Genomic DNA, 72,089 nt, shown 5'->3' with positions numbered 1-72,089 from the left:
TGAAAATGCTCACCCTTACACAAAATGTGGATGTCAGGCAAAGATCTGCATTAAGAAGAATGAGAAGAATAGATGGGTTATTGCAAAGGTTGTAAAAGAACGTAATCATATTCTCACAACGCTCAACAAGACTAGATTCATTCGCTCCCATTGAACGATACCAAACACATTGAAAAAGGTGATTGACACATTTGAGTCTTCTATGGGTAAGCCTAGGGTTATGATGGATTACCTTATTGAAGACGTCGGTGGGGCAGAAAATATCACTTTTATTGAGAAAGACCTTGAGAATCACATAACTAGGAAATAAAACAACTGAAAGGGAAAGAGGGTAATGTTGCTATGAATTGGTTGCATACGAAGAATGAATTGGACCATAACTTCTTTTATAGAGTTCGACTTGAAGAGATGGGGAGGTTGTTTGGTGTTTTATGGGTTGATTCAAAGTGTATATTGTCATACCAATTTTTTAATGACGTGGTAACTTTTGACACCACATACCAAACAAATGAATACAGTATGCCCTTTGGCCCAATCCTTGGAGTTAATCATCACGGTAACACAATTTTTTTCGGATGTACTCTCATCTTAAATGAGACTACAGAAACCTTCATTTGGTTATTTGAGAACTGGCTAGAGGCAATGGGAGGCCGCTAATCAGATATAGTTTTCCCTAATCAGGCTTTAGCGATAATGGCTGCAGTTTTGACAGTTTTCCCGAATACTAATCATCACTATTGCAAGTGGCACATTATGAGAAAGTTTAAAACACATCTAAGCCATGTTGAGCATGCGCACCTATTATTCTTAGAGGTACTCAAGAAGTGTATTGCAATGTACACAGTTGAGCAGTTTGAGGCTGATTGGTTGACTATGATTCAGAAATATGATATTCAAGAGAAAAGTTGGCTCAAGTGGTTATATGGTTGTCACACTCAATGGGTTGATGTATACATAGCTGATAGGTTCACAGCCGGCATGAAAACCACACAATGAAGTGAAGGGTTTAATCATCATTTAAAGATGTATGTCACTTCTGGTACAAGTTTGCAAAAATTCATGAATGCTATTGAAAAGTTGCAAAACAAAATGTTCATCAAAGAAAAAGAGAGACTGTAAAGATCTTACATCCACGCCTGTTCTAAAGACAACCTTCCTTATCGAGGAGCATACAGCAAAGACACTCAAAAAGTATTTAGAAAGTTCCAAGAAGAGGTGGTAAGGTCCTCAAATTGCCTTAGTAAATTAATAGAAGGCAATGATGACTTTGCCAAATATAAGGTGAAAGACATTGGTGGTGTGCCAACCCCTTGGACGGTTATATTCATTGAATCAGAGAAGAAGTGTACATGCACATGTCAATTCTTTGAGCGTGTTGGGATCTTCACATATGCTCAAAGTGTTCAATATGAGGAATGTATTGAAGATCTCATCTAACTATATTTTGAGCCGTTGGACAATGGATGCAAAGAAGAGTGTCAAAGACAATGAGAACAATTATAGAGCCAGTAGTAGAAAATGATGTTCTATTTGAAAAAGTGAAGATGGGTTTCTCGAAGTTAGCTGAGGGGGTCAATGCAATAAGAGAGTCTTTGTCGAATACTCATGCACCATCAGCCTCCACTCATTGTAGTACCGCTCAAGATGAAGTATGTGGCAGTATTAGATCAGTTGATGCCTCCTCCCTTATACTCGATCCACCATGTGCACGAGCAGTTGGATGACCAAGGACTAAAAGGATAAAACCTTCACGGGAAGAAAGGCCACCCACTGGAAGAAAGTGTAAAGTTTGCAATAAGAGTGGACATGACAAGCGTAATTGTCCAGTGAGGACGTGTAGAATGTAGAGCTATCGAGGACTTCGAACCGAGTCGAGGCCATGACAAATGAAAGGGCTGAAATTGCATGGAGGATATCACAAATTACGAAACTGCATTTGTATGAAGGATTTTTTAAAGGATATTTTTGTATTGACAAATGTTTTGAATTTTGGAGACATGTAAAAACCCATTTTTGTAGTTGACTTTAAGGGTTATATAAATATTCAATGAATTTTGTGGGCATGTAAAAGACCTATTTATAGGGCATGTAAAAGACAATGACAAATTTTTTGAATTTTGGAGACATATAAATACCTCTTTTTATACTTGACTTTGGGGTTATGTGAATATTCAATATTCATGTAATTTTGTGGGCATGTAAAGAACCCTTTTATGGGAACATGTAAAAGACCTCTTTATGGGGTATCTAAAGGACCTATTTGGTGACATTTTCGTAACATATGTGTGACATTTATTTCTTTTCCATGTATGTCATTAACGTGTACAATGTAGGTTTACTTGGATAATGAAATGCGGTTATATCCCTACAGTTTTCACTTTATTTTACTTTTTATATTGAGCGTTTGATACATTCTCACTTTTTACCACACCAAAGGGAATGCATAATAGCTTTATAACCATCACGGACTTGCTTTGGATAACCAACTCTCTCATAGCCCTTGGATTTGAATGATCTCTCTCTATATATATCTCTCTCTCGACTGAACCAAATAAATGAGCTTATATTCTTTCATTATAGCTGATAACCAGATCTCTCTCTCGCTCTCACTCTTTGCGTTTATGTATGTGTCAAAAAAAAAAAAACTATAAACTGAATAATACTAAAAACCAGATAATTTCATTTACAAAAGATTACCATTAATTAAACAAAGGCCGATTACAATCATTTATAAACCACTGGAAAGATACAAGGAGGTTAAACATCTCATGAAATAGGAAAAAGCTAGATATAAATGATGCTTAAAAAAAGCTAACGCAATTGTGCTGACTCAACCTCCAACATGTAATTTATTTCTTTTTGTTTCTTCAAGTTTCACTCTTCCATTCGAATGATGCAGTGAAAGCCGTCCCATTTGAGCATGTATTCAAACGTCTTAGATCTCTAAGAATGAGATTGAATGTGTGATGAACTTCTTCACATGTGACGTGTGCTTTGTCAACAATAGATGGAAGATTAAAATGTGGCTTATAGTTTCCAAAGAATGTTCCTTTGAAAGTCCTTTCATTAAGGACATTCATGGAGTCCGTCTTGAACACTGCATCCTTGTGAAAAACCCCAACAAGCACAGTTACACAACACCCTTCTTTACGTATTTACGGTACATACCACAATTTAAAAAAGAAAAGAAAAAGAAATAAGTGCCATAAATAGCACATAGCACCGGAAGCACAAAATAGTAGTTGTTGTACATTGTAATAAAAAGAGATGCACAATTCTTTGTACCCTTTAGGAGTAAAGTACAACACACCTTGGTCTGCTCCACTACTCATTCAAGCAAACATTAAAAATTTGATAATCATGATGTGTAACTGTAAAAATTTGAAAAGGAGTACAAATTTGCTAAGCTATTAGACATACATGATCTCTCCCTCTCTCTCACTTTACAACTAAAGTCAGCCAGCTTCACATTCTAACCAGCAGCCAGGGCTTTCTACTCATCTTCTCTTCCTCTTTTTCCCACTCAAGTTCCTTCCCTGCAAAAACTCAGTTCAAACCCCTGTGCTTTTCTTACAAATCGCATTGCTTCTGCTTTCTAAAGCTTCCTCATCCCAATCATCTTTGGTGAAATATTCAGTTAGTCTAGAACTGTTACAATAAAACAAAACCCAAAAGAAATGATAGATAGGAAAAGTAAGGCGTGAAGATGGGAGAAATATTTCCAAAGTAAAAAAAACCAACATCAATGGAGTGGTATGAGAAATCAAGACGTCTATGGAATAGTAAGGATGTTGACAATAGCAAAAAAGAAATTGGGAAGGAAAGAATTTAGTAAGTGATTTAATCTTGTAGCATAAATTACTTCACTGGTTCTACGACTTTCAACATCAGGAAACCATGAGTCATCGGCATCCGATACACTCATATTCCTGACAAATCCTTCCGCCTACAAATGAATCAAGATGCAAAATGTAAAGCACAAGCCCACTTATCACTTCTTTTTCTTCTCATATTTTTGAATCATGATAGAAAACATGTTATACCAAAAATAGTTACCATTTTCTTAAATCTAAATCTTAATGCAAGAACGAGAACAGCAGTACCAAAAGCTCATGAAATAATGATTGGAGAAATGAGAACTAATAATCAAATGGAAAAATAAGCATTGTCAAGCTTTCATCGCATTTCTGAATATCAAATAAATAAACTAATGCATGAGAGCGAAAGCAAACCATCCCAAAAAAATGGTAATAGGCACGTCATGTCACCCATGGATATATTTTAGAACTAACAAAGAACATGTCCCATGTTCACAGAATTCAGATGTGTAGTACAGGCCAAAATATTTTCAATTATTTTCCCCACACAAGAACGTAAAAACATTAGAACTAAATTTTAGTTTTCAGATATATTTGTCCTTTGATAAAGAACGATTACAGAGCATATGAGAAAAGTGGTAGGATAGAAAGACCTGAATTAAGGATAATATTGCGAACACTGATGGAAAGGAGGAGGCAATTTCCTTTGTTTAGGGAAGGTGAAACCTAATGATGGATTTTGGGGTGGAACAAAAAACCAACATCAACAGAATCCATTTAATTGGCAAAAATAACACAACAATGAATACTAGGTTCCCGAGGTACAATTTAGGGGAACCAAAAATTCCAATTAAATCGAATAATTGCAGAGGGAGAGAGAGAATCAAGAACTCAAAGAAGCCCCAGAGGCAAAGAACTTGTAGAAAAGGAAACTCCAAAATTTTGGGGTTTAGATCCCATACCGGAAACCGAACTCCAAAATTTTGGGGTTTAGATCCCATACCTGAAACCGATCGAGAGAGGTCCCTGGCTGCGACACTAATGACGAGAGCGATTGAGAGCTTATAATTCACGCATGTATTGTGTAGGATGAGGAGGTTTCTCTCTGTGTGGGCTGAGAAGGCTTCAATGGCTTCAAGGGAGAGATAAGGATGGCCAAGCCCAAGGGTTTGCCATAAATAGAGAGAGAGAGGGATGCGCAGCTGCTGCAGCTAGAGAGAGAGGGAAGCCTCGGAGAGAGAGGGGAGGTCGCGGCTGTAAATAGAGAGAGAGAAAGAGGGGAGGTCGCAGAGGCTACAGCTAGAGAGAGAGGGAAGCCTGGCAGAGCGAAAGGGGAGGTCGCAGAGGCTGCAGCTAGAGAGAGAAGCCTCGCCGAGAGATGGGAGGTCGCAGACCAGAGGAGAGTAAACAAAAGGTCAAAGGAAATTTTTAGAGGCTTGACGCGTTTTCAATCCAGGCCTTTCGCACGCGGAGCTTTTTCAGCCATTGATTTCAATATTTTGAACGGATGGTTGGATAAGGTGGGGGTGAAATCACTGTATATTCTCGCCTATAAATGTTGTTACGACTTTTCATATATATATATATATATATATATATATATATATGAAAAAAGATCACGTCTGTCGATGGGCTGATGGCTACAATATCAGCCAACGGTCCAGATTGAATATGAGTTTGATTCAATGATCACATTTCGTGTTTGAATTTTTATTTTTTATATAAATCCAAATCACTTGAAATTTTGAGTGTTTATTATTAAAAAATAGGATAATCTTATAAAAAATAATTCACAAAATATAAATGGTTGAAAATACCCCGAAAAAGTTTTGAGGATATTTTAAAAAATTTATATTTTATGAATTATTTTTTAAATATTTTTATTAGGTATGCCCTTGACGAGAAGAATGAACGCCTACAATTTCAAGTGATTTGGATTTATAGAAAAAAAATGAAAATATTTCAAGTAATTTGGATTTATAGAAAAAAAAATGAAAATTCAAATACGAAATGAAGTTGTGACTGTCAGATTGGCCCATATTAAATTGGGGTTGTTAGCTATATATATATATATAGAGAGAAAAAAAGTCTTTTCAACACCTATAGGCGAAAATAAATAGTGATTTCGTCCTCTCTCATCACCGTTCAAATTTCATCGCGCAGTTACGATTGTTCGGTAGTATTTTATGTTTCATTTTTTTTCTACAAATCGGAATGATCTGAAATTTGACGGGTATGTATATCTTATTGAGGCGCATCTAATAAAAATATAAAAAACATTATCCGTAAAAAATAAATTGACCAAAATACCCCAAAAAAATTTCAGGGGTAGTTTGATCAATGTTTTTCGGGTAAAATATTTTTTTTATATTTTTTGAAGATTCTCCTATTTTTGATAAATACACGCTCCAAATTTCAGGTCATTCCGATTTGTGGAAAAAAATTAAAAATAAAATACTACCAGATAATTGTGACCGCACGATGAATTTTGGACGGTGATGGGGGTAGACGAAATCACTGTTCATTTTCGCCTATAAGCATTGTGTAGTGTTTCCATAGATATATGGGGCAATGATTTCATGCGCCCATTGTATAGTAATATGATGCAACAACCTTAAAAAACCATCTTATGGCCATTTGTTTGATCCAAAATTTAAAATATAGACTCTTTTCATTCTAATGAACAATCACAAAAAAAGAAAAAGTTGAAAACACAATGTATAAAGTATTTTTTTAGCCCAATTAACATAAGCATTCATTTTGGTAAGATGCTTAGATCTAGGCCTTAGAAGGTTTTTTTCTTTTCCAATTTTTTTGGATGGCTTTGTTATCATTAGATGAACAATGTTAAAAAATAAAAAAATGATTTTGACTTTATAAAAGCTAAGATATTGAAATTTACAAAATGGATGGTCTAGATTCGTTTTTGTAGGGGACTCATTTTGACCATATCTAGTCAAATTGAACTTTTTTCTTCAGGGGATTGATTATTGAGATGAAGAGAGTGTGTGTGCAAAATTTGGGATCATATAACTACCACAAACATGATTTTCTAGAAATGTCTTGCATTATACTATGATACAACCATTGTATTGGATCATATATATATATATATATATATATATATATATATATATATATATATATATATATATATATATATATATTTCGTGGCTAGAAATACAATCTTTTAAAAATTTTCCATTGTATTAAACCTCAAGGGTTTAAATGCATGAATATCTCAATACAAAATTATGATACATATATTCCAGCCTACAAACATGGTTTATACATATATGAATAATAAAAATTCAATCCTAATAGGTCACTTACAAATCCCTTACTCAAAAATACAATTAAGCTCGATACAATATCCAAATACTCATAATGTACATCTCTACAACATATTATATAACTTTCATTTACAATTCCTCATTATATCAAAATTATATGATAATTTCATCTTTATTCTTTGAAAAGCAAGTTATTGTAAATTAATAATTACAACGAGCTTTGATAATGGAAATGAGGTAAGAAATGTAATATATGGCGAAAAATCAATACACCTTGGTATAACAATATTATGGGTTTGATCTCACATATGAATGACTACTCCATGAAAAGGTTTCAACTCAAGGCTTAAAAAATGAAGAACACAAGAATGGGGGTGTTGATCTCAAGAGGGCCATGGTGACCACATTTTTGTCGAGGGAGCTCTTTTCTTTTGAAGTGAAATTTAAAATTAGGGTTATTGATCCAATAAGTTATTTTTATACTTAGATCATTAATGTTGATTTGATCTTGATCCTTGATGCTTTAGATCAATGGCACATGAGAGGCTTTTATTCAAGTCACTCATCCATATCTTATCACTAAGATCAATAGATGAGCTTTTGACACCTTTCATTTCTAAAAACCTAGATTTATAGTTATTTTACCTTAAAGCCCTTTGTTCAATGTTTTATTTCTCATTAAATCCAAATTCATGTTTACACTTAGGCCCATGATTTTTAAGTAATTTTTTAGAGTCAATAAAATACAAAGACATGAACATAAAGATAATATGAGACATCCACACATGTGAATAAAATATCTTATGATACTACCAATAGAATTTCAACAACATTAAAGTCTTACATGGGTCAAGTCCATAAGGTGGTACCATATAAGATATATCCACGTGTCACAAAATCATGTGGATAATAATATAAATCAAATTAATTCTCAAAATCCCATGACTTCACAAATGCCAAAAATAACACATGTGACTTAAATCAAACATAAAGCATAACAATATATAACACTTTAAATAACAAGATAACATGCTATAACACAATACTACCAAAAGAATTAATGACAAATAGGTCCGCACATGGATATAACATCAGCATGATGTCATCCACAAGTGGGGAGGGAGGGGTGCCACGTGGCATCCCTTTGACCACTTGGGATCCATGTGACATTCCCATATGATGTCTTTGTTTGGAATTTATTTCAAAAAAAATTGAAAATCACATTTTTTATTGTTTAAAAATTCTTTAAAAACCCCAAAAATTCTCCAAATGATTTTACAACATTATTACACAAATTATCATCAATATAAAACTCCTCAATTTTAGACTAATTTGGGCCAAAGGTAAATGAGATCTCTAAACTTATAACACTAGTCGGAGTCTTTCATTGGGCTAAGCCCGAATGACGTTCTATTGGTATTTAAAGCTGACCCAACGGACCTACGCTCTATATTCTTTGATAAGAACACATAATTGATCACATCAAAATCGTTGAGCCAGAGCTTTATATCACTGGGGGTTCAATGGATTACTAGTGCATCCCTATGAGGCATGTTGTTAAGTCTAATATAGAGGTTCTCTCAAAGCACATGTACACTAGCTCTTCTAAGTCGGATAATACTATAGACAAGTGGCTTCCCCATACAACTATAGATGCACATGCCATGAAACGGTCTCGTGTCAGGATAGAGGCTCATGTCCTACGAGCCGACCATTCCAGAGAAGGTTAATACTCTTTTAAATACTCGGGTTCTATTATACTCAATTGGATTCTCCAAGACCTGGTTTATCACATTAACCATACGACATTTTAATCAATATAATCATGACTCAGAGGTAACCCTCACACCTCTCCGAGAGATCACTCTCTCAAACTGCAAGCTCTCAATGCTTTATAAAATTCGGGGTATATGAATTTGGGCCCAGTACATCATGCACTCAGATTCAGTATCTCTCTAACTCCCACCAAGCGAAAGACTCTTCGCTTTAAAGCTTGGAAAGGCAACATAATCTTATATATATATATATTCGAAAAGTCTCCCTAATGCCTATATAGAGCCTAGGCTCTAAACAATCAAATTAGAGCCTACCTTCAAATAGTGTCGAGAAATGTGGTTTCAATATTGGAAATCTTTTTTATAGCTTGATAGCCTTAAAATAATTTTTATATTTATTTATAAAGTTTAAAGCTCCAAAAATAGTGTAGATCGACTAAACTATGAAAACTTGAAAATTGATGATCCAAAAATGTGTTACAAAATACACTATTTTCAAAACTTGAAATCCATTTTTTTCTCATGTGGACGCATCTTGATGTCGAAATGAATAGTTTGAACATATTTGGGCATCAAAACAACCTCTTCTAGTGAAAATTTTGAGGTAGGCTCAAATTTGAGTGTTTAAAGCCTCGACGCTATATAAACTTTTTCATATATATATATATATATATGTTGTGGTATCTATAAGGTTGAAACCTTAAACAATCCAATTAAGGTGCACCTCCGAATTTTATTATAATATGTAATTTTGGTGCAAAATATTCTTAGGATTATTTGAAAATATACTTTCATATCTAATTATAAAATTTTTTTTAAAAAAAATTGTTAAAATCAAGAAAATCTATAAACATAAGAAAATCTTAAAAATGGACGGTCTAGATAATGTGTTGAAAAATGCACTATTTTTGGGATTCAAAATCGTTTTTTTATTCATATTCATACATCACGATGTCGAGATGATCAATTAGTTTATATATATATATATATATATATGGAAAAGTCTTCCCAATGCCTATAGGCGACAATGAAGAGTGATTTCGCCTATCCTCATCACCATCCAAAAAGTTCATCGCGCGGTCACGATTGTCCAGTAGTGTTTCATTTTTCATTTTTTTTTTCTACAAATCGAAATGATCTAAAATTTGGGGCGTATATACGTCTTAGTGAGACGCATTTAATAAAGATATAAAAAAATAAATCGTGAAAATGTTTTGATCAAAATACCTTTGAAACTTTTCAAGGGTATTTATGTCAATTTATTTCATGTAAATTTTTTTTTTAATATTTTTCGTAGATTCACCTATTTTTTATGAACAATCACTCTAAATTTCAGATCATTCTAATTTGTAAAAAAAGTAAAAAATAAAAATTACCAGAAAATCGTGATCGTGCGATGACAATGAAGAGTTATTTCGCCTATCCTTATTACCATCCAAAAAGTTCATCGCACGGTCACGATTGTCCAGTAGTGTTTCATTTTTCATTTTTTTTTCTACAAATCGAAATGATCTAAAATTTGGAGCGTATATACATCTTAGTGAGGCACATTTAATAAAGATATAAAAAAATAATTCGTGAAATGTTTTGATCAAAATACCCTTGAAACTTTTCAGGGGTATTTATGTCAATTTATTTCATGTAAAATATTTTTTTAATATTTTTCATAGATTCGCCTAGTTTTTATAAACACACACCCCAAATTTCAGATCATTCCGATTTATAAAAAAATAAAAAAATTACCAGAAAATCATGATCATGTGATGAACTTTGGACAGTGATGAGGGTAGTCGGAATCACTATTCATTTTCACTTATAGGTGTTTTGTAGTATCTTTCATATATATATATATATATATATATATATATATATATATATATATATATATATATATATATATATATATATATATATATATATATATATATATATATATATATATATATATATATGGAAATGTTGATAGTAACCTACTAGCTCATATGAACATATGAGCCCAACGACTCCGATTAAATCTTAGCCAATTTGACAGTTACGACTTCATTTCGTGTTTGAATGTGAATATTTTTTTCCACAAATCCAAATAACTTGAAGTTTTTCGTATCCATTATTCTCGTCAAGGCGCACCTAATAAAAATATTTAAAAAATAATTAAAGAAAATAAATTGATCAAAATGCCTCCGAAACGTTTCAAAAGTATTGTGGTCAATTTATTTCTTGCAAATTACTTTTTGATATTTTTATTAGATTATCCTATTTTCGAGGAATACACGCTTAAAATTTCAAGGTATTTGGATTTTTAGAAAAAAACTTGTAGGGAGTGGGTTTAATACGCCCACTAGCTGACTGCTACAGTGAACGCCAATGGCCGAGATTGAATCTGGGCTGATCTGACGGTCACGACCTCTTTTTGTATTTGAATTTTAATTTTAATTTTATAAATCTAAATCACTTGAAATTTTAGTTGTATGTTCTTCTCATCAAGGCGAACCTAATAAAAATATATAAAAAAATAATCCGCAAGAAACAAATTGATCAAAATACCCCCGAAACTTTATAGGGGTATTTTGGTCAATTTATTTCATGTAAAATACTTTTTTATATATTTTTCCAAGATTCACCTATTTTTTATGTACACACGCTCTAAATTTCGGATCATTCTGATTTATAAAAAAAAATTAAAATTCAAACACTATCGAACATCCAGGATCATCAGATCGGCACATATTCAATCTGAGCCGTTGGCTTTTTTGTAGCAGTACGCCATTGGGTTGCAAGATCTTTTTTCATATATATATATATATATATATATATATATATATATATATATATATATATATATATATATATATATATATATATATATATATATATATATATGACTCTAAAATTTGGACATGGACTTTCTTCATCCCAACAATCAATATTAAAAAAAAACCCTACAAAAATTTAAAATGGCTCCAACAATATTTCTCAATTTGGTTGATATTGAAATCTAGGCTTTTAAGAACTTGAAATCAACTATTTATTCACTAAAATAATTTATTGCATGATGGTGAGGCTGTCAATGAAGTTTAATGTAAGGAAGAGAGAGAAAAAAAGAACCCCCAAATGTCCATATGTAATTATGCTGTCAATTGCACAACCTGTCCATTGTTATAGAAAATGGTTTTTAGGCTGTGTTTTTTTTGGTACTGTTCATTAGGATGGAAAGAGAGTGTTTTGAATTTGGGGTTAAAAAAAAAAGGTCTCTAACATGGTTTATGAAAGTAATTTCATAGTGTTAATATAAAGCACTCACTTATAATTGCTCAAATGTGTCATAAAGTTCAAATATTCTCATTCTGACTTATGAGCCTAGTTAATGAGGCACTTCCAGTAGCCTGATTTTACTTGCAATAATCAAGGTTTGTTGTGACTAGTTTATACCAAGGTTAAATGGTTTTATTGTATATTTTCCCTGATATAAAACCGTTCCGTAAACTTACTCCTTGATATGTATTGCTCTACCATATACTAGTGGATATGGTTGAATACTTTTCCATATATAAAAAACTATAAAATGTATACAATGAGATCATTTACTTTTAGGAAAAAGTTTATATAAGGATGCTACCTTATAATGTAGAACTACGGATGCCTCTTAAAAGTCCATCAGAAAAGGTAGTTTTAATGTTGAAAAACCATTTTATTGATCATCTCGACATCGAGATCCATGACTATGAAAAATAAAAAGATTTTAAGTCTCAAAAATAGTGCATTTTACAACATATTATCTACACCGTCCATTTTCAAGATTTTCATATGTTTATTGATCTACTTAATTTCAACCATTTTTTAAATTGAAAATTATATAATTAGATATCAAAATAGATTTTGAGATAATCCTAATAACATTTTATATCAAAATTATATACCATGATAAAATTGGAAGGGCCCCGTACCTCTACACTTAAGGAGGCGTCCGTATGCCAACTGCACCTTTACTTTTAATATAAGGAGGTCAAAATCATTGTTGACTGTTAGATTTGAAATTAGTTGGTTGAGGATATGTCATTATTGGGGCTCATTCTAAATTAAATTTTTTGAAATGTTGTGACACAATTTTATCAATTGGATTTCGCATCCATGGCTAAATAAAATTACGACTCTTTGCACCAAAAATAAATAGTCTTATAGTAAACAATTCCTAAAATTATTGTACAAACTTACTCCTTGATATGTAAAGCTCTAGGGTCAACACACTATGCATCATTGGTTTATGATATTATGAATATAACATTCGGATAGGGACACAAATGAAAAACTGTTTCATTCTTTTGCCTTCACTCAAAAATGATGAATTCAATTCTATATAGTTAAATAACGATTTGATTAAATATTTGGTAAAATTGCAATGCTTAGTTTGTGACTCATTGAGATCCAGTTTTCTTTGGAGTTGGGATTGTAATAAAAATAAAATTACCGAATATGGAAGGACCGACTCCTAGTATGAATTAATAACCAACTCATTGTTTCGTATTTTCAAAATCCAAGGAAGCATTCATTCACTATATGATTACCTTTTTTTTTTTTTTTTTGACAATATTGATTATCTATTTTATAGTTGCGGCAATGGAATCATTTTATGTACAAATAAATCAATATTGATTGTGAGTTGTGAAACAATTAGTTACAAACACTTTTTGACAAGCATTTTCCGCACTTGTTAAGGTAAACCAAAAACCTATTGATCGATACAAACACATTCCCACAAGTTCCCAAAAAATATAGATTTGTGTTAAATTGGGACTAATAACTAATCCCAGCATTGAATTATTGAAAAGCTCATATAAGCAAAAAATCTTAAATATCCCATATCATGAATGAATAAACAGATCAGATAAAATAAATCAAATCATATGCATATAACGGAGAAAGATCGAAGAATTGAAAGAAAGGTTCGAGAACAAAACAAAGAAATAGAAGAATTAGAACTAAATGGATTTCCTTCTGACAATAGTATTTGTCACTTCAATTCGAAGTTCTTAGTTACTTCGATCGTATGGATCGTAGTGATGGAATAATGAATAATAAAATAATTAATTAGTCATATATATGTGATGTGGTGGATATCTATGATTTTATTTTACCATGTCATTTGTTCTTTTGTTGCTTCAGCCGCACAATGAAAAATGATCATGTCTGGTTCTCTCGGGAGATGGATCTATAAGATTTCACCTATCCCAATATCAAAGGAACCTGACTTGATAGATCCTGTATTAAGAGCTAAATTGGCTAAATGGATGGGACATAATTATTACGGAGAACCCGCATGGCTTAATGATGTTGTATATATGTTTCCAGTAGCAATTTTAAATACTATTGTATGTAGCGTGGGTCCAGCTATTCTAGAACCTTCAATGATTGGTGGACCAACATGTCCATTTACAATTCTTTTGGAAATATTACCCGAATGGTACTTTTTTCCCGTATTTCAATTATTCCGTACTATCAATTAACAGTAGTGTATGATATGGGATGCATTATATAAGATCATTCACATTTAGTACACAATCAATTGTAGTTACGGAATGTGAAATTTGACATATTGAAGTATGTCTCAATATTTAAAAAATTGTACTTTGGACTTTATGCCTAGTCAATGGTATATCTCCAATTAACAATCATCACATCTAATAATCAATAATGATTGACATCTCACATCAAAAGTAAATGGTCTTATAATATATATTTTCCTTATGATACATTTTGGAAAATTTATCAAATTATTCACAAGAGATGAATAATTAAAACTTTACCCATATCTTCGATAGAAAATTGTTTGGTGCGTCCAAGCCTACTCTTGTTCCTATGTGGACTTGGAGATCTACACCGTCCACCAAAACCAGGTCCTATAAATGATAGTCTTTCAAAGAAAAAATAAAATCAACGGTTCAAATATTTTATCTAAAAAATATCATTTTTAATTTTTAAAATATATTTATTTTTACAGATTAATAATCTCCATATTAAATATCATATATTCCCTAAAAATTGGGATCAAATTCTATTTAAAAATTAAATTATTAATGGTGCTAGCATTTTTACATGTGAGTTTGTGGATTCATAAAAACCATGTCCATCTTCTATTTAATTTAAAATTAAAGAACATATAGTCTGGAGTCGGAATAGTTATAACTAGGCAAAAATTTAAATATTTCATCTCTTGGGTATCTTGACAAATTTCCCATATATTTTTTTTCATAGACGGTGAAGATCAAGTGATGCTTCTGGTATTGTATATCCACCCAGGTGCGTTCTGTTCCCCTTGGGAGAAAGAGACGGGCTTCGGTTATGAATGCTGCTTCTCTAGTGAGTCACTACTCCGTCTGTGAATCTATCTATATTAGCTTATTTACGATGTTAATTAAGTGGGAGAATGGATTTATTATGATTACCAATACTATTCTTGCTTAAGTCAAAGATGTTTAAGTGAGAAAGAAAAGGAGGATATAAGGCACCGTGTACTTTGACTTGATGGGTTTAGATCCGGTTTTGACTCCCCTCGTCCAACTCTCGCTTCCAGAGTCGAATTGGGCCATATTTACAAGAGTATGAAGATAAAAGAATAAGTCGTTACTTGAATTGGCTAAATCAGGATATCAGAATAAAGTGAGCCTTCAAAGATGCCTACACTTTGGCTCTCAAAACAGAGGAAATAAAAATTGAAAGGTGACGAAAATTTTGAGATTTTTGTACCGAAATTGCCAGCCTCCCAATTTAGTCCGACCTGGGCGATTCGAAAATTGAACAAGCGATTTTCCAATCACTGTTGCAGCAAGTTCTTGAGTCCCAGTGCTGACCTACCCAAAGAAAGAGAAGAACGAAAACCAGGAGTTGGTTCGATTTTTCCATTGTTTAAACAAAAGTTACAAAATATTATGATTACTAATCCCTCGAAAACTTTCCACGGTTTATGACTCGAAATAAAACGTGTTTTGCTTCATTAGAAAATGCAACATGCGATTAATTGCAGATCTTATATATTGGGATGAGGTAAGAAGATATCTTGTGGGTGCCGTAAAGGTTCAGCTGACATATCTATTTTTTCGCTACCCATTGTCTTTATCTTTTTCTCCATTGCCATATTTCCTCACTTAACGTATGGTTTTTGCTAGAGCAGAATGGTGGACACGTGTAACCAACTTCAAATAACCAATTTCAAATAGTTGAAAAAATATTTTGATCATGATAAATTTAAAAAATATAGACTATGATGATTACTCAATTCTTCTCTATTAACAAGTTAACCAAATGATGGGGTATCTGTGAGTCGGCTAACTCATATATACATGTGCTACCCCCATATAAACTCCATTTTAAAGATGGATTTTCTATCTAATTTTTTTTTTTGCAAATACAACATCTAGACAAAGTAATTATGAATATGGAAAAAATTTAAATTTTTAAATTTAAAATATATTGTTTTTTTGGTGCATCACCCATATAGCATTTATAGAGGGTACACTTTGTATAGTATGAGTGAGTGAGCTCTTGCATTTGCTAACTCACACAACAATTATCCTTAATCAAATCATCATGATTTTATGTTCTTGTAAAACATAAAATATTACATCATCATCATTGTTGTCATAGTTTTTTTCTAATTAATTAAGGTTAGCTTCATGAAGCCTAATCCGGCTACATAAAAACATTATATAAAAGGTGTGGTTTGTATAGAGCTGAGGCTCTAAACAATTCAAATCAAGCACACCTTCAACTAATGTCGAGAAATGGGATTTTAGTATTGAAAATCTTCGTGATAGCCTTAAAATATATTTTCATAAAAACTTGAAAATCTTGAGAATTAACAGCTCAAAAATGCGCTACAACATGCATTATTTTCAAAACTTGAGATCCATTTTTTTTTCTCATGTTCATACATCTTGATGTCAAGATGATCAATTTGAAGATATTTGAGCATCAAAACAACCTTTTCTACTAAATTTTTTGAAATGCACTCTAATTTGATTGTTTAAAACCTCGGCTATATATATACTTGTCCTTGCCACCAAAATACCTCTAAATATATATCCATTTGAAGCTTAATAATCAAACTGATTTTGACAAATTTGGCACTTCTAATATTCCATAAATGGCAAAAGTACAACTGAAGAAAGTCTTCTCCCTTGAGTGCTTCACCATTCAATTTATTTTTTCAATGCTTTTGTCAAAGATGTGGATGTGGAACAAAAAGTAGAAGCTTGCCTTCAAAGGAAAATTAAGTCTATGAAAGGCCAAGAAAAAAATGGAAAAAAGGGCTAAAAAGGCAATACTTTGTTTATTCATTAATGAAGTAAACGTACATCGCTGAAAATCTATGACACAAAACAAGTAATGATTAATCGCGTTTATTTAGATAGCACGCCCACCGTACATCACGTCCATTAAACACGTGTGGTCCAACACCAGCACGTGTACCGGTATTTCGAAACTCGCACAGATATTTTCTAGTAGGACTCCGCTTTCGGGGGCAAAAATATCAAATGCATCCCTCACATAGTCATATGACCGAGAGGGTTTTTTTTTTAAAAAAAAAAAAAAAAAAAAAAAAAAAAAAGAAAAAAGAAAAAAACAAATAATCCCGATTGGAACTGGCCCATGTGGATAGGGAAATGGAGAGGCCGGCCATGTTCCTCCAAAATATGGACAACTTTGTGATTCATTAGAGAAGCCGCAAGAACGAGTGCCACCTTTTATTTTTTATTTATTTTACAATTTATTTATTTTTTCTTTTTTATTTTTATTTTATTTTCAATCAACCGGTTCACTTGGCCAGATTGTTGATCCAGACTACTGATGTGCTAGATTGATTCGATTTTCTAGATAGACAATCCTTGCCATCGATCCATTTTTTTAAACCTTGACTTAGACAAGTGAGAATCTAGGGCTGTAACTAGGTCAAGTTGTGTGTTAGATCATTATGAAAAGATCTAAATTAGACCCAACTGTAAGTTGGGTCAAATTGGATCCATTGACAACTGAGGATTTAGCATTGTAAATAGGTCGGGTTGTACCTGAAAAGGTCTAAATTAGACCCAGGTGAATGTCAGGTCAAATTGGATCCAAATTGAATCTGACCAAACTTGGCTGGATGGACCCGTAGTGGATCAGAACTAGTTTGGGCTCAAGTCATATGGACCTAGACCTGACCCATTGGGTTCAGACTTCGACACAAGTTGACCTGACTCGTTTACCACCCCTACACAGATCCCCTGTCTCCACCGTTAATGCATATCATCAATTGCTTGTACCTAACACCATGTGAAGCCCCATGAACATGTCGAGCAGTGATTCTCATATGTGAAACACACCGATCATCACACCATTTACTCCCATCATCACTTAGATGGGTTAAGAAAATTGTTGTTGATTAATTTACATACAAAAAAGAGAAGTTAAATAGGAAAAACAAAAAATATAGTAGATATACGAAATGGATTGCTTGCTGTCACAGGTCTAGGTATTAAATGTGCCAGTGAACATCATGTTCCTGCCCACATTTATGAGTATTTCCATGTTTGGTGATGCAGATAAACACCAAACATCACTATTTTTTGGCCTAAAATTCAAGTTCAAATGTCTGGTTGGATTCCCTATATAAAATTTGTATGGTTTTCGCATGGGTCCCTTCCCATTTCTAGAAAAAATAAATCATATGACCCAAGGCATGAAAACTAAGTTTTCTGTCTTGAAAATTAGGAACAGAAAGACTAAAAACCCCAATATGGTTGATTTTAATTAGCACACTGGTTAGAGTAAGTAGTTCTATAATATTAATAATGCATTGTTATTCCTATCGAAATGAGTCCTAAATACCAATGGTCACTTTGAGTGTTTTAAAACCTGGCGATTGCATTGGTATTCTTGTAGAAATCGCTGATTCGGATGCAGAATCAGATGGGTTGAATCGGTTATGGAATGATGTATGTCCCTGTCTAATTCTCTCCCAAAACATCCTTTTCATTTTTCTTTATTTCTTTCTTTAAGGTTATTTAATGTTTTATATCTCTCCACCTAAATCCCCACCCCATAGACCTCTACTTTAATTTTAATTATATTTTAGTTTTTAATTTTTTAGGATCACCAATCCAGATGATTCAAGAACGATCCAGCTCGCCGATCTAGACCAAGATTGGAGGTGGGCAATCCGCTCCACCTATCCATTTTTAAAACACTTATCACTTTAAATAAGATGATGCATGATGATCTGATCCGACTCCAAACCGGATTGAGATTTTGGTTCAAAGATTTGGAATCGTCCCAATTCTACATGTTCTTTAGGTTTTATTTTAGTTTCTTTTTAATTGTAGCCTGTTCGAACTCGGGCCCGAGTTGGAACAAGTGACTTGCTGTTAGAGTCCTCGAGATTTATGGCTCATACCCGATTTTCAAATCACTACATTAGGGTTGGTAATGGGCACGGCAACCCTACCCTGCCCATCATATTTTTTTTTTTTTTTTTCTGTTAGTATACTTGGTTTGGCTTGGCCTGAACAAGGCAAGGGCTAGGGCCTCTTCAACCTGGTCGGGTCTTGGTTTATACCAATCCTATAAGGATTTTTTTTTTGTTTTTTGATTTTTTTTTTTTTTTGGGTAATTCAATAGGGGAGACATGTCCCCTACACATTTTTTCACATAGTTTAGGAGTTAATTTTTTAAAAGCTTTAGTGGGTGATGTCAGTGCCAATGGAAACCATAATGTGATGCTTAGGATGTGGGGGTACTATCACCACGATCCCAACCCCTTTCTTGGTCCAACCGGGTCTGAGGCCGAGCCCAATCTTAGCCTCGGGTAAAATTTAGAAAAATATAAAAGACTTAGAGATTCGCTATCAACATGTGTAAAACAATCATTTGGAAGGCTAGAATCTTGATATGGCTTAGTTCTAGGCTTCTAGCACCTATTTGCTGCCCTCCTGCCAGAGAGATTTATTTCTCAATTGTATATATGATTTATTAATGCAACAAACAAAAATTAAAAATTTGAAACAACAATATTGATTCTTGAACCCCACACAAAAAACTTGTTATTTATCTTCACAACAGTATGCGTACACATATAACTCCATTATAAGCACTCCAAAACATGACGAGGTAGTAGTAGTACTAGCTACGTACTACGTAGGGTGCATGACAAGCGACAAATATGTACATCAAGATAGAGAGAGAAAGAGGAGAGAGAGAGAGATCAGCCTCTGGTTTTAAAGATGGTGGTTGTGCCACTTCCCAAGCCTGTGGATCCTAGTAGAGAGAGAAAGAGAGAGAGATCTCTGTTTGATGATGCTGATTGTGCTGCCATGCCTGTGAAGCCAGTATAAAGAGGGACATCTTCATGGGTAGAGAGAGAGAGAGAGTGACTCCTTCATGGGTAGAGAGAGAGAGAGTGATTCTCTCTTTGAACAGATGTAGAGAGAGAATGAGTAGTGTTCTGGTGCAGTAGTACTAATCCTTAGTTCTGATGATAGTGATTGTGCCTGTGCCGCGTGTGTGTATCCTGGTGAGGCCCACAACGGCTTTACCCGACAGGGCAGAGGAGGAGTGAGAAAGTAGAGAGAGAGAGGGGGGCAATGTGGCGTAGTCTCCAACCGGGTGCTGAATGGGCCTGGTGGGCCTCGTCAGAATCCTCCTGTTTATGTCTCTCAACGTCACATCTCCCTCCACACCGCTTGGCTTCACCACTGCAAATGGATAGGCCACCCTACTACTACTAGCCGCCACCTTCTTCTTCTTCTTCTTTATTATATGTTCCTTCCTCTTCTCCACTCCTTCATATGAGAAAGTAAGAGAGAGAGAGAGAGAGTCATTCTCGAACTGATTCTAAGAAAGTTAGAGAGAAAGAGTCACACTTGGAACTAATTGTAAGAAAATTAGAGAGAGAGAGCCATTTAAATTAATTGTAGTGTACTGGGACTCGTATTTTGGCTTAGGCGAGTTATTTGAGTCTAGATTCAAAAGGTCCTAACAAAAAATTATAAATAAATTTAAAAAAGAAAAAATATTTAAAGTACAAAAGATGGTATATAATGAGAGTATTTACCTTTTGATAAAATTAAAAAATAATTTTAAAAAATAAAAAAATATTAAAAGTAAAAAGTTGTATACAATGAGGTAATTTACTTTTGATACAAAAATGTTACAATTACTTATAATTATCGGATGTGAAATTTTATAGCTTAGGTGAATCACAAAGTTTGATAAATTTTTTTTTTTAAATTTTGAGCTTGGTCAATGAAATAAATAAAACCACCCATTTCATATCCAATGGTCAACATTAATTATGACCGCCTTGTATCAAAAGTAAATATTCTCATTATATATTTTCTTAAAAGTAAATTCAAATCTAAAACAATTTTGACAGTTAAAACAAACTCAAAAGTGGAGCAAAAATGCATTTTTTAAATTTATAATTTAAGATATTTTTAAAATTTAAAAAGAACATAAAATAAGTGATTATAGCTTACCAATTGCTGCATTCAAATCTTGTAATAAAGTTTTTTATAATTTTTATTTTTTAACTTTTTTGGTTGTCCCTAATTGTACTAAGTCAGGGATTCTTAGTACCACCCATAGGGCTTCGCCACTAATAAGAAAATTGGACAGAGAGAGACCCACTCTTGAAGTAATTATAAAGGAAATGAGAGAGAGAGATTCACTCTTTAACTAATAGAGAGAGAGAGACTTTAAACTCATTGTAAGAAAGATCAACTCTGAAAGTAATTGTCAGAAAAATGGAGAGAGACCCATTGTTAAGCACAGAGAGAGAGAGAGAGAGAGAGAGAGACCCACTCTAACACGAACTGCAGGAAACCTTTCCGACAAGCCACAAAATCCATAAAGAGAGGAGACCATCATTCTCGAGTAAACAAAAAAAAAAAAAGACAATTTTTTGAGGAAGACCCATCTCAATGCGACAGTCTGATATCAAATCTCCTGCAAGAAAAGCTATCCTTGAAAGAAGGAAAGGAAAAGCCTCTGCTGAGGAGCTCAGTTCTGAAAAGAAATACCAACTTAAATGCTAAGCTACATAATATAAAACTATGAAAGTTTACGGAGAATAGACCCCGCGTCAAATAATCTAACATGAATAGTGTTTGTCTGTATATCAAGACACGACATTCGTATTTGACACTTGAATAATCACTTGAGATGTTTTTTTTTTGTTAAATATCCATATTTCTCATTAGTCCCTTTCAATTCTACCGACTCACCATTAATGTACCTTAATGTCTTTAAACATTCAGCCTACACTTTTATTTAAATGACATATATTTAAATGACATACATATATTTAAAAGACTAATTTTAAAATTATCGACCCTAACACCTGTATATGTGTCAGATATTAACACACATATATGTATCTTTACAACATAAATGTTGGAGGACACAGCCTTATATACTAGATAAGAAGATGAATCTTATTACAACTTATAATTCGTTATAATCTGAAAGGAAAATTATCAAAATTCCCATGAACGATTTACATATTTACAACTATTCCAACCCATCGGCTATATTGAAATTGAATAAGACAATATGTATAAAATATTAATTTATTTATTTCTCATAGGCATAATTCATATAAACTAAATCTATATACAAGACAAACTTTTTTTAACTAACCCACTAATTTAGTGGAAAACAGGCTGTTAAAATCATTAGGATGACTTAAAAAGGACATCTTAATAATGTAATGGTGCAAATGAAATCCCATCTTATCACCAACCAACCAATGACATAGAGAAAAACCCCATCAACTGAGACTGATCAAAGAGAGAGAGAGAAAAAAAAAACTTTTCAAGCCATTCTTTTAATGGTGATAATACCTACCTTTAAAAATCATCAGTTTAAGAGAAACCACTAATAACTAATCAGCAAAATAAATAACACAAAACCCAGGAATAAAATATGAAAGCAATTACCATGTGAACTCTTGGCCTCTTCATCTGAACCGAAGCTTTCTCTCTCTTCCTTGAGTGAGCCTGAAATTCTCTCTTCAACACAAGAGAGTCTCTCATTTCTTTCTTCACTCTTCAACTCCTGAAAGGCTTCCTCAACGCTGAGGCAACTCAATGAGAAGTTTGAGTGTTCTCCTGCATTTAACACCACTCTAAAACATTTTCAGAAAGAGAAGACTATAGAATTTCAAGTTTTCAGGTTAAAAAAATAAGAGCTTCAAAACAAAGAGCCATGGCATCCACCTGAAACTGTGCTATCACTTGTTACTTCTCTCTGCAAATCCCAATTCCAATCATTCTGACATCGATAAAATGAACACAGAAAATGAAAACCAGATGAAAGAGATAATACGGAGGCCCATATACATATGGAGAGAGAGAGAGAGTATTGAAGAAGTTACATGTAGAGGAGAGCCATGGATTTGGGTTGCCTGAGAACTACAAGGGGGAAAGAAGAGTGTTTTTCTCTTCTTGCACTGATCCTTCAAGTCAACCAATGCATCTTGTAGGTAGCCTGTAGCTGTGTGAAGGAAATAGTCGGAAGAGGGTGAAGCTTGATGTTGTGGTGAGCTCTGGTTCCAATTTTGCATCACTGCAATATACATAATTCGAAACCATTTCGAGAGAGATCAGAAGAATTTGTGGGGAGAGTACCCATAAACCAGAAAGTGCATGTGAGAGAAAGAGAAGGGGAGAAAGGGAGAAACAAGAAACATCCATAATTCAGAACAGAGAGAGAGAGAGCACCCACCCAAGGACATGTCTGCCCCCAAAAATGTGAAATTCTGATTCTCCAACTCCAACCATGGGCACCCAAACCCTACTTCCATGGAAGAACTTGGGTTTCTCAGTCCAAGTGTATTGACCTCCATTTTGGGCCTCTGAATTTAGGTTAAATTTTTGAGAAAAAGTATGTGGAAAGAAAAGGCAGTGTAGATGACTAGAATAGAAGCAGAAGGTGGTCAATGTTAGAGAGAGAGAGAGAGAGCAGCAAAAAGAAAAGGTGTTTCTTCTTCTTTCTCTTTCTAGGGTTTTGTGAAGAATTTGAGGTGGAGGGTGAATTATTGTGTTAGCCATGATTCTGCTGCACCATGCTACTAGACAAATTCAAATCCAGGCTTTGCCTTTTCTGGCTAAATTACCAGCATGAAGGCCCCAACATACCCAATATTGACCATACTGCCCCTTGACGTTTTCCTTTATGACTCTTATGCCCCTACCTTTAGTCCTTGCCTGTTGTCCTACAACTAGATCTCTTTCCCTAGCTTTTTCTTTTTGAAAACTAATCTAAAAACTTGCTGATGGTCCCATACATGTCTTGCATTTTTATCTCACCTTTTTTTTCATAATAGTAGTAATAATATTTGAGGGGGTAGAAAAAGCGGGCCCAGAATATAGGTCCAATTTTATTTATGGTTGCAGTTTCAAGCTAATTTACTACAAGAAAAAAGGTCCAATTTTATTTATGGCTGCAGTTTCAAGTTAATTTACTACAAGAAAAAAATAAACACGCTTTATAGGATTGAACCCACAACTTGGAGACCCATGTTCTACTTAATTGAACTAAGATTGCTTTCTCATTATAGTTGATATTTGAATTGAAAAATAAAAAGGTTCTTTTTGTATCTCCTAATTTAGCATGTCCCTATTTATACGAAGGACAAATAAACAGAAGACCTTTGAGTTTTGATATTAGTCACTGCTTACATTAATTTGCTCACAATATTAAATACTAAAAAAGTAGTAAAATAGTCTACCACATATGCATGCTAGGGGGAATATTGCACCATGCTTTATTATGCACCTAAGCAAGGTACGGTCAAATGTCCTATGCCCACTCTAAGATTCACTTCTTCCCTAGGCCTAGGGGACGCGCTATAATAATATTCTTATGATCACACTACTACTGTTTTGGGGTAGTATTATTAGTATTATTTTATGGAAAAAGTTTATATAGGGCCAAGGCTCTAAACAATCCAATCATAACCCACTTCAAAAATTTCACTAGAAGAGGTCATTTTGATGTCCAAATATCCTCAAATTGATCATCTCGACTTCAAGATGCATGGATACGAGAAAAAAATTGATTTCAAGTTTTAGAAATAGTACATATTGTAACACATTTTTAGACCGTCAATTTTTAAAATTTTCACGTTTTTATAGATATGCTCAATGTACACTATTTTTTAATATTTAAATTTTATAATTAAAAATGAAAAATATATTTTAAGGCTTTCACAAATATTTCCAATATTGAAACCACATTTCTCGATACCATTTGCATGTGTTCTTTACATTGATTGTTTAGAGCCTCAGCTCTATACAAACCTCACCCTTATTTTATTAGGTGCCCACTTTATACCATACAATTAAGGAAGGTGCATCTCTAAATTTTGCCTGATGATATAGTTTTTGGGCACTAGAAATCTTAAGATGGCTTGAAAAATCCATGTTCAACCCTAATCATAAAATTTTAAATTTGAAAAATAGTATAGAATGAGCAGATCTATAAACATTTGAAAATTTGAAAATAGATGGTCCATAAAACTTATTACAAGCTGCACTATTTGGATGGCTTGGGTTGAGTACTTGTAAATGAGAATAATTGTGACCTCCATGTATAAAAGATAAATAGTCTCTTTGTAGACATAATTGTGAGGAGCATAGGGTAACAACTTTTGTTTAGGTTGGCAAAGGGTTAGGCTTGGGCTATGCTTGCCTTGGCCACAGCCCAGCCTTGTTTCCTTGAGGGCTGGCCCATGCATGGCCTGGCCCAGGCCAAAAAGGCCTTGGCCCTATTAGGAATGGGCCATGTAAAATTAAAAAACTAAACCAAAAACTTTTAAGAAATAAGGTTTGGCCGAGCTCGGGCCAGCGTTGGCTAGCCCTGTTTTGGCCTTGGCCCAGGCCTAACTCGACCCTGTTCTCATGCCACATTTATGGTCTAGGCCCTAGTTTTCCAAGGCCGGGTCGACCCTTGCCACCCTTATTTGTTCATTCTTAACCACTAATGGTGGAGATCAGTGATTTCGTGCAACAGCTGTAGAGTAATATAATGCAACAACCTTCAAAAACCATGTTTGGGTAATTCGTTTGACCCAACTTTTAAAATATACACTCTGTTCATTCTACTGAACAATTATAAAATAGAAAAAAAATTTGAAAACACAACTTCGAAAGTATTTTGTTAGCCCAATTAACATAGGCCGTCCATTTTTATAAGATGCTTAGATCAAGGCTTTAGAAAGATTTTTTCATTTCCAATTTTTTTTTATGGCTTTATTATCATTAGATGAACAATGTTTAAAAAGGAAAATTTGATTTTGAGTTTTTAAAGGCTAAGATCTTGAAATTCACCAAATGAATGGTCTAGAGTCGTTATTGGAGCAATTTTTTTTTTTTTTTGGATTGATTATTAAGATGAAGCGAGTGTGTGTGCAAAATTTTGGGTCCTACAAATACCACAAACATGGTTTTCTAAAAGTGTGGTTGCATTATACTATGACACAACCATGACATTAGATCGATGCCTTTTATATATATATAATATTTTTAACTTTCAAAGACCTAATCCCCCTTCTAAGTCAGATTGTGGAAATGATCGGATCTAGATTAGGATTGAGATCCAAATTCTATGGATAGTTCTCCTATCCATATTTAAGCAAACTATGCACAAAGAGGACGTTGGTACATACAGCACGCATATAGTACAAGTTTGGGGAATCCACTATTTATGATTGACGATGGACAATGGGATTAACTATATATATATATATATATATATATATATATATATATATATATATATATATATATATATATATATAGAGGAAAAGTTTATATAAGATGGCAACTTAAAAATGTAGAACCACTAATGCACCTCAAAAATCCATCAGTAAATGTTGTTTTAATGTTGAAAAACCCTCTAATTGATCATCTTGACATTGAGATGTATGACCATGAAAAAAAAAAGGATTATGAGTCCCAGAAATGGTGGATCTTACAACACATTATCTAGACCGTAAATTTTCAAGAGTTTCATATGTTTATAGATCTACTTAATTTTAATCATTTTTTTAGTTTAAAATTTTATTAATTAGATTTGAAAATAGATTTTGAGATTATCTTAAGAATATTTTATATCAAAATTATATGTTATGATAAAATTTGAAGGTGTGCCTTAAATGGATTGTTTAAGGTTGCAACATTATGGAAAACACACCCTATATATATATATATATATATATATATATATATATATATATATATATATATATATATATATATATATATATATATAAAGAGAGAGAGAGAGAGAGTATGAGGTTACGCACTAGCGGACAACTATAGTGTAAGCCCAAAAGCCTAGATTGAATCTAGGTTGATGCAATGGTCACAATTGTATTTCATATTTAAATTTTAGTTTTTTTTCTATAAATATAAATCACTTGAAATTCGAAGAATTTATTTTTTAAAACTAGAAGAATCTAATAACAATATTAAAAAATAATTCACCAAAAATAAATTGATCGAAATAGGGTATTTCGATCAATTTATTTGGTGAATTATTTTTTAATATTTTTATTAGGTGCATCTTGATGAGAAGAATGGACGCTTCAAATTTTATATAATTTGAATTTGTAAAACAAAATATCAAAATTATGTTACGAAACGAGGTCATGACCATCAGATCGACCCAAATTCAATTTGGGCCATTCTAAGTGGTTGGACTTACACTATTCCATTAGCTCATGCGCTGACAAGATCTATTCCCATATAACGTAGGTTCAAGTTTTTCTGTAGTTTTTTCAAGTTTTGAAGTAAAAGTTTAAAATGCCCTTGTTTGTTAAGCTTTGGTCTTCAAATAATGTGAGGGCAGTAAGAGTAAAAAAGAGGTTCACAAGTATATATATATATATATATATATGGAAAAGTCTTCCCAACGCCTATATACGAAAATGAACAGTGATTTCGTCTACCCTCTTCACCGTCCAAAGTTCATCTCACAGTCACAATTGTCCAGTAGTATTTTATTTTTCAATTTTTTTTAAAAAATTGAAATGACCTGAAATTTGGAGCATATGTACATATTATTGAGGCGCACCTAATAACAATATAAAAAAAATAATTCAAGAAAACATATTAACCAAATTACCCCCGAAATATATTAGGGGTATTTGGATCAATTGTTTTCATGTAAAATATTTTTTTGATATTTTTCGTAGATTCATCTATTTTTTATGAACACACGTTCCAAATTTTAAGATATTCTGATTTGTAAAAAAACAAATGAAAAATGAAACACTACCGAACAATCGTGACCGTGTGATGAAATTTGGACGGTGACGAGGGTAAGCGAAATCACTGTTCATTTTAACTTATAGACGTTTTGTAGTATCTTCCATATATATATATATATATATATATGAGTAATGATCCTATGAGACCCTCCCATACCAATTTGTGTAGGACCTCAAAAGATCACAATTAAATTTGACACAAATCTCTAGAAAAATTATCACATGGGTGTGGGACTTGACTTTTTTAGAGATCTGTACCAAATTTAATGGTGATCCTTTGGGGTCTTACACACATGGGTGTGGGAGGGTCTCACAAGGTCATTTTCCTATATATATATATATATATATATATATTACCTAGATTTAGTATTATTATAACTGAGTCAGACACGAATCAGATCCACTTGTACCCAGATTTGATCTGAATAGTAATTAGGATCCAAATTTTAGATCTGAATCCGAATTTTGGATCCATATACGGATCCAAAATTGGACTTTCAAATCTGAATTGGGTAAATTTTCAACCCGAGTTATTTTTGTCTATTAAGCATGAAATTGGGCGGGTGCCACTAAAGGAAATCTCTCGAGTGTCGTGATATACGCCAAGCTAATGAGTTTGGTATTTGATGTTTAAGGTGATTGTGACCTTGTACCCGAGTAGACCAGCTTATAGTATACAATTCCAAAATTAAAGGTACAAGACCGAATATGAGCTCGTATTCCAAAATTTGGATGAATTTTGCAGCAACTTTTGTCATGTTTTTTCAAAGCTTGGGGATTGTTCTTCATATCTTTTTCTTTTGAAATTCTTTGCTTTATGGAGTTGGTGGGTGTGGAAATTGTATGCATACTAAGATAACTAACCTTGAACTTTTTCCTTCTCCCTCTTTTCTTCATTGGATATTTGATCTTGGCTTTGGATGATCTGGTCCCCCATCACCCTCCTTAATGATGATGTGGCACTGCATGGGCCTGACGATTGCATGCTCATATGATTATTTGGTCATGTATATGAGTTTTAATCTATGTAGTAAGTGTTTTCCTTCACTTTTTCTTGGGGAAGCGTACTATATACCAATCGAGTATGTTGTGTGGTCCCCCATGGGAGAATCGACCTTTTGTTCTTGAAAATGGATGGTGGAGATTTTAGTCTTTATTTTTTTTGAACAAAAGATCTTAGTATTTAATAATTGCCACTAATACGAGTATGATTAATTTTTATGATTTGTTATGAAAGAAGCCGAACTCAAATAGTTGAGATAAAACTCAAATGATAATAATAATGTTTGTTATAAGAGAGAACGGGGGTTGCCTAGTGTGGAGCATGCACACTCGTAGTGTATAGTATACTCTTCTCTATTTTCTTTTGTGCTTTTCTTTACATTGGTTTGGAATGAAAAGGAAATGAGTATGACAACTCGGTATTTTAGTTTGTTTTCTTTTATTTAATAAATTTGTAGTCTCTACCCAAAGTCCAAGGGACAAACTCTCTCTCTAAAATTTATGAGTCAAAGAATAAAGTGCATGAATAGTCTCCAAGAGCTTCGTTAATTGGTTTGAAGAAAAAAAAGGGCCTTTGCCGACAACCAGCCAAAGGTATGTCCAACGTAAAATCAAGGAAAATTTGGCTAAAAAAAAAATTCGAGGAGCACTTATTTATGATTAAAGAATAATTTGTATTAGCAAATAATCATTATGTTCAGTTTTCTAAAATGATTAGCATGCTTAAGGCCAATTAAAGGACAGGGTTGTGATCCATTAGTTGACACATCTATTCAAACGCCCTCACCCTCAAATATGTATCATAAAGATGAATTTGGATTTAAAATTTTGGGTAAATTATATACGGATCCAAAATACTTATTTAAAATACGAAATGATTCAATTATAGGTGGCAATTATAAAGAATGTTAGTCAACTAACATTTTTTTTATGAAAAAAGTTTATATAGAGCCGAGGCTCTAAACAATCAAACTATAGCTTACCTCAAAAATTTCACTAGAAGAATTTGTTTTGATACCCAAATGTACTCAAATTAATCATCTCGATATCAAGATGCATGGACATGAGAAAAGAATGAATTTCAAGTTTTGAAATAGTGCATCTTGTTACGCATCTTTGAACCATCAATTTTCATGTTTTCATAGATCTGCTCGATCTACACTATTTTTGAAGCTTTAAATCTTATAATTAAAGATGAAAATATTTTTTAAGGCTATTATAAAGATTTCGAGTATTGAAATTATATTTTTTCGACACTATTTGAAGGTGGGCTCTAACGTGATTGTTTAGAGCCTCAACTCTACACAGACCACATCCTTTTTTTATTTTTTTCAAATGGGCGGCATTTGAATGGGACCTCATTTGAATAGGGTCTCATTTGATAAGGACCACATTTAAATATGATCTCATTTAAACTTCTTTTTTTATTCTTATTTTTTAGTGTTAACAGTACATGACCTTATTTAAACATTCCCCTTTAATTATTAAGTTATTAAAAGTCCATAAGGTTCGTAGCCGTGAATAATGGTTATTTGGTTATTTTTGAAAATATTTTTTAAAGATGCACCAGAGTTAAGTGAAAACTAAAAATCAACACCCTAATGTTAATTAGGATGTTTTGTCTAGTGTAAGTAAAGAGTTGTGACCCTTTAATATTTTTCAAATTAAAATTCTTATTCGTAACACATACCTACACTGAAAAGTGAAACAATAACATGAAGGAAAAATGGTATATGGATATGTAACGTGTGTAAATCTAAGGATACTATATCACCATTATTATTATTATTATTATTATTATTATTATTATTATTATTATTATTATTATTATTATTATTATTATTATTATTATTATTTATGAAGACTAAAAATGAGCATGCAGCCAAAGAAGTGAGCTCCAAATAGAATTCAAGAAGTCTCGAACACCCAATACTCTATAATCTAAAGGTCTTAAAAATTAGCCGGACTAAGACAGAATATATGAAATACAAGTTTAATAATAATATTGTAGCAACGAGGAAGTAGCTAAGATTGATGACCAATAAATACCTAAAAGACAGTATTTTTATATCTTGGGTCGATAATCCAGGACAATGGAGAAATTAAGGAAGATGTCGCACAAAGAATTGGAACTAGGTAGGCATAATGGAGATGCGAAATCAGAGTTTTATGTGATTGCTGCATATTAATGAAGCTGAAGTGCAAGTTTTACATGATAGCTGTGAGGACAGCTTTGCTTTATGGGACAGAATGTTAAGTGGTCAAGAAACAATATATCCATAGGATGAGTGTAGCTGAGATGACAATGTTGAGATGGATGAGTGACAAGTCAAAAAAGAATATAATTTAGAATGAATTCGAGGGAACTTAGGGGTGGTGCCAACAGGAAAGTAAACTTAAGTAGGCTGGCCATTTGTAGTTTTGACCCAATGCAGCACCGTTTAGGAGGTGTAATTTGGGTAAAGTGGAAGGCTATAAAAGGATAAAAGGATGACCCAAAAGGACATCGATGGAAGTAATGAGAATAGATATAGGGACCTCTGCTCTCACTGAGGGGATGATCCTTGATAGAGGAAAATGGCAGAACATGAATCATATAGCTGAACTCAAATAATTGGGATAAAACTCTAATGATGATCTCCACATCAAACCATTATATCCACCTAACTTTGCCATTTATCTTTTTCTTGATTGAAAATTCAAATCTTAACCTTGTACACACCTTGTGCTTTGATGTCTATTGTAGGGTCCTTGAGAGCCCTCACTTGCAGGACTAGAAATTTTAAATAACGAGATCCCATGCAAGATTATATATATTGTTGGCTAAATGTGAAATAGATAAATAAGACCACGAATAAAGTACAAGAAATACAGTAGAACAAAAGGTATACAACAATAACATATGAATTTATGTTCACCCCTAAGGTCTACGTCCACGACCTCGACAAATAGAAATCTACTATCACAATAAAGATTTAAGGGTTGCAACTGATCGGGTTAGATCCAAGTTGACTCGAACTAGACCTGGCCTAACTAGGTATAACATGGACCCCAATGGGGTTAGATCTATGTCATTTGGCCAGACCCGATCCACTAGGTTGATTCGGATGTAGGTATAAAAATAAAAAAGAAAAAAATTATGGAGGGCATGACTTTCTCTCTTGGAGACCCATATCTTTCTTTGAGATTCCTTCTCATGATATGCAAAATAATGACCCAAAGAAATACGTATTATATCTTCCTTGACCCCCATTTATAGAGATTAGAAGGTTTTTTAACTCTTCAAAAAAACTTCCTCTTTTATTTTTATATTTAAGGGTCATACTCTTAGTAAGACCATAAGACATCTTATTTCTTTTTAGTACTTCTATCCATGTCATTTTAGCCATTTTTTTTTTACCTTTTTAGAGCCTTCCACTTAAACCAAATTGCCCCTCCCAACGGGTGTTGCTTTAGATCGACACTGTGTATGCCCAACCTACTTAAATCTATTTTATCTCATCTTATCGTATATTGGAGCCACCTCTAAATTCCATATGATATATTCATTTTAAAATTTATCATTTTTTGTCTAGTCACTCACCCATCTTAGCATATTTATCTCAAATATACTTATTTTATAGCTATGTTGTTTTTTGACTGCCCAACATTTTCTCTTATAAAGTATTCTTGGTTTTACAACTGTTATAAAATTTATCTTTGAATTTTATTGATATGCAACAATCACATCAAACTTCAGGAGTACTATTCGATTTTATGGTGTTATTTTTTTTTTATAGAAAATGAATGTCATGTAATTTTTATTTTTATTTTTTAAGATTCGTTGATAGGGTCATAAAGACATCCGAGTAAGATTTTCAATGACACGAGGTCTCTCTTGACATTTACCTCCAAGTTGGGGCATTTAGGCTCTAGCTACTGTTTTATCCAAATATCAGGGCGGTTCCTTGTAGAGCCCATGAGTGCTTTATGATTTCGACACGTGTACAACGTGCCAAAGCAGCCGTTGGATGGGCTTGCATGTGGAAGGCCGTTGGACACGGCTTACGAAGAAGTATTGAGTGACAGCTTTAAATTGCTAGTGTTCCACTCTCGTGAAAGACGAATAAATAATTTAATTAAGTTTATTTATGTAAAATAATAATTAAAAATAAAAAAAAATACAAAAAAGAGAAAAAGTGTTATTCATTTTTGCTATGGCCATGAGAAACTCGCCGACAGAATCATCTAAGAATCTCAACAAAGTAAAAACTTCATCTCACTTTCTCATTGTTTCTTCCTCAACTCACTTTTTCATTACCAAATCCCAAAAATAAATAAATAAATAATTTATTTAGTGTAAAGTTGCAATATGACTTGACTTTTCATTTTTTAGAGTATTTCCTTCTATTTATTTTATAAAAATGGATGGTCTCATTGTATATAATTCTATTTGTCTTTTACATATTTTCTATAACCATCTTTTTAATTCGAATCGGGAATTACTGATTTGGATTTAGTAGATGGGAGATCTGAACCTGCCCAATTTTATTTTTTATTAACTTTTAGTCGATATTTCATCTCTTTTGACTCATCCGGCGATACAGAAGTGGATGATCCGAACCCAATTCCGATTTTAAAACACTTCCACTAAGTAGCTTGTAAAAAAAAGAATAGACGTAAAGCACCTACTTTATTGAATTTAGATATTTGATGAACTATGAAGATACTTGAAAAGTAAAATAAGACAAACTTGTGTTTTAGAATGTAAAATAAGTCAAACTATATGTAGATTTCTCCTTTGTTTTCTTGTTAATGGGGGTGGTTAGAATGTTGAAATCTTTAGGTTGAAAGTGGATGCAACCTGTCACAATAGAGAAGACATCCCTTGAGTTGAAAATTTTACTTTGCTTAGAAAATATATATATAACAATTTAGTCATTTCAAATATTTAAGACATGAGTAGGGTTTATATACAGTGCCTTCTTTATAATGTAGAAACGAGGGGCCCCTTAAAATTTTGTCTAGAGATGTAGTTTTAATGGCGGAAACTTTATGTGGGTCTAAAAATCTATTTTCATATCTAGTTATAAAATTTTAAAAATTTAAAAATAGTACCTATCGAGTAGATCTATAAATATTTAAATTTTTTAAAAATAGATGGTCTGAATAACTTGTTATAAGATGCATTAGTTTAGGACTTAAAATTCTCTTTTTTTCCATATCTTTACATCTCTTGGTTGGGATGATCAATTGGAGGGGATTCTCTCATCAAAGCACTCTTTTGTAGATGCACTTTAATATAAGGTTGACACCTTATATAAACTTTTCTTTAAAACATTGTTTAATTTAGAAATAAAGCCACTCAAATCAAGCAACGTATCTCCATGCTTCCTATAAATAAATTAAATATGTTGACCTTCCCATCCAACATTGTCTATGTCTTGGGCAAGCAAGCGCCACATGAGTCATGTGCTGAGATGATGGGAGAAATGGGAACACGAAATTGCATAAAGACATTTATCTAAGAAAGCAAAAGAGAAAGTATCATCAAAGGCTACGATGCGGGTTGGGTTAGGTAGGCTGTCAATATAAACTTTTACTAAAACTTTCTATGTTGGAATTAGTAAGAAAAAATATAAAGCTTATGGCCTTTTGGAGGATATTACCCTTGATAGAGCAGAATTAATGACCAAAATTAGTGTAGCTGACCCAAATACTTAAAAAAAAACTTTAATTATGATGATTATGATCATCAAAGGGGTTGAATGGGTCAAGAAATCACAATTAATATTAGAGAATTTATTTAGCATTTTAGAAAAATATATTAAAAATATTCAAAAACCCTGAATAAATAAGAGTATTTTAGTAGTTTGACCCATCTAAAAGGCCTTAATAACACAAATCAACATGCTTGCAATACTATTGAAAAACCCCTTCTTGTTTAGGGAACCCGACCTAAATAGGGGCAATCTGGTATTTTTAAAATAGAGGCGACTCCAGAAAAATAGAACTAAAAAATAAAGCCCTCGATTAAACGAGATATTCAAAACTTCTCTATTTTGCAAGGGGTTTTGACCCCTATTTTTTATTTTAAAAAAAAAAGAAAAAAAAAAGAAAGGATGATGTATATCGACATTGTTGCATGATGACGTTAGAAATGCTTCATTTTGTGATCATGATCATCACACACACATGCGCACATGCATGCACATGCACATGCATTATTTGTAAGGTCAATAGAAGTCAACCATGTAAGACACGATTGACGTGTCCGTATCTACCTCAATTTTCGTGGACCCCACATGTCTTTTGCAATTTTTGTGGAGCCCACAAGTAATGCCCCGATGTTAGTGTTACTCCACATTTTTGCTGTATGAAATGGCAGTTAGGGTAGCCATTAAATAGACTTTTTAGATATTTTCCATTCAACCCCCAAAATATTTGTGTTTTTTAATTATTTAAAAAAAATATTGAAAATGAAAAAAAAGTTGAATCTTGATAGCACCCCACATCTTAGTCACCAAGTTGTAGTTTGCATTTCACTGATACCACCCCATCAACCTCTTAAAAAATTTATATCTTAACAGGCCATTAACATCTTAAGAAAATTATATCCAAATAGGTAATTGGATTACCCAAAAAAAAAAAAAATTAAACATGCGCAGACTCACTGGTCCAACTTGTGGGAGTTACTCAATCAAATTGAGTCGAACTAGGCAATTTTTAATAAGATAAATATAAAAATGGGGAAAAAAAAAAAAGGAGACTTGGGCAATTTTGGGGTTTTCTACCCAAATTACCAGGCTCCTAATTTGGGCCAAATTACCAGGCTCCTAATTTGGGCCGACTTGGGCAGGTCTTGAGTCAGCTCATCAATTTTCTTCTAAGAGATGAGTTATTGAACTTTCTGCCCATTTTGCAACTAGTTTTATCAGATATTTTTAAATTGAAATTAAATATATGAATATAGTGTTTAGTTGTTCCTCTTTTATAAGTAATTTCATAATTTTCTTGCTTTTTAAGCATTGTGTTTTATATTTGTCACTACGTTGAATCATAGAGGCTAAGGTGAGAGTCGAGATTTCAACTTGCGTTATCAAGTTAGACTACCTGTAGGCTAAGCTTAGAACACGAATCATACTTTTTGTTGAACCTTCTCTTCCCTTTCCATACCATCCCAACCCTCCTCCTTCTTCTTCACTTTTTTTTTCATTTTTTTTTTTATAAGGGTATTTCAATAGGGCTTACTGGCTCATTTTTTAATCGATTAATGGATTTTGAAAGTGTTAGTGGGAATTGAAGCCACAAAATGCAATTGAGGTATAGGGGTGCTACCACCGTGACTCTAGCCCCTTTCCCATACCATCCCAACCTAGCGGTCATTAGTTTTGATTTTTCCAACTTGGTTCTTCAGAAAGAACTTAACTTTATGAATTCTTGTGTATTAAAAATTACTCTAGAACAGACTTTTTCTCCACCATCTAAACTAATCTAACATTTTAAATATTATCTTATTTTTGCTTTGGACATTATCAAGAACCATTTAAGAAGGTCCTAGAAATATAAAAAATTTATCAATCCAAAAGGAAAGGAAAAGGAAGCATCAAGAAAGTCAATGGGAATTATAAAAGTAAAGGTAAGGAGGAGTGAATTCCCAATGTAGACATTGGAGAAGGCAGTTCAAGGCATGATTTTAAGTGCAAGCACTGAAAATGGCAGTGTTCCAACTAAGTTAATGCATATTTGAGTGTGTAACATGAGAATTTCAATTGTATGCATGTATATTGGTAATTTTGTTAAAGGCCATGAAAATTCAGTTAGAACAAATTATAAATTCCATGAAACTATTACAGGTCATCCCAAGGCCCTACTTACCTGTGTGTGTGTGTGCACATGCATGATTACTGGTACAAAGATCTTTGTAGGGACATATGCCCAATTTGTTTGTTTGGGAAAATTTATCAAATTACTCATGAGAGATAAATAATTTAACCGTTTACCTATATCTTTGGATTTAATTTCAAAATACCCATAATAAAATATGATCTTGAATTGGAATAGATACATATGGCCAATTAACAGGCAATGTGTAAAATAATTTGTCTCTAATAAGTATTTTATTAAAATTTTCCCATTTATTTAATATTTATTTATGTAAAATAAGGATGTTCTTTTCAAAATAAGGGCCATTCTTTCTATTATTATAAAAATGATAGCCATGATTTCCCATTTGTGGTATCTTTATTTGTCAAAATGGGAAACCAGATGTTACAGCCTCTAAGTTGGTTCTTTAATGGAGGCCATATTGAATAAAATGGCCACCATAACTATTTTATTTCTGTTAGAACAATTTTTTTATTTTTAAAGTGTGATTCAAGAAAAGTTTTGAGAGTATTATACAATTGAGTTGCAGAAATAATTTAGTGTTATTATGCCTTACACAAGGAATCTTTATTATGATCCCTTGCAAAAGGTCAGACAAGCATTGATGCTTTTTTCATGTGTCGATTTTTCACTCCATATAGTATTGGAGGTACCCCATTGATAAGCATGGTTTAAATGCCATCCCATCATCAAATTGTTAATCTTCTGTCAGGTTATAATACATGCCAAGCTCGTGTGTTCAAAACTTCATGTCCATAACTCAGTTGAAAGTTTGCATGTTATTGCAACCTCGGGTCTGGTTAAAACCTGTTATTGTATTCAAATGCTCATAATTTTCAGTCTTGAGGCCCTGAATATATACAATTGTTGTGCTATTAGATGGTTGGGTCTGACATGGCATGCCTATGTCACAAAGATATTGATACATGCATCCGCTTCTAACATGGATACACGTGTCAAAAACACCAACTTAAAATTTGACCTCTTTGACAAATTCTGTGTCTTAGATGGATTACGTACTTTTATGATGAGATTTCAAGAAATGTTATAAAAGCAATGTTTAAGTTTCTAAAGCATTGCACATAAGTGTTAGTCTCTTTGATGTATCAACATCTGCCAAAAAACATGGATATGTGTGTCCATGTTACATGGTGGAATGTGTATCAGTAATCATAATCTATTTTATGATGACCTCTTCTTTTGGATAGGTCAGATCGGTTTGCATGAGTGGATCCCTCTTGGAGTCCAATTTTGATAATAGAGTGGGACTCCAGTAATGTTATTGCATGGGAGTCTCATTCCTATGCCTGCGCCTGGAGACTTGTACACGTCTTTGATGAGATTTTCCATATTTGCAAGCCTATGCTTATCTCATGGAGACATACTTAGTATGAGGCCAACGCCACAGCCGATGTCTAGCTAAAGCAGTAGTGACCCAGTTTAGCACTTATGAACCGTGTTGGCACCTTTTTTAGCACGTAGTTCTTCGCAGTTTTATTAATCTACAGTTGCTTCATATGATTGTAAAGCATTTTTTGATACTGCTCTTCCTTTCGCATACCGCCCCAAGCACTGCCTACTTTTTGTTGCATTGTATACCTTTTCCCTTTCAACAAAGTAGACGCTTCCATAAATAAGCAGAGGCAACATCAGCTTTGAATTTCCTTTAAAGAATGACGTCTGTGTGCAACCTCTATGTAATGGATGATGACAGGCAAGAAATGTAGGGAAAGCCTAACACACACACCTACAAGACAGAGCTGGTGTACAGTAATCACACGGTGTTTGCCATGGAAGTATCCACAGTTTGTTTTCAATGAGCAGTGGAGATAGCAGTATATAGGTAAGCATCCATTGTTGGGAATATAAGGTGGGTGCCCCCGTGATGCCATTTGCCACACAACAATGGTGTATGATGTACCTATCATGAGAATTGCTGTCCATAGACTCAGCCTGTTGAATATTATTTGGAGCACCCATTAATTAATAAGAAAACTTCTACAATACTGATGATTTCTACATTACTGATGATTGCTGCTTTGTTGATATTATACAACATGAAGGCCTCCCATTGAGGTTGCATCTTTGGAGCTGGAGTTGACAAGGGATGAATGTAATACTGCATAACCAAAAAATGTAGATAGTTGCATGAAGCAATATGAAAGACTCCGAAAGGCTGCTCTCTCACCAAAATTAGGATAAAAATATGGAAGCAAGTGTTTCATGTAAACTTGAATCTCAGAATGCCTCCTTTAAGAGAAAATTCATCAATAAACAACTTTTATATGCATCAGTTTGCAAAGGCCAAGAATAGCAGGTCCACCAACATCATAACAAATAGGTTAGTACAAGAATTCCAAGATAACATGCACTAAGACGTGCATAGTTAACAGATTGTTATTGATTCAAATTTGTGAATGTGTAATACAAGTACTTGTAGTTAAGGGGGTTAGACAGCTCCAGACCAAACAGCAGCCAATCAGCCAGTTATAGAATACATAAACTCAGATATATCCTCAAAACCATAATTTTAACCCCCTGCAGAATAACACAGTCAATAATATATTTTCTTTGTTGGGTTTCAAAAGAAATGTATTATGTATTTTTCTTTCTATATGGTTCGAAGGAATTATCAAAGAGCATAAGACACTGCTATGGAAGAGACCCAAGTAAGGAAGCTCCATTTATTTCCTTTGCATCAATTCGAAGTGTTGAGTTAAGCCTCACAAAGCATGCCCACTTCTACCCTCTGATTAAGAGGGATCCCCAAAGATGGCAGAGCTGACCTGCAATTTTCATGTAACACTTTGTAGAATCCAATGAACACCTTATCAAACCACCTTGTCCTCTTACTTATCTGAAACCTTGTTTTCCCAAGTACATGTACCACCTCCAATTTCCTGGCATGGTCCAACTCCGAAATCTCTTCCTGCAGGAGCTCCGGGGACTCAGCTGAGCTCTTCTCCAAATATGTTCTTAAGCAGTTAATCACTCTATTGTTAATGTCATCTCCTTCGGGATTGAGGCAATCAGCGTATCCATACTGCACTATGCACCTATACACTCCTCTAAGACCTAATCTCTTTATTATTATTCTCTCTCCACCTGCAACTTTGGCTACCATTAAGTACTTAAAAGTGGTAATGATAATGACTCGGTGGAGTGATCTCATGTTCTTTACATAGTGTTCGAGAGTTTGGGGTAGCCCAGTTGGTATGTTGCTGTAGAAGAAGCACAAACCAGGGACCCTGTTAACTCCCGGATGAGAGAGAAGCTTGCTAAGGCCATCCAATGTGGTTTTGTTGGTCATCTCATACTCTGTCTTCTTTTGTCTCCCATAGTACCAAGTGAACATTATGAGAACAAGGAAGATGGATATGGCAAATGGGAGCCACCCACCCTCAGGAATTTTAGTGAAAACTGAACTCACATATACGCCTTCGAGAATGAAAAATGGAATGAAGTAAAGTGCAACTAGTGGCAAGGGAGTTTTCCATATTATAATCATAACCAGTGTCAAGAGAATGGTAGTGATTAGCATAACTAGGATGACCACGACACCTGCATACAACTTGAACTTATTAGTATATGAATTTTGGGTTCAAATAGGGTATGAAGAGAAATCATTGACATCATTTGAGAAGATCTTGACAGAACTGGCAGACAGCAGAGGATTGAATAAAGTTACATGGATAAAATATGTAGAATTCTGAAGAAGATATTTGTAATAATAAAAAAATGACATGGAAGAAAAAAAAATTGCACTCTTTGACACTTCATATTGATTCTCAGAGAATTTAAATAAAGATAAAGAGTAGTTTGGCCACTTTGTGAAATCTGACGAGCAAGGTTTATTTTTAATATGATTTTAAAGCATTTGGCTTTTTGTGGGCATCAAGGCGATCTGAACTATTACTGACTTCTACGAGGAAATTCGAGGAAAAAGCATGTCAATAATGAAAAAAAAAAAAAGGGAGGAAAATGAACTATTCTAAAGAAGCATTTGATTATTGTACTAACATAACCACCAAAAAAAAAGGAAAAAAAACAAACTACTATATCTTAGTGACTATCTTGGCAGGTGGAAACGAACATGGAAAAAGGAATTAAACCCTGAAATCTAACCTAGAAGGTATATTGGTATACGTGCGCTACCTCTCTCTCTCTCTCTCCCTCTCTAAAGAAGGGAGGGGGGGGAGGGGACTCTCCCTCTCTAAAGAAAGGAGGGACAGAGGGAGGGAGGGAGGGAGGGGGGGAGGGGGGGGGTGAGAGAGAGAGAGAGAGAGATGCCATCTCTTTTTGACATACCAAAAGCATTGCCTAGGTCTTGGCCATCTCTGAAACCAAGCACAACTGCGATGCATAAAACCATAAGGATGTAGTTGACTTCTGGGGAGTAAACCTCGCCCTCTTTGCTTCTAGAAGTGTGCTTCACCGTAAGTCGTGGAAAGTAATCAAGGACAACTGCCTGCTTTATGACAGAGAAGGTAGCAGAGATCAACGATTGACTTGCAACTGTAGCAGCCAGTGTTGATACCACAAACATGGGCCAGTAAATAGGCTTAGGAACAAACTTGTAAAACCCATCACTGTGATCATTGGGATTAATAATCAGATATGCTGTTTGCCCCGCATAAGTCAGGACCAGAGAAGGGTATATGGTGAATAAGAAAGCTATCTGTGGATGAAAGCATGCAAATGCCTTTTTAGGAACATAATGGCATTACCTTTCACTGAAATCTACATATGATATGATTAACATATATTGACGAAAGAGAAAAAGACCTGAATTGATCTCTGACTGAAATGACCAAGATCTGCAAACATGGCTTCAGAACCTGAAATAAAATGGATGTGTTTATTAAAGGTGGTAAGCTTCTGAGATATAGCTTTATTGGATAGATGGTTATAACCACTGTTTTAAAAATCGCCGAGTCGGCACGGAATCGGCCGATTCGAACCTGGAATCGGTCATCCCGTGTCGATTCTTTTGTAAAACCGGGAATCGCCCGATTCTAGAGAAGAACCGGCTGCACAGTGAATCGCTGGATGACGTCATGACTCGCCCGGTTTTGTGCACGCGCATGACGTCATGAGTCACAAGGGCCATTTTTGTAAAATGGGCACCCATTGTCAAACACACGTGCTCCATCACAAACCCACACTGCTACGTGCGTTTCGTGCGCGACTAGCTTTGGTAGCAGAAGACTATTTATCCTTACCAAATTTGTTCTGTGGGTTCGATGTGGGACAATTGCGCCAAGGTAATAACTTAGAAAGAAATATGATATAATTATTGAGTGACCTCTTTGTATCACAACTTAACATTTGACGTGGTGGTTAGTGCGTTGTTTTAGTGCGCTGGACGTCGCGGGATCAATTCCTGCCCAGGTGCCATTATTCCTTCACAAACAAATAAATTTTTTCTTTTTTACAGAATAGTTTTTTTTTACAAAAAAAATAAAAGTTTTTTAGAAAAAAATATATTTTTCGTTAAAAAAAAATTTAAGGTTCTTATAAAAAAAAAAAAAAGGTAATACAACAAAAAAAAAATTTCTTGTCAAAAAATAAAAGCTTATTGTAAAAAAAATATAAAGTTTTTGTTAAAAAAAATAAAAGGTAATGCAACAAAATTTCTTTTTCTTGTCAAAAAATAAAAGTTTATTGTAAAAAATATAAGGTTCTAGTAAAAAAAAAAAAAAAGGTTCTTGTTAAAAAAATAAAAAAAAGTAATACGACAAGCATTTCTTGTAAAAAAATAAATAAAAAGTTATTGTCATAAGAAATAAAAGGTCTTTGTCAATAAACAAAAGATCAAAAGTAATACAACAAATATTTATTGTAGAAAAATAAGAGGTTAGATTTGTTATTATTTGTATAATAAAATAATCATAAAATGTAAACCAACAAATTCAATTTCAGTATATAATGTTCTCCACCAATTCGAGCTTTTGGTGGTCATTTTTTATCGATTAAAACCATTCTTTATTATAGTCCATCTATGATTATATATTTCATCCATGATAATTCTATTATTTTTCTTTTGTGTGATATAAATTTAATAGTCAAAATAAGTTCATACAGAGAAAAAACATCTCAATATTCACATATTGATGAAAAAATGAAAATTAATAATGTAGTACCCCGATTTCTTATTGGATCTAAAAAACAACATTTATAATGAATTTTAATAATTTTTTTAGATTTTTTTAAAGCTCAATCCAACCGATTCGACCGATTCCCGATCCGGATGGGTTTTTGAGGTGCCCGATCCAGGCCACCGATCCGTTTTTTAAACCACTGGTCATAACAAAGGATTATAAAGTGCTCAAAAACCCCTCAACTTGTTTTTCCAAAATAAAAACTTAAAGAGAATTGAAGCACAGAATAATGGTTGCATTATATTGTAATACATACCAGTTATGCACAACACAATGCCACTGAGTAACAGCCACGCTTTTTTCCCATTTCTCAGGAAGAATAGCACAGCATAATGGGGTGACAAAGCCTTAAAAATACTTGGGTAGTACTTCAAAATACTATACACTCCTATGATTGGAGTGCTGAAAGTCCAGGCAGCCATGATAGGAGAGAAAAGGAAGCTCACTCTTGAAGTGCCAAATTTTTGTACAAGAAACAATATGATCAAAACCCCAGCAGAAAGAGCCTCAATAGCAGCTGCAAAAGTTCATAAATGTATATACTTAAATTATGGCGCGAGAGGGAAGGAGAGAGGGAGGGAGGGAGGGAGGGAGGGAGAGAAACCCTTCAGGATTGACACTTACATTGACTAATCGAGTGGAAGGGACCTTTTAAACCATCCATTGCAGATAAGACTGCCAGACAAATAAAAAAAACATCATAAACAAAAGCGAAAGGCAGCATATTCAATAACTGTTTTCCTCCTTATGCTCTCCATGAATCTCCAAGAAAAATGTACCACTAAGTCATGAAGGTAAGAACCTGATATAGCAGGAGTAAGAATGCCATCACCAATTAGCATGCACACCCCAAGCATTGCAACAAAAAGCAGCAACCTCCTTGCAATTACACTTTGTTCAATGAACTTCACCAGGTAACTCTTATCAGGAGTGGCATATATACCACAGTGTGAAAGGCGCATGCTGGAATTTGACTTTCTTGACGAAATGCTGCCAACATCAGCATGCCTGCAAAGCAGTGAATAGAGGGCAAAGGTACCTCCTGCATTTTCACATTTTAGAGAAAAACTAGAGTCATCAAGGCAACAAAAAGGATAACTCAGATAATGTGTGCACACATTGACAAGGACTCACGACATACTTCACTGTGTACAACCAAAAACAAGGGGCCAAAAAAGGAAGGAGGGGGGCGGGTTGGAATCATGCCATCAAAGAAGACAGAAAATCTTTGTCACAACAAGGATAGATGATATTTCAAAAAGACCAGGAATGAAAACTTTATCTAGAAATGAAGAGTTAACCAACATATTTGCTTCCAATTCTATATACTAGAAGTACATAAGCAGTCACAAGAAAAGGACAACCAACCAAGTTCTGAGGCCACAATTTAACAAAGAAAAGGTCGCAATGCATTTGTTAGATGAAACACTATCTGAAAAGCGATTTTTTATATGCCAAGATCTGGTGTATGTGAGGCATCAAGTAATGGAACTACTGGTACAATAACTTGAGACACAAGTGTCACACCCCATGATTTATAACACTGGAATCCCTGAGATGTAACAGTCTATCTTTAACAAAACAAAATTTTTCTACTTCACCATTTATTGCATTAAAACAGATTTTTCCATTTCTAAGAGTCTGTACAAAGTCTACTCATAACTAGTATCAACATGAAGGTTTAGATATACATCTGTTGATAGGACAAAATTTACAATAGTGAATTTGAACAAAAGTCACAAAGAGAAAACTTCATCATAACTATGACTTCTTCCAAAGTTGGTCCTGTTGTGCCTTCAACTAGGGAGGCTGCAATTACCCTGAAATTTTTTTACCATAGTTTGATGAGTTTGGCTACTCAATAAGTGATCATCATAGTCCTCAAAAATAATCATAGTCAGAAGACGTAAGCATTTTCAAAACGGGAGGTCTATTAGAAACAATGCGAGCCAAAAAGCATTTATGGATAACAATTTCACTTTAAAAAATGCACAATTAAACATAATCCAAATTATTGAAATGCATAAAAATATTTTAACAGTAATGCATAACTCAAGGATTTCACAAAATACCCTACTGGCATCCCAAGTAGGTCTCCTATATACCCAACCAGCGTCCTGGATGGGTCCAAACAATCCCTGCAGATCCAAACATACTTCACTGGCGTCCCGGATGAGTCCAAATAGTCCCTACCGACGTAACAAGATAGGTCCAAACAATCCATGTAGGTCCAAACATTCCTCACTGGCGTCTCGATGAGTCCAAATAATCCCTAGCGGCATAACCGGATAGATCCAAACAATCCCTGCAGGTCCAAACGTACCTCACCGGCGTACCGGATGAGTCCAAATAGTCCCCATCGACGTCCCGGATAGGTCCACACATACTTAAATTATCTCAGAAACTCTTTAACATCAGAAAGCATCAACATCGTATATTCAAAATATCATTGAAATCATTAATAGGAATTCACTTGAAGCAATTTAAACACTTACTATCATTGAAATATTTGTAAGTAACCAATCAAACCATTTAAATAAAAATTACAGAAAGGTAGCAGATCGAACAGGTATATATGAAATGGAATCCAATAGGCAGTCGATTATCAATTTAAGAGCTTTTATAAAAATCCAAGGTTCGAAACATAAATATCACAATTTTATGGAATGTAATTTCATAATTAATTATTTTACAGGAATAGGTAAAACTTATAGTATCTAAAATTCATAGACAAAATAAAATACAATTAAATGCAGAAATGCGTAAATCTCACAGTATTGGCAGTATTATAATTAATTGCAGAAATAACAATTTTTCACATAATGATTTTACCAGAAATGACATCACTTACACATAAATTTTACAGTGTCAAAAAGTCATAATAATATGCAAAAATTTTATTTTCAATAATTTACAAGGTCTAAATTTCTAATAATAATATTTTTAACAGAAAAAAAATGATACCATATGTGCATAAAATTACAGCATAAAAATGGTGAACAAACTATTTTTCAAGATAATGAGATCATTTACCTATAATATTTGAGAGGGACCTTTCGGTAAAATTCGGCTAGAGAGATAGAGTTCACTGCGTTCTTTAATTCACAAAGAGGGCTCAACCTTATTGAGAGGGACGGGCGTAAGAGAGAGTGTTTTGCAGAGAGAGAATCCAACAGAGAGTGTTTTGCAGAGAGAGAATCCAACTCGTTCTCCTCTTTTTAAACACAAAAAAAATATTATTATAATATATTACTAACCCACCTCATACATGAGGTGTTTAGAAGGTGTTCCATTAACACTTAAAGCCCACGTACCTAGAGGACGTGGCACAAGAAACAAAAGGTGAAGGTAACAAGAGCAAAAAAAAATGATGGTCCCTAAGGACCAAATTATTTGTATGGACCATCAAAGGTTAAAGGTTTTTTTTTTTTTTTTAAAGTTTAGGATTGTTACATTTTCCCCCCCTTAAAAAAATTTAGTTCTCTAAATTTGTGTACCTGATTGCTGAAAAAGAAAGGGGTATTTTTCTCTAATTTCGTATTCTCGTTCTCAAGTTGACTCCTCTCTCGAATGATGCTGCCACAATATGCGGACCAAAGGAATCTCTTTGTTGCGCAACACCTGCACGCTCCTATCCAGTATCAAGCTTGGCTGCTCAATAAAGGTCAGGTCCTCCCTGATCGATAAATGTTCATATTTCAAGATATGGGATGAGCCGCGCTGATATTTTTCGTAATGAGGATGTATGGAAGACATTATGGATGTTTGTTAATTCAGGCGGTAAGGCAAGTCTATATGTAACGCCTCCGACTCTCTCAAGGATTTCAAAAGGTCCGATGTAACAGGGGCTCAACTTTCCTTACTTGCCGAATCCTATGATGCCCTTTATTGGCGACACCTTTAGGAAGACCCGATCACCTTCCTCAAATTCAAGGTCTCTCCGTCGGTTATTGGATAACTCTTCTGCCGACTCTGAGCTATCTTGAGCCTTTTTCGAATTAATATTATCTTATCTGAGGTTACCTGGACAATTTCTGACCCCACAAGCCTTCTTTTACCAACCTCATCCCAACAGACGAGTGACCTGCATCTACTTCCATACAGGGCTTCATATGATGCCATTTGAATACTGGTTTGGAAGCTATTGTTATATGTAAACTCAATCAGGGATAATTGGTCATCCCAACGTCTTTTAAAGTCAATGACACAGGTCCTTAGCATATCTTCCAAGGTCTAGATGGTCCTTTCCGATGGTCCATCAGTTTGGGGGTGAAAGGCGAAACTAAAAGTAGGTTTCGTCCCCATGGCTGACTGTAGTCTAGCCCAAAATTTAGAAGTAAACCGAGTGTCTCTGTCTGATACAATGTTGATCGGAAGTCCATGTAACCGCACTATTTCCTTAATGTACTACTGGGCTAGTCGATCCAAAGTGTAAGTCGTGCGGATCGGTAGGAAGTGTGCAGCTTTAGTCAGCCGGTCTACAATAACCCAAATGTTGTCATGCCCTGAACTTGTTCTAGCCAAACCGGAGACAAAATCCATAAAAATGTGCTCCCACTTCCACTCATGCACGGGTAAAGGCTGCAACAACCCAGCAGGCTTCTGATGCTCAGCTTTTACTTGCCGGCATGTCAGACACTTGGATACAAATAGTGCTATCTCCTTTTTCATGTCATTCCACCAGTAAGTTTTCTTCAGGTCCTGATACATCTCCGAGATGTGTAGTATAACGGGAGTGATGTGCTTCTTCCAAGATAGATTTCTTTACATTCTCATCATTCGGGACACAAATCCGACCTCTAAATCTCAATATATCATCACAAATCCGACCTCTAAATCTCAATATATCATCATTGCTTATTGAAAATTCGTCTCTCTTTCCCAACTTCACCTCTTCTACAATTTTTATAAGCTGAGGGTCCTTCTTTTGTGCCAATCGAATCTGTTGAATTAATTGGGGCTCTGCCTTAATATTGGCAATCATACCTACCACACCATTAAAGGACGGAGGAGGATGCCACTCCACTATTTCTTCTAACAATTTCATTTCTTGAATCGTTAGATAAGCTAAAACTCTTGCAGATTTCCTACTTAGAGCATCGGCCACAACGTTAGCCTTTCATGAATGATAATGGATTGTACAATCATAGTCTTTTAGGAAATCCATCCATCTTATTTGCCGCATATTCAAATCTTTCTGGGAAAAGAGGTATTTCAAGCTCTTATGATCTGTGTATATTTCGAATTGCTCACCATATAGATAATGCCTTCAAATTTTCAAAGTAAATACTATTGCAGCTAGCTCCAAGTCATGAATTAGATATTTCTTCTCATATTCGTTCGACTGTCTGGATGCTTATGCCACTACCTTCCCAAGTTGCATTAATACACAGCCCAAGCCTTTATGTGAAGCATCACTATAAATCACAAATCCCCCACTCCCCTCAGGAATAGTTAAAACAAGCGCTGAAGTCAATCGAGCTTTTAGTTCTTGAAAACTCTCTTCACATTCCTATGTCCACTCAAATTGAACATTTTTCTGTGTCAATCGAGTAAATGGAGTTGCAATTCGAGAGAATGCTTCTACAAATCTTCTGTAATATCCTGCCAATCCCAAAAAGCTTCGAATGTCAGTTACATTGCTTGGTTGTTTCCAATTAACAACGGTTTCAACCTTTGAAGGATCAACTGATAAGCCTTCCTTTGATATCACATGTCCTAAAAATGTCACTTGTTCAAGCCAAAATTCACATTTACTTAGTTTGGCATACAACTGCTTTACTCTTAGTGTTTGCAATACCATTCTTTCATGTTGTTCATGTTCCTCCCGATCCTTGGAATAGATTAGAATATCATCGATGAATACCACAATAAACTTATCCAGAAAAGGCTTCAAAATTCGATTAATCAAATCCATAAATGCAGCTGGTGCATTGGTTAATCCAAAAGGGATGACTAAAAATTCATAATGACCATACTTTGTTCTGAAAGCTGTCTTGCGAACATCATCACTTTTAATCTTAAGCTGATGGTACCCATATCTAAGATCAACTTTTGAAACTAATTGTGATCCTTGTAATTGATCGAATAAATCGTCGATTCTAGGTAGTGGATACTTATTTTTCACTATCACTTGGTTTAGCTGTCTATAATCGATACACAACCTCATGGTCCCATCTTTTTTTTTAACAAACAATACCGGAGCGCCCCTAGGTGACACACTGGGTCTGATAAAACCTTGCTCTAGTAATTCTTCCAATTGTTGTTTAAGTTCCTTAAGTTTTGCTGGTGTCATTCCTTAAGTTTTGCTGGTGTCATTCGGTTAGGGCCTTAGAAATTGGGGCTGTTCCCGGAAGTAACTCAATATAGAATTCAATTTCCCTGTCAGGTGGTAACCCTGGCAATTCCTCAAGGAATACATAAGGAAGTTATCGGACCACCGGAATGGTATCCAAGTTTATCTTTTCCTTTCTATCTTCTTTAATATAGGCAAGAAAACCTTGACATCCTTTTCGAATGAGACGATTAGCCCGAATAGAGGAGATTAAAAATGGTGGGGAGGCTTCTTTGATACCTTGGAGGTAAAATACTGGTTGATTTGGAATACAAAAGATAACCATTTTCTTGTAACAATCAATACTTGCATGGTATGCAGAGAACCAATCCATGCCTATGATCACATCAACGTCTTGAATTTCTAGGAGTATTAAATACACAAGAAGTTCCTTTTCTTCTATTCTTATCACATAAGATTTGTATACTAGATTGGTATTAATTAAATTCCCCATAGGTGTGGCTACCTCTAAAATGTATTCCAATTGTTCTGGTTCTACCCTTAAATGACATGCAAAGAGTGGGGACACAAATGAATGAGTAGATCCAGGATCAATCAAAACATGAGTTGTTTTTTGAAAAATAGTAAGAGTATCGTGGATCACCGATTTTGAGGCCTAAGCGTCTTGTTGAGTGATCGCGAATACTCTTCCCTTCGTCTAAGGTTTTTGGGCTGCCTCTTCAGGCTTCGAATGTTGCTGCATATTTAAGGCAGGACAATATTTGATCTTGTGCCCCAACTTTCCACATTGAAAACAAGCTCCAGTTTCCCAATAACAAGGTATCATCTCATGTTTCTTCCCAAATTTTTTACGAGGCTCTAATGGGCTTTGAAATGGCGCGGGCCTTGGTCCTTTGTATGCTTCTTCAAATTGTTGTCGATTAGATGGTATTGGCCTACTCTGACCTCTCTTGTTTTTCCTCTTTTGGTAATCTTCACAATCTTTTTCAACAATTTGAGCTCGATCTACTATTTCGGCATAAGTTCTTAATTTTAAGACTGATATTCTGCTTCTGATGGCTGATCTAAGGCCCCTTTCAATTTTTTTCACCTTTCTTGTCTCATTGTTGACCATATGTGGTGCAAACCTGACCATTCAGTAAACTTGACCTCATTTTGTGTTACTGTCCTGTTCCCTTGGACTAATTCCAGAAATTTCATTTCTTTTTTATCTCGAAATAAATCTAGGAAGTACTTTTCATTAAATGTCTCTAGAAATACTTTTCAAGTCAAGGGTTTATTTTTTAAGATCAATACTCTTTTTGCCATCCGCCACCAATGTTGGGCTTCACCTTCCAACATAAAGACTGCCAAAGTGACCTTTTTATCATTAGGACATTCCATTACCTCGAATATTTTTTCCAATTGCATAATCCATCCCTCAGCTTCTAGTGGGTCTAAAGAACCTTTAAAAAAAAGTGGGTTTAATTTCTTAAATTGTTCGATATTACACCCACTATTTCCTGTAGCTGACTGCCTTAGTGTATTATTGTTTTCCATCTGATGTTGCATAAGGGCAACCATATTTTCCAAGGCTTTATGAATTCCCTCCATAATAGCTTCAGCCATTCAGGATCTTGACCTTGTACTAATCTGTAAATACAATAAATATGACTTAGAGTACATTCTTTTCAAATTTCCTAAGAATTTGAAACCTATTGCTCTGATACCATAATTGTCACACCCCATGATTTATAACACTGGAATCACTAAGATATAACAGTCTACCTTTAACAAAACGAAAATTTTTCTACTTCACCATTTATTGCACTAAAACAGATTTTTCCATTTCCAAGAGTCTGTACAAAGTCTACTCATAACTAGTATTAACATGAAGGTTTAAATATACATCTGTTGATAGGACAAAATTTACAATAGTGAATTTGAAAAAAAGTCACAAAGAGAAAATTTCATCATAACTATGACTTCTTCCAAAGTTGGTCCTGTTGTGCCTTCAACTAGGGAGGCTGCAATTACCCTGAAAATCTTTTACCATAGCTTGATGAGTTTGGCTACTCAGTAAGTGATCACCACAGTCCTCAAAAATAATCATAGTCGGAAGATGTAAGCATTTTCAAAAAGGGAGGTCTATTAGAAACAACTCAAGCCAAAAAGCATTTATGGACAACAATTTAACATTCAGAAATGCACAATTAAACATAATCCAAATGATTGAAATGCATATAAATAATTTAACAGCAATGCATAACTCAAGGATTTCACAAAATACCCTACTGGCGTCCCCAGTTGGTCATCTATATACCCCACCAGCGTCCTGGATGGTTCCAAACAATCCCTGCAGGTCCAAACATACCTCATCGGCGTCCCGGATGAGTCCAAATAGTCCCTACCGGCGTAACCAGATAGGTCCAATTAATCCCTACAGGTCCAAACATACCTCCCGACGTCTCGATGAGTCCAAATAGTCCCCATCGACGTCCCGGTTAGGTCCACACATACTTAAATTTCTCATAAACTCTTTAACATCAGAAGCATCAACATCGTATATTCAAAGAATCATTGCAATCATTAACAGGAATTCACTTGAAGCAATTTAAACAATTACTTTCATTGAAATATTTGTAAGCAACCAATCAAACCATTTGGATAAAAATAGCAGAAAATAGCAGATTGAACAGGTATATTTGAAATGGAATCCAATAGGTAGTCGATTATCAATTTAAGAGCTTTTATAAAAATCCAAGGTTAGACACATAAATATCACAATTTTATGGAATGTAATTTCATAATTAATTATTTTACAGGAATAGGTAAAACTTATAGTATCTAAAATTCATAGACAAACAAAAATACAATTAAATGCAGAAATGCGTAAATCTCACAGTATTGGCAGTATTATAATTAATTGCAGAAATATCAATTTTTCACATAATGATTTTACCAGAAATGACATCACTTACACATAAATTTTACAGTGTCAAAAAGTCATAATAATATGCAGAAATTTTATTTTTAATAATTTATAATGTCTAATTTTCTAATAATAATAATTTTAACAGAAAAAAATGATACCATATGCGCATAAAATTACAGTATAGAAATGGTGAACAGACTATTTTTCAGGATAATGAGATCATTTACCCATAATATTTTAGAGGGAACTTTCGGTAAAATTCGGCTAGAGAGAAGGAGTTCACTGCGTTCTTTAATTCACAAAGAGGGCTCAACGTTACTGACAGGGAGGGGCATAAGACATAGTGTTTTTGCAGAGAGAGAATCCAACTCGTTCTCCTCTTTTTAAACACGAAACAAATATTATTATAATATATTATTAACCCACCTCATACATGAGGTGTTTAGAAGGTGTTACATTAACAATTAAAGCCCACGTTCCTAGAGGACGTGGCACAAGAAACAAAAGGTGAAGGTAACAAGAGCAAAAAAAAATGATGGTCCCTAAGGATCAAATTATTTGTATGAACCATCAAAGGTAAGAGGTTTTTTCTTTTCTTTTTTTAAGTTTAGGATTGTTACATTTTCCCCCCCTTAAAGAAATTTAGTCCTCTAAATTTGTGTACCTGATTGCTGAAAAAGATAAGGGTATTTCTCTATAATTTCGTCTTCTCGTTCTCAAGTTGACTCCTCTCTCGAATGATGCTGCCACAATACGCGGACCAAAGGAATCTCTTTGTTGTGCAACACCTGCATCTCCCTCCATACAGGGCTTCATATGGTGCCATTTGAATACTAGTTTGGAAGCTATTGTTATATGCAAACTCAATCAGGGATAAATGGTCATCCCAACGACCTTCAAAGTCAATGACACAGGTCCTTAGCATATCTTCCAAGGTATGGATGGTTCTTTCCGATTGTCCATCAGTTTGGGGGTGAAAGGCGATACTAAAAGTAAGTTTCGTCCCCATAGTTGACTGTAGTCTAGCCCAAAATTTAGAAGTAAATCGAGTGTCCCTGTCCGATACAATGCTGATCGGAACTCCATGTAACCGCACTATTTCCTTAATGTACTACTGGGCTAGTCGATCCAAAGTGTAAGTCGTGCGGATCGGTAGGAAGTGTGCAGCTTTAGTCAGCCGGTCCACAATAACCCAAATGCTGTCATGCTCTGAACTTGTTCTAGCCAAACTGGAGACAAAATCCATAGAAATGTGTTCCCACTTCCACTCAAGCACAGGTAAAGGCTGCAACAACCCAGCAGACTTCTGATGCTCAGCTTTTACTTGCTGGCATGTCAGGCACTTGGATACATATAGTGCTATCTTCTTTTTCATGTCATTCCACCAGTAAGTTTTCTTCAGGTCCTGATACATCTTAGTACTTCTAGGATGTATAGTATAACGAGAGTGATGTGCTTCTTCCAAGATAGATTTCTTTACATTCTCATCATTCGAAACACAAATCCGACCTCTAAATCTCAATATATCATCATTGCTTATTGAAAATTCGTCTCTCTTTCCCAACTTCACCTCTTCTACAATTTTTATAAGCTGAGGGTCCTTCTTTTGTGCCAATCGAATCTGTTGAATTAATTGGGGCTCTGCCTTAATATTGGCAATCATACCTACCACACCATTAAAGGACGGAAGAGGATGCCACTCCACTATTTCTTCTAACAATTTCATTTCTTGAATCGTTAGATAAGCTAAAACTCTTGCAGATTTCCTACTTAGAGCATCGGCCACAACGTTAGCCTTTCATGAATGATAATGGATTGTACAATCATAGTCTTTTAGGAAATCCATCCATCTTATTTGCCGCATATTCAAATCTTTCTGGGAAAAGAGGTATTTCAGGCTCTTATGATCTGTGTATATTTCGAATTGCTCACCATATAGATAATGCCTTCAAATTTTCAAAGTAAATACTATTGCAGCTAGCTCCAAGTCATGAATTAGATATTTCTTCTCATATTCTTTCGACTGTCTGGATGCTTATGCCACTACCTTCCCAAGTTGCATTAATACACAGCCCAAGCCTTTATGTGAAGCATCACTATAAATCACAAATCCCCCACTTCCCTCAGGAATAGTTAAAATAGGCGCTGAAGTCATTCGAGCTTTTAGTTCTAGAAAACACTCTTCACATTCCTTTGTCCACTCAAATTGGACATTTTTTTGTGTCAATCAAGTTAATGGAGTTGCAATTCGGGAGAATGCTTTTACAAATCTTCTGTAATATCCTGCCAATCCCAAAAAGCTTCGAATTTCAATTACATTGCTTAGTTGTTTCCAATTAACTACGGTTTCAACTTTTTAAGGATCAACTGATAAGCCTTCCTTTGATATCACATGTCTTAAAAATTCCACTTCTTCAAACCAAATTTCACATTTACTTAGTTTGGCATACAACTTCTTTTCTCTTAGTGTTTGCAATACCATTCTTACATGTTGTTCATGTTCCTCCCGATCCTTGGAATAGATTAGAATATCATCGATAAATACCACAAAAAAACCGATCCAGAAAAGGCTTAAAAATTCGATTCATCAAATCCATAAATGCAGTTGGTGCATTGGTTAATCCAAAAGGCATGACTAAAAATTCATAATGACCATACCTTGTTCTGAAAGCTGCCTTGGGAACATCATCACTTTTAATCTTAAGTTGATGGTACCCATATCTAAGATCAACTTTTGAAAATACTTGTGATCCTTGTAATTGATCGAATAAATCGTCAATTCTTGGTAGTGGATACTTATTTTCACTATCACTTGATTTAGCTGTCTATAATCGATACACAACCTCATGGTCCCATCTTTCTTTTTAACAAACAATACCGGAGAACCCCAAGGTGACACACTGGGTCTGATAAACCTTGCTCTAGTAATTCTTCCAATTGTTGTTTAAGTTCCTTAAGTTCTGCTGGTGCCATTCGGTAAGGGGCCTTAGAAATTGGGGTCGTCCCGGAAAATAACACAATATAGAATTCAATTTCTCTGTCAGGTGGTAACCCTGACAATTCCTCAGGGAATACGTCAGGAAATTCTCGGACGACCGGAATGGTGTCCAAGTTTATCTTTTCCTTTCTATCTTCTTTAATATAGGCAAGAAAACCTTGACATCCTTTTCGAATGAGACGATTAGCCCGAATGGAGGATATTGAAAATGGTGGGGAGGCTTCTTTGATACCTTGGAGGTAAAATACTGGTTGATTTGGAATACAAAAGGTAACCATTTTCTTGTAACAATCAATACTTGCATGGTATGCAGAGAGCCAATCCATGCATATGATCACATCAAAGTCTTGAATTTCTAGGAGTATTAATCCACTAGAAGTTCCTTTTCTTCTATTCTTATCAGAAAAGATTTGTATACTACATTAGTACTAATTAAATTCCCCATAGGTGTGGCTACCTCTAAAATGTATTCCAATTGTTCTGGTTCTACCCTTAAATGGCATGCAAAGTGTGGTGACACAAATGAATGAGTAGATCCAGGATCAATCAAAACATGAACTGCTTTTTGAAAAATAGTAAGAGTACCTTGGATCACCGATTTTGAGGCCTGAGCGTCTTGCTGAGTGATCGCAAATACTCTTCCCTTCGTCAGAGGTTTTGGGGCTGCCGCTTCAGGCAAGACAATCTTTGATCTTGTGCCCCAACTTCCCACATTGGAAACAAGCTGCAGTTTTCCAATAACAGGTCTCATCTCATGTTTCTTCCCACATTTTTTACAAGGCTCTAGTGGGCTTTGAGATGGCGTGGGCCTTGGCCCTTTGTTTGCTCCTTCAAATTGTTGTCGATTAGATGGTATTAGCCTACTCTGACTTCTCTGGTTTTTCCTCTTTTGGTAATCTTCGCAATCTTTTTCAACAATTTGGGCTCGATCTACTATTTCGGCATAAGTTTCTAATTTTAAGATTGATATTCTGCTTCTGATGGCTGGTCTAAGGCCCCTTTCAAATGTTTTCACCTTTTTTACCTCATTGTTGACCATATGTGGTGCAAACCTGGCCAATTCAGTAAATTTGACCTCATACTGTGCTACTGTCCTGTTCCCTTGGACTAATTCCAGAAATTTTATTTCTTTTTGATCTCGAACAAAATCTGGGAAGTACTTTTCATTAAATGTCTCTAGAAATACTTCCCAAGTCAAGGGTTTATTTTCTACGACCAATACTTCTTTTGCCATCCGCCACCAATATTGGGCTTCACCTTCCAACATAAAGACTGCCAAAGTGACCTTCTTATCATCAGGACATTCCATTACCTCGAATATTTTCTCCAATTGCATAATTCATCCGTCAGCTTCTAGTGGGTCTGCAGCACCTTTAAAAGAAGGTGGGTTTAATTTCTTAAATTATTCGATATTACACCCACCATTTCCCATAGCTGACTGCCTTGGTGTATTATTGTTTTCGATCTGATGTTGCATAAGGGCAACCATATTTTCCAAGGCTTTATGAATTCCCTCCATGTTAGCTTCAGCCATTCAGGATCTTGGCCTTGTACTAATCTGTACATCCAATAAATATGACTTAGAGTACATTCTTTTCAAATTTCCTAAGAATCCGAAACCTATTGCTCTGATACCAAAATTGTCACCTCATGATTTATAACACTCGAATCCCTAAGATGTAACAGTCTATCCTTAACAAAACGAAAATTTTCTACTTCACCATTTATTGCACTAAAACAGATTTTTCCATTTCTAAGAATCTGTACAAAGTCTACTCATAACTAGTATTAACATGAAGGTTTAGATATACATCTGTTGATAGGACAAAACATACAATAGTGAATTTGAACAAAAGTCACAAAGAGAAAATTTCATCATAACTATGACTTCTTCCAAAGTTGGTCCTATTGTGCCTTCAACTAGGGAGGCTGCAATTACCCTGAAATTTTTTTACCATAGTTTGATGAGTTGGCTACTCAGTAAGTGATCATCATAGTCCTCAAAAATAATCATAGTCGGAAGATGTAAGCATTTTCAAAAAGGGAGGTCTATTAGAAACAATGCGAGCCAAAAAGCATTTATGGATAACAATTTCACTTTCAGAAATGCACAATTAAACATAATCCAAAAGATTGAAATGCATATAAATATTTTAACAGCAATGCATAACTCAAGGATTTCACAAAATACCCTACTGGCGTCATAAATAGGTCACCTATATACCCCACCAGCGTCCTAGATGGTTCCAAACAATCCCTGCAGGTCCAAACATACCTCACCGACGTCCCGGATGAGTCCAAATAGTCCCTACCGGCGTAACCAAATAGGTCCAAACAATCCCTACAAGTCCAAACATATCTCACTGGCGTCCCGATGAGTCCAAATAGTCCCTATCGGCGTCCCGGATAGGTCCACACATACTTAAATTATCTCAGAAACTCTTTAACATCAGAAAGCATCAACATCGTATATTCAAAGTATCATTGAAATCATTAACAGGAATTCACTTGAACAATTTAAACAATTACTTTCGTTGAAATATTTGTAAGTAACCAATCAAACAATTTGGATAAAAATCGCAGAAAGGTAGCAGATCAAACATGTATATTTGAAATGGAATCCAATAGGCAGTCGATTATCAATTTAAGAGCTTTTATAGAAATCCAAGGTTAGACACATAAATATCACAATTTTATGGAATGTAATTTCATAATTAATTATTTTATAGGAATAGGTAAAACTTATAGTATCTAAAATTCATAGACAAACAAAAATACAATTAAATGCAGAAATGCGTAAATCTCACGATATTGGCAGTATTATAATTAATTGCAGAAATATCAATTTTTCACATAATGATTTTACCAGAAATGACATCACTTACACATGAATTTTACAGCGTCTAAAAGTCATAATAATATGCAGAAACTTTATTTTTAATAATTTACAATGTCTAATTTTCTAATAATAATAATTTTAAGAGAAAAAAATGATACCATATGCGCATAAAATTACAGTATAAAACTGGTGAACAGACTATTTTTCAGGATAATGAGATCATTTACCTATAATATTTGAGAAGGAATTTTCGATAAAATTTGGCTAGAGGGAAGGAGTTCACTGCATTCCTTAATTCACAAAGAGGGCTCAACGTTACTGAGAGGGAGGGGCGTAAGAGAGAGTGTTTTTGCAGAGAGAGGATCCAACTCGTTCTCCTCTTTTTAAACACAAAAAAAATATTATTGTAATATATTATTAACCCACCTCATACATGAGGTGTTTAGAAGGTGCTACATTAACACTTAAAGCCCACGTCCCTAGAGGACGTGGCACAAGAAACAAAAGGTGAAGGTAAAAAGAGCAAAAAACAATGAGGGTCCCTAAGGACCGAATTATTTGTATGGACCATCAAAGGTAAAAGGTTGTTTTTTCTTTTTTTTTAAGTTAGGATTGTTACAACAAGCTTGCATGAATGTAAGACATCCATTTGTAAGGAAACATGATAACTTCAGGCAATAAGTTAGGGCACTCAGAGCAGGAAGTGTTCCCAAGTGCTATAGACACTGTATATTGACTCAACATTTCATCATCATTACCATCATCCAAGCCTTATCTCAACTATTTGGGGTGGGCTACATGAATCGTGTTCTTCCATTCCGCTCTATCAAGAGTCATACCTTTAAACCACAAGTCACCATATATTTTTTCACTACTTCCATCCATGTCCTTTGGGGCCTTCCCCTTGCCCTTTTAGAGCCTTCACTTTAACCAAATCACCCTTCCTAACCGGTATTGTTCTAGGTCGACGCTGCATATGACCTGACCACCTAAGTTTACTTTCCCTACTACCCCTAATTTCCTCGAATGTTCATTCCGAATTATATCCTTCCTTGTCTTGCCACTAATCCATCTCAACATCATTATCTTAGCTACACTCATCCAATGGACATGTTGTTTTCTACCTCCCAACATTCCGCCTCACAATGCATGATTGGTCTTAAAGCCGTCCTATACAATTTTCCCTTCATTAGCCCATACAAATTGTTGGAAGTCGGAACAAATCCTGTTTTCTTATTCACTCATCCAAAGTATTTATATTTTTTAGACATTCTTTGAACAATGACTTATGTCTCATATAAAAGGTACAAAGCACAATATATCAAGGGGAACGAAGTACTATACATATGATTTCATCATCTTTTTGCGAGAATTACAATGTTCACAACTGCATGGGCTGAAAATGCAAGTACCCAGTATTGCTGTTTGACATGATATGAGCATATCATGTTTTTCCATTGTTCCTTATGATATCTATGATATCTATGAACCAGAACACCCTACTAAATTCAGAAGCTTGACCTACAGCTCATACATTATTTAGTGCCAATTAACCACATCTCTCTTGGCCATACTTATCCTGTTGAAGTCTGAATTATTTGAGAAGATAATTAGAGACCAGTAGGGTCACTCCTTAAAATTCTAGGAGCTCCATGGATAATTGTCAAACAAAATGTAAGACCTGGTGGAATCTCATGCATGCATTCTTAAAGAAAGTGTCCATATTTCCTCAGCACATATAAAGGAAGTACCAGAACTTTTCATTCTCTCTTCTGCTTACAGAAATTTGGGTTGAAGTTCTATTCAAAGTTGTATATCTGATTAATAGAAACTCATCATCTGTTTTAATTGGGTTACACTGTTATTCAACCATCCTATGCAAAGACAACTAGATTTTGGGCAACACATTCTATTTGGTTGCTTTCTCTTTCTTGTTTTAGCCTCCTCATGAGTGATGAAAATGTGCTTGCACCTAGCAGTGAAGTTGCTTTTTTTTTTCTTTTAATAATACTAATAATAATAAGCATCAACATTACTATCCTGAAAATTAGAATATGTCATGCTTTTAATTTCCTTGAAAGTAATCCTTACTTTTCCCAATATCCTCCTCTGGTTCTGGTAAGAATCCCTTTTATCTATCTAAACTTCCAGCATCATCAGTGAAACACTTAATTCCATTAATGCAATGTATTGACACCACAAGAGTACCAGTGTCACATATCATCCAGCTGACTCATTGGTTTCTCAACTCCATGGTCTCTGTGTGTGTGTGTGCGCAAGCAGTGCAAATGCTGTATACCTTCCACACTTTGACCTTTTAAAGAATATGGACATCAGTCTGTATAACCATGTTATTACTAAAGGAACACCATCACAGTGTTAGATTAAAGCCACTCAAGTGTCAGATCCTTGAAAGAGATGTGCTTCAGATATCTGCATAACAGTTCAGGAACTTCGGGGCATGTTGGAATACATTATACCATGTTTCATTCACGTTTTAAACATTGCATTAAGAATGAACCACTACTACATTAGAAAAACATGGTAGTGGAACATATACACTTGAAATGTTTTGGTCTAGCATACTTAACGCAACCTGATTTTCAGTAGCATGAATGCATCCTAACGACAAACTCTACAATGTGCAGCGTGTATTCTACATTAGTGACCATTAATGTTTAACCCATTCTAGGTTTTGAATTCCATCAATCAAATCTCAACATGGTGGTAAATGCTCATATTAGAAATACCTTCAGCTTCATGAAAATAAGAAATCTATATCACACATTCCATACAGTCAACGACAGAAGAATCCAGCACCAGTTTGTATTCACTTGATTACTGTTAGACAAATAACCATAGCTACTGCCTTGACAAAGAAGGCATACCTATGAATCTGAGTCTCCTCTAATTTGCTCCTTAAAACAGGTCATCACATTCTCTATTCCATGGCTTTGATAGCAAATGACTAGTCCTAGGGTATATCAAATCTTTGGCGATGCCAACCGCTATTGAGGAAGAAAACCGACAACCCTAGCTAAGTATTCTCATGAAATGGCTAGTTCAAGCAGCTTTAGTTCTGTCCTCGAGCGAGGTAGCTCGATATCCCAAGGCATGTAAACTCAAATTACAATCATGTGATTATATGCAACTATCTTTTGTCCTTATACACAAGGGAAAAATTAACACGCTATAGATTCAGAATAGAATTCCAAAGAATAAGTAACTTAAATGAACTGTGATAAATTCAAGCAGATGGATCTGAATTGGAGCATATTTGCAAGATCAAGAACTAAATGCCAAAAAGTTGAGGGAATATACGAATTGTGTGTGTGTGTGTGTGCCTGTGAGGCAAAATCCAAAAGAAAATTTCACCTTATTCCATTGAGAAATTCAGTGTTTACCTTCACCATGATCATTGGCTTTGAGTGCTATTAAGGCATACTTCACAACCCCAATTAAAGTAAGAGTCCAAAATATAATACAGTAAATCCCCAAATAATCTGCCTTGCTCGGAGACGTCAACCTCATTGAAGGGTAAACATAAAGAGGAGAAGTAACAAGGCCCCCAAACACAACACCAAGAGTCTTATAAGCAAGAACAACAGTCCTCCACTTACCAGCATCCTAGAAAATGACATCATTAACTTTAAAATACGCATTATACATACATAAATAATTAAGTACTGTGCAGGTGTAATGAAATTATGAAGACCGACCCATCAAGAACTAAATAAGAAACAAAATTAAGTTAGAACAAATACTTCAGTAGTAAAAAAAGCCATGAACACAAATAAATATCATGTACCCAACATAGAGCCAATTATATCAATTTGCAACACAAAACATTGCACAAAAAAGAAAAACATAACCCACAAATCAAAAGGTAAACCGGAAAATTTTCTTAAAAATTAATTCTCATCCTTAGATATACCATTAAAATAAACAAACAATAGTGTAAAACATATGCAACAAAAGATAGATATGAAAGTGAAATACAATGTTTTTAATTAAGGAAAATGCTGAGATTAGCCCACTAGCTCATATGAACATATGAGCCCAACGGCCCAGATTGAATCTGGGTCGATCTGACGGTCACAACATCATTTCGTATTTTAATTTTAATTTTAATTGTTTTCTACAAATCCAAATAACTGAAAATTTTAGGCGTCTATTCTTCTCATCAAGACGCATCTAATAAAAATATTTAAAAAATAATTTACAAAAAATAAATTGACCAAAATACTCTCGAAACTTTTCAGGAGTATTTTGATCAATTTATTTCTTGCAAATTATTTTTTTGATATTTTTATTAGATTCTCCTATTTTTGAAGAATACATGCCTAAAATTTGAAGTTATTTGGATTTGTAAAAAAAAATTAAAATTAAAATTGAATTTGTGAAAAAAAATTAAAATACTAAATGAAGTCGTGAATGTTAGATCGGCCCATATTCAATCTGAGCCATTGGGCTTATATGTTCATATCATGGGCTAATCATAGTATTTTTTAATTAAATAAAACACAAATAAGAGGAGAACTAACATCAACAAGTGAAATTACACCTAAAATATCCAGTTGATGAAAATACAGATAAAAGCAATAAAAAAGGAAATAAGAAAATCAACTTGCAAAGTTAAGAAAGATCGGGAGAGTAGACTTCGGTGAGCTGACTATGTGTGGCGCTCATCTCATGCAGCACCTCTAGGAGGTGCGAGTTAGTTCAAATGGAAGAATTGAAAAGAGCAGGGTAGGCTTAAAAGGATTGGTTGGAAGTAGTCCGAAAAGATATGGAGACTTATGGCCATGCCAACAGTTCCTAATATGCGGACCAGGATTATTTGTGTTGCCGACCCCAAATAATTCAGAAAAGGCTACAATGATGATGATCATGATGATGAAGAACTTGCAAAGTTAAGAACAGACATCCAACTCTTACTAATGAAGAATCAGCCACAAAAAATAAACAGGTACAGAGGCAGAGAGAGAAGCAATCAAAACTACTACATTAGATAACTTAGAAGCAAGAACTATACAGAGACAGAGCATCCTGTCAAAAAAACAAAGAACAAGTGGTCAACAACCAGCATGCATTAATACACATAGAACCAGAGTAGAAACAGGGGACCAAATAATAAAAAGGAACAGAGAGGGGGAGACAAAGAGAGAGATCACCCATCAACAAGAAACATACAATAATACACATAGAAACAGAATAGAAACACGGGACCTAACAAACAAAAAATAAAAATAAAAAGAACAGAGAGAGGGAGACAGATAGAGAGAGAGAGTAGCCATAAGAAACAATCAGCAAGCTACATATTGGTAAGAAGAATACCTCATTCTCATGGGCCAATTGGGGTGCATGGCCATGGGAGGCCAGAGCCGATATTCGAGGATTCGGGTCCACACCATCCTCAATCAAGCAATCAGAAGCCCCATTTACATGGATTTCACAGTGCGGGAGTGAAGTTACAGAGCCCCTAGGCTCCAGTTCGCGTTCCATGGAGGTCTAACCAGTGACCCAACCTCAACCCAACGCTTGATTTTCTCTCTCTAAAACATCCAACTCTTAAAGTTGCCTTCTCTCTAAATGAAATTCTGAGTGGCGGGAGAGTTATCGTTTTACAGGCAAATCATGGGTGGCTGAACATTGGGGCTTTTTTCACACTGCAAAGGAGCTCAATTGTCACTTTCTCTCTCTTCCCATAGTCACTTTCTCTCTCTTCATTTTTTTTCTTTATGCGGAAATTCTCTCTTCTTCCAACTGCGTAACAGTTGGGTAAACCCTTTCTTCTTTCTCGCACAAAAACCAAAGTACTTTCTGAATCTTAAAAAGAGAACAAAGGTTTTTGTTGGAGATCAGGGGGGGATTAGAGGTTTTTTGTTATCGAACTAACTTGTTTTTACTAACTTTTGAGGTGCTCCGTTATGTGAGCTTTCTCCTTTAGCTATTTTGTTTTCTTTATTTTTTTTTATTTTTTTTTAGTGCTCCATGCATCTCACAAATTTGAAGTGTATATAGAAAATTAAAAATAGAAAACAAATGAATCTGAGCCGTTGAACTGAACAAACACTATCTTTTTTTATATATGCGGTGCATATTGAATGAGAGCCTCAAGACCATATTTTTTATGCAAGTTACCTCAATCATTTTTTATTTTTTTTTTTTTGTCATTTTTTTCTCGAAAAGTATTTTGTTAACAAATATCTCTAAAGTAAACATAAGTATATTTTTTTTTACGAAAATACTTTTTTCTTATATAAAAATTTAATTTTAGCCGGACATTCATGTGGGCTTACATGAGTTGTTGGAAATGCTCTTTGACATTGCCGGACCGTGAAATTAAAAAAAGTGTTCGACCGCTCTATGAAGTTGTCGGACCACGCGTTGGCTTGTTTGGACCGCTCTTTGATAGTGCTGGACTGCACGGGCTTATTGTGGGACCGTTTTTTGTAAACGTCGAACCACCACTTGTACTGCCAGACCGCTAATGCTATTTACCGGATTGACATTACATTGTTGGACCGCCTATGAATATGCCGGACAGCCTTTCATGTGAAAGAGGAGGGAGAAGTGTAGTAAAAGTAAACGAGGGTAATTTTGCTTTTTTAATTTTTGGTTGGAGGATATTTGTTTAGAAAATATATTTTTAAGTAAGAAACGAGAAAACAAAATTTAGTTAGGGTAACTTGCATAGGAATCTAGTGGGTTATTTGCAATTTTCCAACTAAAAAATTGTCAGACCCGGCCGTCTCAATTGATTTTACGCTTCTTCTTCTACAAACAAACGATCATTCTAAGCATGAATAACATGCACTCCTATTCACTAGAGGATTTAAAGTTTTTAAATTTGGAGTCCTTTTACATCTTGATAAATATCTTAATAGGGGAGACCATTTAATCTTTGGAAAATTGTTTGATAGAGCTGTACTACGATAAAAATAAGTAAAACCTCACATTATTGCTCATAGAAAATTGCAGTTTAGGCATTGGAAAACTTTAATATCGATCGCCTCGGCCTGAAAATTATGGCTGTAAAAAAAATAGAATTTCAAGCTCTAAACATAATATATATTATAACAAATTATCTAGATCGTACATCTCGCCCTAAAAGTAATTGTTCATAGATCCGCAAGATTTGTACTATTTTCTTATTTTTAAATTTTATTGTTAGTACTGAAAATTGATTTTATAGCCATTATGGAGATTTCTATGGTCGAAAGTCGTTTTTCGATGAGGATTTAAGTTGAGGAGTTATTTTGTTTTCATAAAGCCTAGGCTATATAAAACTTCATCCTTTATCTTTTATACTCACAATCATTATTGTCTCTTGAATCACAAATGATATGGTTGTAAGAGTATTATTGAATAGACAAAAAAGTTCCAAAACAAATTTTTTGGACTTTATGCCCACAATGTATAAAGATAAATGATTTCTTTATATAAAATCCCATCTTAAAAACATAAAATATTCAGATATGAATCTTGGTAACCTCGATAAATTAAGTCTACTTCCATGGAAATGGACTTTGTTAAAGTCTAAAACGGTATAAAGAACTTAAAACATGTTTTTATTTTTGGGATAGGCCACCAACTGGATTTAAAACGTGGTTATAACCTCAATAAATTAAGTATGGGTGCAGTTTGTATAGAGCCGAGGTTCTAAACAATCATAATAGAACTCACCTTCAAATAGTGTTGAAAAATGTAGTTTCAATATTGGAAACCTTTGTGATAGATTTAAAATACATTTTTCTATCAAATTATAAATTTTAAAGCTTCAAAAATAGTATAGATCAAGCAGATCTATGAAAACTTGAAAATCTTGAAAATCTTGAAAATTGATAGTTCAAAAATGCATTACAAGATGCACTATTTCTAAAACTTGAAATCCATTTTTTTCTCATATCTATGCATCTTGATGTCAAAATGATCAATTTGAGTATATTTGATCATATCTATGCATCTTGATGTCAAAATGATTAATTTGAGTATATTGGGGCATCAAAACAACCACTTCTAGTGAAATATTTGAGGTGGGCTGTAATTTGATTTAGTAGAGCCTCGGCTTTATATAAACTTTTCCCATTTAAGTATTACTCCAATAGGAATGAATTGTCAAAGTCTAAGAGGATATAGAAGACTTCACCTCAGGGTGATATTGTCTACAAAAAGACTATTTATCTTTTGTACATGAAGAGTACAATCATTTTTCGCTCATAAATTTCAAAATTGGTGGTTGTAAGAATGTTATTGAATAGATTCAAATTCCAAAAAAACGAAGAAATTCTTGAACTTTGTGACTCACTCCAAATCATCATGTTTGACATCTAATAAGTGAAAATGATTGTGAGTTCCATGTACAAAAGATAAATGGTCTCTTTGTAAACAATCTCATACATGCGATCAAATCCATTAGCATATCAAATTCCAAGCCCAGCCAATTTGAAGTTGGTTTGTTTTATTTTTTTTTCTTAAAAATACTTTTTTTGGAAACAACAAAATAACAACAAACAACAATAATGATGATTTTTCTGGAAATAACATAATAATAACAAACAACAATAATGATGATGACGACCATGAAGCAATTGAAATCGGTTAGAGATAGATAGAGAGAGGTCGAGATTGATTTTGCAGACTCCTTACAACTGGTTCAACACGTAGGCATGAGAGAGAGAGATCTTTGGCAAGTTCTTCCCTTGATTCAGCTCCTATGCATGAATTCCACAAATGAAAAAAAAGAAAATATATATAAAAAAAAGAAAAAGTTTATACAAGGTTGCAACCTTATAATGTAGAGCTACAAATGCACCTAAAAAATCAATTGAAAAAGGTCGTTTTAATGTTGAAGTACCCTTTGATTGATCATCTCGACATCGAGATGTATGACCATAAAAAATAAAAAGATTTTAAGTCTAAAAAATAATGCATTTTACTATATATTATCTACATCGTCCATTTTCAAGATTTCCATATGTTTATAGATCTACTTGATTTTAACCATTTTTGAAATTTTAAATTTTATAATTAGATATAAAAATAGATTTTGAGGCAATCCTAAGAACATTTTACATCAAAATTATATCCTATGATAAAATTTGAAGGCGCACCTTACCTCTGAAGCTACGGATGCATCCGTATGCCAGCTCCACCCATTAAAAAAAGACATGAAAGTGGCACCACCAAAACCATATGGTGACTTACCCAAAGTAAAAAAAACCATTGAGTACCAATACACCTATTTGGAGCCACGAAAGCTCCATGAGCCAGAAAAACATGAACATGTCTTCAATTGGGGCCACATGAAATATTACACGACCAAAACAAGACAAATATCACAACCTAACTAGTGGTTGTGTTTAGGCAGCTAGGCCCCAATCTCATTCTAGGTTCAGGATATAGAATGATACTTATTTATGAAAAAATATGTTTTAGAGTTTAGAATTTCAAACTGATAAGGGTATCCCTTCAAGTTATAGGAAAAGTTTTTATACTTCCTTTACTGTGTATAGAAGATATGTACTTCCCTCCATCAAGACGTTAGATCAAGTGAGCCATTGACCGTTTGATCTAGATCTGACGTTTCAGAGTATTTTATTTTAAATTTTCTCTACAAATTATATGAATATAAAATTGGGTACCTGCCATCATCTCAATGGGGCACACCAAAAAAATATTTAAAAATAATTTTGATAAAATGAAATGACCAAAATACCCTTTAAATTTGTAGGGATATTTTAGTCATTTTATTTTATTAGGGATATTTGCTTTATATTTTTTAGAGGTGTGAGTTTAAGAGGGGACTGGATTCCTAAAATTTGGTGTCAAAATATTTTGTAGAAAGTAAATTTAAAATAAAATAGTATAGAGGTGTGATATTGTGATTGGATCCATCTCTGCCATTCATTAAGAATGGACGGTTGGATAGGGGGAAGTGTATAAATTTTACACAATATGGGGAGTATAGAAAGCTTGACCTTAAGCTATTTAGCTCAAGGAACAGAAGTGGCTAATTTAGCAAGTTGCTTTCACATGTTTAGGTTCCACATCTCGAATATGAGGGAATTTATGCATATTTGAAAAAAAATTGGCCCAGGAGGTCCCAAAGTGAAAAAATACATTTTTTTTATAAAAAAAAATTATAATTTTTAATTGGCCATTTTGTTCACAAATAAGTTGGTTTAAATAACTCATAAATTCTGTGAGGTGGTTTAACCATTTTAATAATATTTTCCTCATTGTAATGACATTGTTAAATAATAGGACATCGATCTTCTCCCAAACACAACAAAAAATGCTGAATCACCACATTAACTTACCATTTTTGTTTCTTTTAAAAAAATATTTGCGTTAATTATTTTAACAATTTTACCCTTGTACTGTACTTCAACTGAAAGGTTATCATAAAGCAAATCTTTTTATTTTCCAAATGTCAATTTTGTATGAGAGAATTTGAGTTTTGTGCAGTTTTTCGACACCATTCTTGCCATCAAAAGTCCAAAACTTTAATAGACTTTCGAGCAAGGGAACGATACACATCTGCTGTCCATTTTTATCATCGGAAGATTGGGGTGGTGTTAAAACATTGCATGAAACGGAACTGTTGGTACAATATGCAATACTACTTGCGCTATTTTCTTTTTTTGGGTAATTCAATGAAGAAGACAAGGCCCTACCCATATTGGGTGGAAGTCCCCACTAAATGATGGTAAAGGGAGTCTAATTAGTGTTGTGAAAAGATTTTATACCCTCAAGGAAAGTGTTGTCTATTTGTTCCCTCGAGCAAAACTCTTGTTAGAAATATTTTTTGGATCTCAATTTTTGGAAATATAATCATCAAAACCCAGCAACCAACTTCAAGGAAAAAGGAAAAAAAACTCTACTCACCTCTGTCACGCCCCAAGAATTTACAATACTGATATTCTTGAGATGTGACAGTCAAAACATATATACATCTCTTGATAGGACAAATTTACAGTGGCGAATTCTTACAAAGTAACAAAAGAAAGTTTAAGCACAATTACAATATCTTCCAAAGTTGATTCTAACGAGCACTCAAAATGAAACCGCAATTATCCTGAAAAAAAATGTTTACCATAGTTTGATGAGTTTGGCTACTCAATAAGTGGTCATCATAATCTTAAAAATAATCATGATTGAAAGACATCAATATTTTCAGATCTATTAACATAAATGCGTTAACAGTTTCACTTTAAAAAATGCATAATTAAGTATAATCCGAATAATTGAAATGCATATAACATTTTAACGGCAGTGCATAATTCAAAGGATTTCACAAATTACCCTACTGGCGTCCCAAGTAGGTCACCTATATACCCCATCAGCGTCCTGATTGGTCCACTTAATTCCTATCGACGTCCCAGATAGGTCCACTTAATCATTGCAGGTCCACTTATACCTCACCGGCATACCGGATGAGTCCACTTAATCCCTACCATCGTACCGGATAGGTCCACTTATACCTCACCGGCGAACCGGATGAGTCCACTTGCATACTTAATGTATTTCTAAATCTATTAAAACATTCGAAAGCAGCAATATCATGTACTCAACATATCAATGAAATTATTAATATGAATTTCACTGAAACCATTAATAACAGTCACTTTCAATAACATTTCAAAAATAACCAGCCAAATATTTTGGGCTCAAATTAGAAAGGTAGCAGTTCGTAAAGACATTTTAGCATAATTACCAATGTAATATGTATGGAAAAATTCTTATAGAAATTCAAGAATACGGAATGATCACAATTTAATGAATGTTAATTCGCAAATAAACATTTCACAGACAATGCTATAATCAATTGCAAAATATCAGTTTTCAAATAATAAGGCAGTCATTTGCACATGGAATTTACAATGTCTAAATATTAAAAAACAGTAGAAAGAAATCTCACAATTTTATTAAAAGCAAAAATATCACATTTATTTCTAATAATTTTACCGTATCTAAAATTTTATAACAATAGGCAAGAAAAATAAATAAATTTATTTCTAAGAATTTAGAGCATTTAAAATTTCTAACATAGATAAAATATCACAATTTTATTAAAAATATTATTTTTCAAAATAATGAGATCGCTTGCGCATAAAATTTATCGCGCCTAAAATTCATGATAATAAGCAGAAGTAATTATTTCATTTCATTTTTAAAAAGAACGGATTATTTTTCAAGATAATGAAGTCACTTACCCAAAATATTTGAGAGGGAGCTTCTGATAAAAATTCGGCTAAAGAGAGAAAGAGCTCACTGCGTTTCGACTAGAGAGAGAACGATCTCAAAAATTTTCTAGGGTGGGAGTCCTCGCCTCTCCTATTTAAATTCTTAAGACACCTTATTATTTTATCTTATTTATTAAGTTACACCTCATACATGAAGTGTAACAATTATATTACACCTGAACGTTTAAAGCCCACGTCCACTAAAGGACGTGGTAAAGAAAGGAATGGTTAATCAAAAGTGGTGATGGTCCCTAAGGACCATCATACTTATATGGACCATCACTTATTAAAAGTTTCTGATTTTTTTTTTTTTTTTTTGAAAGTTAAGGATTGTTACATTCTTCCCCCTTAAAGAAATTTAGTCCTCTAAATTTGTGTACCTGATTACTGAAAAAGATATGGATGTTTTTCTCTGATATCGTCTTCTCGTTACGGACCAAAGGAATCTCCTTATTGTGCAACACTTGTACCCTTCTATCCAGTATCAAAATTGGCTGCTCAATGAAAGATAGGTCCTTCCTGATCAGTAAAGGTTTATATTTCAAGAAATGGAATAGGTCGAGCTGATGTCTTCGTAGTGATGATACATGGAAGACATTATGGACGTTTGCCAATTCGGGTGGTAAGGCAAGCCTATAAGCGACACCTCCAATTCTTTCGAGGATTTCAAATGGTCCGATATAACGTGGGCTCAGCTTTTCGTCCTTACCGAATCTCATAATGCCTTTTTTGGTGAGATTTTTAGGAAAATTCGACCACCTTCCTCAATTTTAAAATCTCTCCTTCAGTTATCGACATAACTCTTTTGCTGACTCTGAGCTGTCCTGAGCCTTTCTCGAATTAATGCTATCTTATCTGTGGTTACCTGGACAATTTCTGGCTCCAAAAACTTTCTTTCACCAACATCGTCCCAACAGATGGGCGACCTGTATTTCCTTCCATACATGGCTTCATATGGTGCCATCTGAATACTGGTTTGGAAGCTATTATTATAAGCAAACTCAATCAAGGGTAAATGATCATCCCAACTTCCTGTAAAGTTAATGACACAGGCTCTCAGCATATCTTCCAAAGTTTGGATGGTCCTCTCCGATTGTCCATCAGTTTGGGGGTGAAAGGTAGTGCTAAAGGTGAGTCTCGTCCCCATGACTGACTGTAGCCTAGCCCAAAATTTAGAAGTAAACCGAGTATCCCTGTTTGATATAATACTGACCAGAATTGCATGCAACCGCACTATTTTCTTAATGTACAACTGGGCCAGTCGATCCAAAGTGTACGTCGTGCGAATCGGCAGAAAATGGGCAGCTTTGATCAGTCGGTCCACAATGACCCAAATTCTATCATGTCCTGAATTTGTTCTAGGCAAGCCAGAGATAAAATCCATAGAGATGTGCTCACACTTCCACTCTGGCACGGGTAAAGGCTGCAACAACCCAGCGGGCCTTTGATGCTCATCTTTTACTTGCTGGCGTGGTCGGCACTTAGACACAAATAGTGCTATCTCTTTTTCATATTATTCCACTAAAAGGTTTTCTTCAAGTCCTGATACATTTTAATACTTCTGGGATGTATTG

The 72,089-nt window shown here is 34.3% G+C and overlaps 2 protein-coding genes and 1 long non-coding RNA gene across 8 annotated transcripts; all 3 read right to left on the bottom strand.

Moving 5' to 3' along the window:
• Positions 1–3,227: 3,227 nt before the first annotated feature.
• Positions 3,228–5,348, bottom strand: LOC105421051 (uncharacterized). Of its 3 annotated transcripts, XR_016053886.1 has the most exons (3): positions 4,822–5,346; positions 4,472–4,544; positions 3,228–3,946 (listed from the first exon to the last, which is right to left on the bottom strand). It is a non-coding gene; the product is annotated as an uncharacterized LOC105421051 (long non-coding RNA). The 3 variants fall into 3 exon arrangements; XR_016053887.1 differs by lacking the exon at positions 4,472–4,544 and having other exon boundaries at positions 3,228–3,648; positions 4,822–5,348; XR_016053885.1 differs by lacking the exon at positions 4,472–4,544 and having other exon boundaries at positions 4,822–5,239.
• Positions 5,349–19,928: 14,580 nt separating this feature from the next.
• LOC18439268 (uncharacterized) lies at positions 19,929–23,719 on the bottom strand. Its single transcript, XM_020670354.2, has 5 exons — positions 23,641–23,719; positions 23,291–23,481; positions 23,133–23,187; positions 22,854–23,024; positions 19,929–20,696 (listed from the first exon to the last, which is right to left on the bottom strand). The coding sequence occupies exons 1-5, from the start codon at positions 23,717–23,719 to the stop codon at positions 20,374–20,376; spliced, it is 819 nt and encodes a 272-aa protein (XP_020526013.2). The 3' UTR covers positions 19,929–20,373.
• Positions 23,720–39,399: 15,680 nt separating this feature from the next.
• Positions 39,400–64,088, bottom strand: LOC18439269 (putative potassium transporter 17). 4 transcript variants are annotated; one of them, XM_006849438.4, is made up of 8 exons: positions 63,602–64,088; positions 61,669–61,891; positions 44,021–44,260; positions 43,843–43,893; positions 43,475–43,735; positions 41,843–41,895; positions 41,366–41,735; positions 39,400–40,618 (listed from the first exon to the last, which is right to left on the bottom strand). In XM_006849438.4, exons 1-8 carry the CDS (start codon positions 63,767–63,769, stop codon positions 39,774–39,776), a joined length of 2,211 nt encoding a protein of 736 aa, XP_006849501.1. In that variant the 5' UTR covers positions 63,770–64,088; the 3' UTR covers positions 39,400–39,773. The 4 variants fall into 4 exon arrangements, with proteins under 4 accessions (XP_006849501.1, XP_088720618.1, XP_088720620.1 ...); XM_088864492.1 differs by having other exon boundaries at positions 41,366–41,525; XM_088864494.1 differs by lacking the exon at positions 41,366–41,735.
• Between the last annotated feature and the right edge of the window lie 8,001 nt (positions 64,089–72,089).

This window comes from Amborella trichopoda, chromosome 4 (assembly GCF_054954075.1).
Source record: "Amborella trichopoda isolate Santa Cruz 75 chromosome 4, AtrichopodaSantaCruz75HAP2 v2.0, whole genome shotgun sequence".
Taxonomy (NCBI): Eukaryota; Viridiplantae; Streptophyta; class Magnoliopsida; order Amborellales; family Amborellaceae; genus Amborella; species Amborella trichopoda.
Note: the sequence above shows the minus strand (reverse complement) of the source record. Positions and strands in the feature narration are given on the sequence as shown.

What these genes read in the sequence shown, in the direction of transcription:
- LOC18439268 (XM_020670354.2), bottom strand. Translation starts at nt 23,719, where the DNA reads ATGGAAGTAGGGTTTGGGTGCCCATGGTTGGAGTTGGAGAATCAGAAT. An exon ending in TCCATGGCTCTCCTCTACAT is followed by an intron (nt 23,188 to 23,290) that starts GTAACTTCTTCA and finishes TATCGATGTCAG; the next exon opens with AATGATTGGAATTGGGATTT. An exon ending in AAGTGATAGCACAGTTTCAG is followed by an intron (nt 23,025 to 23,132) that starts GTGGATGCCATG and finishes TGTTAAATGCAG; the next exon opens with GAGAACACTCAAACTTCTCA.
- LOC18439269 (XM_006849438.4), bottom strand. Translation starts at nt 63,769, where the DNA reads ATGGAACGCGAACTGGAGCCTAGGGGCTCTGTAACTTCACTCCCGCAC. An exon ending in CTTCCACTCGATTAGTCAAT is followed by an intron (nt 43,736 to 43,842) that starts GTAAGTGTCAAT and finishes GAACTTTTGCAG; the next exon opens with CTGCTATTGAGGCTCTTTCT. An exon ending in AGACCTAGGCAATGCTTTTG is followed by an intron (nt 40,619 to 41,365) that starts GTATGTCAAAAA and finishes AGTTGTATGCAG; the next exon opens with GTGTCGTGGTCATCCTAGTT.